Here is a 62,294-nt window from a genome sequence, read left to right as displayed (position 1 = left end):
CCCCCCCTTTGCTGCTGTAACAGCCTCCACTCTTCTGGGAAGGCCTTCCACTAGATGTTGGAACATTACTGCGGGGACTTGCTTCCATTCAGCCAAAAGAGTATTAGTGAGGTTGGGCACTGATGTTGGGCGATTAGGCCTGACTCGCAGTCGGTGTTCAAATTCATCGCAAAGGTGTTCGATGGAGTTGAGGTCAGGGCTCTGTGCAGGCCAGTCAAGTTCTTCCACAGCGATCTCGACAAACCATTTCTGTATGGACATCGCTTTGTGCACGTGGGCATTGTCATGCTGAAACAGGAAAAAACTATTGCCACAAAGTTGTAAGCACAGAATCGTCTAGAATGTAATTGTATGCTGTAGTGTTAAGATTTCCCTTCACTGGAACTAAGGGACCTAACCCGAACCATGACAAACAGACCCAGACCATTATTCCTCCTCCACCAAACTTTACAGTTGGCACTATGCATTGGGGCAGGTAGCATTCTCCTGGTATCCGCCAAACCCAGATTTGTCAGTCGGACTGCCAGATGGTGAAGCGTGATTCATCACTCCAGAGAATGCGTTTCCATTGCTCCAGAGCCCGGCGAGCTTTACACCACTCCAGCCGACGCTTGGCATTGCACATGGTGATCTTCGGCTTGTGTGCAGCTGCTCGTCCAAGGAAACCCATTTCATGAAGCTCCTGACGAACAGTTCTTGCGGTGACGTTGCTTCCAGAGGCAGTTTGGAACTCGGTAGTGAGTGTTGCAACCGAGGACAGACTATTTTTACACGCTACGCGCGTCAGCACTCGCCACACCCATTCTGTCAGCTTGTATGGCCTACCACTTTGCGGCTGAGCCGTTGTTGCTCCTAGACGTTTCCACTTTACAATAACAGCACTTACAGTTGACCGGGGCAGCTCAAGCAGGGCAGAAATGTTACGAACTGACTTGTTGGAAAGGTGACATGCTATGACGGTGCCACGTTGAAAGTCACTGAGCTCTTCAGTATGGACCTTTCTACTGCCAATGTTTGTCTATGGAGATTGCATGGCGGTGTGCTCGATTTTATACACCTGTCAGCAACAGGTGTGGCTGAAATAGCCAAATCCACTCATTTGAAGGGGTGTCCACATACTTTTGTATATACAGTAGCGTATAATGGGATGCTCTGTCAGCAGTGTTGTCACAGAGCTGCTAATATACAAGTAGTTATGGCTGATAACAGTGACAGTCAGATGGTGATAGTTGGATATGAGAGGGTCATTAGAGTGATTTAACCCACTGCTCGTTGAGTGCTTACGATCACAATGATGATAGTGACAAGTCTATCCATCACTCTGACATCCGCAATAGCTGTAGACCTGCTGCTTAAAGGTAGACTGAGTGAAATTACTTTGCCATGAGCAGCACAGCGTGGTAACCAGGGCTCCAAAACAGCGGAGAAGTTGAGCCTCGCGCGTCAACGCTCAATTACAGTAGTTGTTGCGGAAATTGACCCACTATGCTGTTTACTTTCTGCATCTATGTCATATCGCTGAGTCTACCTTTAATGTTGAGATACCGTCGACTGCTGGTTAGTTAGCACAACAGACAATACCCTGGAGCAGACAGACAGGCTGTTTATAGGACTGAGGGTCATAACATTAGTATTTAGTCATAGTGAATAATACGATTAGCTTTTTTGTCTATCCAGTATGTATTGGCCACACCCCTTTCCTCAGTTTATCTACATGTAGGCTAAGCGTGGGCCTGCTTGTTGACTCATGGCACTTGTACTTGTGTTATCTAAACGCATAATGTAGCCTATTCCATAAATCTATATTCTGAGAATTAAAGGTATTTCAACCTGTCACTCAATTTAGCCAACTTGACATTGTATTGACAAACAGGGCTGTACTATACTATACTGTACTGTACTGTACTCTAGCTCACCATGTCTCCTTAGTCTTCATGTCACTGTGACCTCCACATATGTATACTCTCTCTCTCTCTCTCTCATTCTATTTCTGGGTTCTCTCTGTCCTTATATCTGGGTCAGGCCACAGTAGTGGTCACTGTAGAGGTGACCAGTAGTCAGAGAGATACTGAGCTCTACATGCTAACATGGTCTGACTGGAAGCCTCTTCAGAGGACAAGGACAAGGCACTGTTGAGAGACAGATGAGTTGTTTCATAAGAGGCTCTCCATAGAGAGTAAAGAATGTACAACAGGGTGTGTTTTATTAGGAAATGGAAGAGAGAGAGAGAGAGATACAGGAGATGGTGTTTGTCTTGGCGTATATTGGTCAGCACATAGAGACTACAGAGCAAGTGTGTGAGAGAGAGGGAGACAGAGAGTAAAGTATGGCTGTTCAGGGGAACGTTATTGCTGAGTGTGATACTTGCCTTAGCGTCACATTAAAAGTCAATTTACAATGGAGTAAATGAAAAGCTTACTTGACTTAGAGGAAACCAGAGGAGGGGGAGGAATTCACTCGTTTCCAAAAATACGTTTTGCCCGTTCCTACGGATTTGTGTTACACCACTACTGAGAGGGGAGGAGGGGAAAGTTCTGGAGGACGTGAATGGAGGGATTGAGGTTGAAGAGGAGAAAAAGACGGGAGAGAAGAGGGGGAGGAAATATGGTTTTGATTAACATGGATACGGTGCCTGGTGCTTGGTTGACCATTTTACTGTGTGGTCTGTTCTGAGAGAGAGAGAGAGAGAGAGAGAGAGGACGAAAAGAGAATTGAAGTATGCAAAGGGTTGCTGACAGACATGAAACAGAGAAGGTTGGAGAGAAAAGAGAGAAAAGAAAGAGGTGGACTACAGTAGAGGGGAGGGAGGGAGGAGGGAAAGGTAGAGGGATTGTGGGGTGGAGAGAAATCGAAGTTGGTATCGAGCATGAGCCCTTAGATCTGTGATCACTTCACGAACGAAAGAAAGAAAGATGGAGTGAGGAATGGAAGGAAGGAAGCAAGGAAGGAATGATACCTTTTTAAAGAATTTTGAACAGGGCCCCTGTTTTCCAGTAAGTGTGGGCATTCTTGGAAAGGGCTGCTCTGCTGAGTGTGATTGGTCCCCTGGGGTTCTGTTCAGTGAGGTCATCAGTGAGGTCATCATCTGAATCATCTCCTGAGTGACTTTACTGCCATCTGCTTCTCACACACACACAAACACACACACACATACATATACACACGCGGCTTCGGAAATTGTATTGCAGAATTTTCTTCAGGACTTTGGACGGAGAGAGCGGGGGAAAGAGAGAGAGCTGACTCCAGTTGTAGGGTTTAGTATAGTGTTGGCTGCCAAGCTGCGTGATGCTGTGGTCAGCTGCAGTGGAGAACAGAAGATAGCCTACATGTAAGCTGACATTTAGCTGGTGTCTTTTGTCGTCTGTTGTAAGCATTATAGGAAGTGCCATAGAGGTAGTATAGTTTCTGTGTTTTCACTTTCTTGTAAAGTGCCCTACATTTGGATTGTCATTCTGTTGTTTTTCAGTAAAGCTGATAGGGGACTTTTCGTCTGTCGTTGTTGAATTTCTGCTACTAATGTCTGATGTCAGTGAAATGACTAATCTCTCTCTCTGTCTGTTTCTCTCTTTCACTCCATCCTTCTCAGCTCAAGCCTGACTGACAGACAGAGAGGGACAGAGCGCTGGACAGTTGGGTCAAGAAAGCCTTTTGACATTTCATCTCTGGACAGTACCTGTTCCCTCCCACCCTGGGTGCTGCACCCCCCACCCCTCCCCCTTCACATCTCTGATGGACCAGAGAGCGAAGGGGGGACCATCTCTACCTCCACCATCCACACTGCCTCTCCTCCCCCCTGCCCCGCCACAGCAGTACCCAGAGAAAGAGGTAGGCAGTGGGAAGCGGAAGAGGAGAGAGAAGGAAGGAGGAGGTGGTGCAGTACTGGAGGTGCTCATTGAGGGGCGCTGTGGCGCTGCAGGGCAGAGACGGCTCCCATTCCCAGGCAGAGAGAGGAGCTGCACTGAGGGCAATGTGAGGCTGAGGATCGGAGTCCAAACGGCCAAACGCATCAAGAAACCCCCCAGGACCCTGGAGGGCTACGAGTATAAACCCACCATCAGGACCTACCAGAGGCCTGGGAGGGGGGCAGCGGGGAGGGGGGATCAGGAGGGAGGGGGGAGTGGGCAGGGGAACAGCCCTCAGGAGGAGGGGGACGGAGAGCAGAACCAGGGGTCGGACCCCAACACCACCCAGACCAGGAAGATACACTCCTCCTCGCCTCCGCCTTCATCACCACCATCATCATCATCATCATCATCATCATCATCAACAGCCCCTACAACCACCACTCCCAGCCCAGCCAACCCTCAGACTGCGCCAGCCAAACAGGTAAGAAGAGAACCACTACTACCTCACTGAATACCTGACTTGTTAACCGCTTACTACTAATTTATTACATTGACTAGTACTTCAGTTCTGTTTTATTTGTACACTGGGTCCCCTACAAACCTCTAGTGTGGAGAAGGAAAAGTCATGGATATTATAGTATTCACATTTGACACAATTGTATATTATTACACGTTTATCTAGGCCTATGCATGATATGCATTAGTGTACAATTAATGTACAGTATGTGTGTTTCCTATTAATTCCCCACCAGGCGTGTTATCCTGTCCCGAACACTCAGCGCTGTTCCTAATGGTTTATAATAATAAGGTGAAGTAAGTGATTGTCTGGATAGAGAAACTTAAACAGCAGCAGCAGTAGTGTAGTGGTGCATTAGAATATAGAGAACAGGACTATTAATAGTCACACAGCACAGCAACTATTAGCAGCTGATCCAGACATTGGTCCATCAGCTCTTATGACAATCACCTACCCCAGAGAGTAGATTATTGCTTTAGCTGCAAATACACCAGTCAGGCTGCAGCAACGCAGCTCACAAATGACAGGACAAGCATGAAATGTCAAGCCTCCTCATCTCTATTAGTGGGCATTTATAGCTACCAATAGCACAGCTGCCTTTCTCTGTCTTTCTCGATCGCTCTCGCTCTCTAATTCTCTCTCCTCTGTCTCTTTCTCTCGGTCTATTTTTACCTCCCCTCTTTCCTCTACCTGCTCTCATTTATCTTTCTCTCCACCTCTCTCGCTCTTTTTTTTGATAGCTCAGTTTCTCCTCATGGTGTGTCAACCTCATTTCAGTCTCCATCACCTCAGCTTCTCTCCTCCACTTTGTCCTAATTTCTCTCTCGCGCTCTCTCTTCCTCTCTCTCTCTTCCTCTCGCTCTCTCTTCCTCTCGCTCTCTCTCTCTCTTCCTCTCTCTCTTCCTCTCTCTCGCTCTCTCTCTCTTTCTCTCTCTCTCTCGCTCTCTCTTCCTCTCGCTCTCTCTTCCTCTCGCTCGCTCTCTCTCTCTCTCTTCCCCTCGCTCTCTCTTCCTCTCTCTCTCTCTCTCTCTCTCTCTCTCTCCTCTCTCTCTCTCGCTCTGTTTTTATGTCATTGTGTCCTTTAGCTTTCTTTCAACAGGCTTGCACCAGCACCCCACCCTTACTGTTTATCTCTCTCTCGTTTGCTCTCCTTTTCCTTCCCTCTTTCCTCTCCCTGTCCTCTCTCTGACCCACTAATGCTAATGAACTATGCAGCTCTGAAATACATTACATTTACATACAGTTGAAGTCGGAAGTTTACATACACCTTAGCCAAATACATTTAAACTCAGTTTTTCACAATTCCTGACATTTAATCTGAGTAAAAATTCCCTGTTTTAGGTCAGTTAGGATCGCCACTTTATTTTAAGAATGTGAAATGTCAGAATAATAGTAGAGAGAATTATTTATTTTAGCTTTTATTTATTTCATCACATTCCCAGTGGGTCAGAAGTTTACATACACTCAATTAGTATTTGGTAGCATTGCCTTTAAATTGTTTAACTTGGGTCAAACGTTTCGGGTAGCCTTCCACAAGCTTCCCACAATAAGTTGGGTGAATTTTGGCCCATTCCTCCTGACAGAGCTGGTGTAACTGAGTCAGGTTTGTAGGCCTCCTTGCTCGCATACACTTTTTCAATTCTGCCCACAAATGTTCTATAGGATTGAGGTCATGGCTTTATGATGGCCACTCCAATACCTTGACTTTGTTGTCCTTAAGCCATTTTGCCACAACTTTGGAAGTATGCTTGGGGTCATTGTCCATTTGGAAGACCCATTTGCGACCAGGCTTTAACTTCCTGACTGATGTCTTGAGATGTTGCTTCAATATATCCACATAATTTTCCTTCCTCATGATGCCATCTATTTTGTGAAGTGCACCAGTCCCTCCTGCAGCAAAGCACCCCCACAGCATGATGCTGCTACCCCCGTGCTTCACGGTTGGGATGGTGTTCTTTGGCTTGCAAGCAACACCCTTTTCCCGCCAAACATAACAATGGTCATTATGGCCAAACAGTTTTATTTTTGATTCCTCAGACCAGAGGACATTTTCCAAAAAGTACGATCTTTGTCCCCATGTGCAGTTGCAAACTGTAGTCTGGCTTTTTTATGGTGGTTTTGGAGCAGTGGCTTCTTCCTTGCTGAGCGGCCTTTCAGGTTATGTCGATATAGGACTAGTTTTACTGTGGATATAGATACTTTTGTACCTGTTTCCGCCAGCATCTTCACAAGGTCCTTTGCTGTTGTTCTGGGATTGATTTGCACTTTTCATACCAAAGTACGTTCATCTCTAGGAGACAGAACGCGTCTCCTTGTCACGTTCGTTGAGAGACGGGTCAGACCAAGGCGCAGCATGGTATGCGTACATATTTAGTAATGACGATAAACACTTGACAAAACAACAAAAGCAATGTAACGTGAAGCTCAAACAATGGCTACACACTAACAAGCCAAACACAAGTCAAGATCCCACAACTAAGGTAGGCAACATGGCTACCTAAGTATGAACCCCAATCAGAGACAACGAGCGACAGCTGCCTCTGATTGGGAATCACACCCGGCCAAACATAGAAATACACATTCTAGATCATAAACATAGAATCTAATAACATAGATCTCAACCTGAACTCACACCCTGACCCAACCAACAAGAGTTCTCTAGGTCAGGGCGTGACAGTACCCCCCCCAAAGGTGCGTACTCCGGCCGCACCAACCTGATTCATTAGGAGAGGGTCCGGGTGGGCATTCAGCCTCGGAGGCGGCTCCGGTTCCGGGCGTGACGACCTCTCCCTCTCTGCCTCCCCGTTGCGCCAAGCCCTGTCTGGACCCTGGTGTGGGAGACCCCGAACCTGGAGAGGGGCTGACGTCTGGGCCTGGATCGGCAATCCTCCCGCGATGCACCAAGCCCTGTCTGGACCCTGGTGTGGGAGGCCCCGACCCTGGAGAGGGGCTGACTTCTGGATCTGGAGTGGAGCCGCTGACCGGAGCTGGACTAGGCACCGGTGGAGCGGACTGCTCTGGCTCTGGAGTGGATCCGCTGACCGGAGCTGGACTGGGCACCGGTGGAGCGGACTTCTCAGGCTCCGGAGTGGATCCGCTGACCGGAGCTGGACTAGGCACCGGTGGAGCGGACTGCTCTGGCACTGGACTGGAACAGCTGACCGGGGCTGGACTAGGCACCGGTAGAGCGGATTACTCTAGCACTGGAATGGAGCCGCTGACCGGAGCTGAACTAGGTACCGGTGGAGCGGACTGCTCTGGCTCCGGAGTGGAGCCGCTGACCGGAGCTGGATTGGGCACCGGTGGAGCGTACTGCTCTGGCTCCGGAGTGGAGCAGCTGACCGGAGCTGGACTGGGAACACGCACCACTGGTCTGGTGCGAGGGGCAGGCACGGGTCGTGCCGGACTGGAGACACGCACCACTGGTTTGGTGCAAGGAGCAGGCACGGGCCGTGCCGGACTGGATACATTTACATTTACATTTTAGTCATTTAGCAGACGCTCTTATCCAGAGCGACTTACAGGAGCAATTAGGGTTAAGTGCCTTGCTCAAGGGCACATCGACAGATTTTTCACCTAGTCGGCTCGGGGATTAGAACCAGCGACCTTTCGGTTACTGGCACAACGCTCTTAACCACTAAGCTACCTGCCGCTTATACACGCACCACTGGTTTGGTGCGGATAGTATGTATGGGCCGTACCGGACTGGATATGCGCACCACTGGTTTGGTGCGGGGAGCAGGTACAGGGCGTACCGGGTTGGCGACATGCACCACTGGTTTGTTGCGGGGAGCAGGTACGGTCCTTACTGGACTGGATACGCGCACCACAGGTTTGGTGTGGGGAGCAGGTACGGGGCATACCGGGCTGGCGACAGGCACCACTGGTTTGGTGCAAGGAGCTGGCACAAGCCATACTGGGCTGTGGAGGCGCACTGGAGGTCTGGAGCTTAGAGCTGGCACAACCCGTCCTGGCTGGATGCCCACTTTCGCACGGCACGTGCTGGGCGCTGGCACAGGACACACTGGGCTGTGAATGCGTACCTCCGCATACCTAGGTTCTTCAATGAACACACGCTCCTTTTGTTGCCTGACCAGCTCCTCTCTCAGTGCCTCCACTATTTCCTTCTCCCTACGGGCCTCCTGCAGCGCCTCCTCTGTAAGGGAGCTCTCCTGCTCTATTCTCCCTATCAGCCCCCGTAATGTGGTGGCCTCCTCTCTTAAACTCTCGATCCGCAGGTCTTGGAGGACCTCTAATATAGTGGCCTCCTCCTCTATAGTCAGCCCTTTCACGGCCTCCTGCTGCCTCGTCGTCCACCCCGTGTGCCCCCCCCCAAAACAATTATTGGGGCTTCTTCTCTGGCTTTCTTCATGACCGAGCCCTTATGAGTCGCCGTTTCTCCTCTCCTGCCTGGGCTTCCTCCTTCGCCCAGGGTCCTCTATCGGCTACACTCTCCTTCATCGCCTCCCGATAACGGACGGCCTCCTCCTCAGTAATCCTCCCCCAACTGAGGAGGACATCTACTAAGGTTACCTCCTGTTGAGTCCCAGGCGTTTGCTCCTTCTGGGCACGCTGCTTGGTCCTTTTATGGTGGGATCTTCTGTCACGTTCGTTGAGAGACGGGTCAGACCAAGGCGCAGCGTGGTATACGTACATATTTATTAATGACGATAAACACTTGACAAAACAACAAAAGCAACGCAACGTGAAACTCAAACAATGGCTACACACTAACAAGCCAAACACGAGTCAGCGACAGCTGCCTCTGATTGGGAATCACACCCGGCCAAATATAGAAATACACATTCTAGATCCTAAACATATAATCTAATAACATAGATCTCAATCTGAACTCACAACCTGACCCAACCAACAAGAGTTTTCTAGGTCAGGGCGTGACACTCCTTCCTGAGCGGTATGACGGCTGTGTGGTTCCATGGTGTTTATACTTGCGTACTATTGTTTGTACAGATGAACGTGGTATCTTCAGGCGTTTGGAAATTGCTCCCAAGGATGAACCAGACTTGTGGAGGTCTACAATTTTTTTTCTGAGGTCTTGGCTGATTTCTTTTTATTTTCCCATGATGTCAAGCAAAGAGGCACTGAGTTTGAAGGTAGGCCTTGGAATACATCCACAGGTACACCTCCAATTGACTCAAAGGATGTCAATTAGCCTATCAGAAACTTCTAAAGCCATGACATCATTTTCTGGAATTTTCTAAGCTGTTTAAAGGCACAGTCAACTTAGTGTATGTAAACTTCTGACCCACTGGAATTGTGATAAAGTGAATTATAAGTGAAATAATCTGTCTGTAAACAATTGTTGGAAAAATTATTTGTGTCATGCACAAAGTAGATGTCCTAACCGACTTGCCAAAACTATAGTTTGTTAACAAGAAATTTGTGGAGTGGTTGAAAAAACGAGTTTTAATGACTCCAACCTAAGTGTATGTAAACTTCCGACTTCAACTGTACCTCTACTTCCTTGTCAACAAGGGCACTATGCTGTAAATGATTAGAAAATAGCAATGGGCTAGTACATTAACAGAACTATCATAGGTCTAACCGGGATTCTTTTGGAGATATACAAATCAATACCTGTAAATTACCTAGATCTTGAGTGATAGATGACATAATAAATGACCAATCTGATCTGATAACAATGTGTTTATAACCATGTTTTCATCCCAGCAGGTCCCTGTGAACCTGGCCCATAAGAAGTCAGACACCCCACCAGAGAAACCAAGGCACCCTGACCCACCTGAGGCCCACAGCAAACTACCCTCACCTGCTCAAATGGATCAGGCAACCCCCTCTTACCCCACGGCTTCATCCTCCCATTCCCCCCCTCCCTCATCACCCCGTTCCCCCTCGGTGAAGGACCCTAGCAGTGAGGCAGGTGTTAATGGTGAGGGAGGTATGCTGAAGGGGGGAGTACCTACAGTCACCTGCCGTCCTACCAGACTCACAAAGGTCAAAGGTCGCAAACAGAACTGTTCTTCCTCAGCCGCCCCCACTAACGTGAACTCAACAACAAGACCTCCAGCCTCCAGCCCCCATCGGGCTGACCTTGCAGCCCAGGACAGGACTACAGGCTTCAGCTGCCCTCCTACACCGCCCCCATCCACACCCCTACTTCCAGACCAGAGAGGAGCCCCAGTGGCTGATGGGAGACTGAGTCCTGCTGCCTCCCTCACCAGCCTGAGCAGGGGACCATTACCACAGTCCTCCGTGGGAAATGAGAGAGGGAGAGAGGAGAAAGCAAAGAAGAAGAAAGAGAAAGATGAGAAAGCGAGGGGTGAGAAAGGGAAGGGCAAGAGAGGGGAGAAGGGGAGAGGGAAGGAAGACAGGGGGAGGAATGAGAGTCCAAAGATGGACAGAGATGAGAAAGCAATGGATGAGGGAAGGAAGGAGGGAACTGGGATGGATGAGAGAGGGAGGGATATGACTGGGAAGGAGGAGAGAAAGGGGGAAGAGGACAAGGAAAGCGAGAAGCCCAGAGACTTGAGGATGAATAAATCGCCCTCTTCTACAAGGTGTCAGATGTTGTCTGAGGTTCAGAGCAGGAAGACAGGTACACCCAGCCCAAACCCAGACCTGACCAGCAGAACAGGGGAATCAGATGATCCAGGTGGCCCCTCAAGACCCACCGTCTATCCCTCCAACCCCTCCTCTCCCCTCACCTCCCTCCCTCCTCCCTCTCTCTCTCTCCGCTCCTCCTCTCCTCCTACCTCTTCCCGAGAGCAGGACAGCCGTCCGCTGAAGAAGCGTAAGACCCGACGGCCAAGCTGGACCAGGCTGGTGAACCGGGCACAGAGACTGGCAGAGAACCCAGATGGCCCCCAAGATGCCCCCTTAGTTGCCCCACTGACCACCACTACCCCCAGACACCCCCACTACCCCCCCAGACACCCCCCAACTACCAACTCACCCAACCTTCGGTCAACTGAGTCATGCCTAGCCCCCTTCGTTCCTCCACCCCCCAGTCCGTCCTCCCTCTCCCCCTCTACCTCCACCCCTGTGAGACCCAGACCAGCAGGGCGACCCCCATCCCCCACCCAGACTCACCTGTTGACCTCTGATCCTAGCCCTTCACCTGGACCTGACCGTCCCGTCTTTCAGGCCAGAAAAAGGGGTCGCCCCAAATCCCAAACCTCGAGCATGGACGAACCTCCACCCAGACACTTGCCCAAACCTAACCGAGCTGAGGTGCTCCCTCATGGGCATGATGAGACTCTGGACCCCCATGTGCTCAACCCAGTGCTGGATCACAGTCCCACCCTCACCAATCCCTCTAGCCCCAACCCCACACCCAGGAAACGAGGTCGCCCCAAACGGCTGCCCCCCTCCCCCCTCCTCCCCAAACAGACTCTCCAGGACCAGAACAGGGGTACCCTGACCCCCTCTGGAGGTGAGGAGGGGGGTAAAGACTTCCCCTCTGAAAAGGGGAACAGGCAGCTGAGGATGAGGAGCATCATCGGAGAGATGAAGAGGAGGAAGAGGAGGCTACTCAGGGAGATGCTTTCTGGGTGTGGTTGGGGGGAAGGTAGAGAGAACTCTCACGGGGGTGAAGGAGGGGTGTGTGGGTCGGCTACAGCACCCTCCCTGTCCTCCTCTTTTGGGGGTAACCTAGGTCCCCAGATCAACGTGAGTAAGAAGGGGACCATCTACATGGGGAAGAGGAGAGGACGCAAACCCAAAGCTCCAGCTAACTCTAACCCTGCCTCTCAGTCCACACTGTTCACCAGTCTCTCTGGTCCCTCTCTCTTCTCCTCTCCACAGTCCCAGCCCCATCCTCCCCTCCCTCACCCATTCCCCTCCCCATCTCTCACCCACTCCAGTTGGGCCCAGAGCCCTTACAGTGATGGAGGCTTCACAGAACCAGCTCCCTCCCTCTTCCTCCCCCACACCTTCACCCTCCCCTCACCCTCCTCCTCCTGCGCATCGCCACGTCCTCTCTCCTCCTCATCCCTCTCTCCCTCCCTAAAGAGGAGTTCTCCAGGTCAGGCACGACATCCCCTCTTCCACCATCCCTCCAGCAGACTCTCTTCTCCTCCTCCTCCTCACCCTCCTCACCCCCACCTGCCTGTCTCCCTTGCTCACCTGAAAGAGGCCACACCCTCACCTATCAGCGAATCACACAGCGAGGAGATGTTGCCTAGTGACAGTGTGATTGGAATGGACCACAACAGTATCTCAGAGCGGGGGGAGAGGAGGGGCCGTGGGAGAGGGGGGGTAACCATGGGAATGACCTCAGAGGTCACCAGGTCAGTGTTCCAGACAGGCTTGGGGATCAGCCTGAAGGGTCAGAGACAACTGTCTCCCTCCATGTTACCAGAACACCCCTCCCCTGTACCCTCACCCCTCAGAGTGTCGGCCCCCTCCGCCTCCCCCAGACACACACACCCTGCTACCCCTCCTTCTGCCTTAGTGGAACCCAGAGACAGACAGAGGCACAGGCGGAGGGGGTACGAATGCCCCTATACCTGCCCCCCCTGCCCCTGCCTAGGGCACAACCAGCGCTCCCACCTGGACCTCTGCCCCTGCCTCGCACACAACACACTCAAAAGACAGAAACACAAACGCAAGAGGAAGTACCAGCACCTGCTCATGCACGCGCACGACCCAGACTTCCTGTCTGAACTGGACGATCTTATTGGGCAGTTCAGCGAGGTCCGCATCGGGCGCCACCGGGATTGGGCCAGACTGGATCTCGATGAGAGTGGGGAGAAAAGACGCCCCTCTTCCTCATTGTCATCGCATAATTTCCGCTCAAACGTTTACAGAATCAACTTGAGTGGATACTACTCGCCTCACCCCCTGTCTTACCCCCCTCATCCCTCCTTCTCCCCCCTCCACCCCCACCCCTGCCACGGCCTGCCATATGGCAGCAGAAAGCCAGAGCGGAGGTTGAGCTGTGGCTGTCCCAACAAGCCCTGTGAGTCCCTAGACCAGGGTGACTGTGGCCAGGGGCGGAGGTGTCCCTTACAGGGTAACACAGGGCACCTCCATCCCTCCTCTCTCAGTACCCCCCTGTCCTCCTCCACCACCTCTTCCACAACCCCCATGCCTCTGGGTTTTGGCTACTACAGAGGCTATCCTCTGACCATGGCCCATTACCCAAACCCCCACCTCCACCCCTCCTTTCCCCTGCCTCCCCCTAACCCCTACGCCCCCCACCACCCCCACCTCCACCCCCCTCACCTCCTCCTCAACCCAGCCAGGTTCAACAGGAGGAGGAGCAGGCAGCTGAGGGAGGCTGGGTTGGGTGGAGGAGGAGGTGAGGACGTGAGGGGTAGGGGTGAGGGAGAGAGGGACGGGGTCCGTTCCTGTCCAGCAGGGTCCATCCCTGGTCGGTCCTGTGCCTGTGGGGGGAGTGAACACAAGCTCAGACACAAACATCGTCACAGACAGCGTAATCGTGAACGAGAGGAAGAAGAGGAGGAAGAGGAGGAGAGAGTGGCAGGGTCACAGCCAAGGTCAGAGTTCACCACAGGGTCTAGAGGAAGTAGAAAGACTGGAGGACAAGGGAGTGCTGGGTTGATGGAGTCTCCATGGCAACATAGGCACGGCAAATACCCCTCTACTTTCTCCCCTGCTTCTGCTAAACCAGCCTCTTCATCATCATCATCATCATCAGAGAGGCTCAAACACACACCCCTCACCTGTCTAGGCTCCTCTCACCTGTCCTCGTTTGGGGAGGCCTGGGGAGGTCGGCAGAACCCCTGGCTGAGGAGAGGGGGGCTGGGGGCAGGATTCAGACCCCCCGACCCCACCTGGGGCACTCTGACAGAGGGGCAGAGGACGGCCGCTGTGGGGAGGTCAGAGAGAGAGGCGGGGGAGAGCCACACACCCTGTCACAGCACCTTCACCCCTCAGACACACACCAATCTCTTCACCTCCTCTGCCACCAGTGGGAGGGGCATGAGGAGCGGAAGAGACAATTGGAGACCAGGGAGCCAAGACGGGTCACTGAGGAGGGAGGAGCCATCACAGACCGAGAGGAGAGGCACAGGTGAGAGAGAGAGACCCAGGACAGCAACACAATTAGACCCAACCAAATCATGAGAAAACAAAAAGATTATTACTTGACACATTGGAAAGAATTTACACAAAAAAATGAGCTAACTAGAATGCTATTAGGCCCTAAACAGAGAGTACACAGTGGCAGAATACCTCACCACTGTGACTGACCCAAAATTAAGGAAAGCTTTGACTATGTACAGACTCAGTGAGCATAGCCTTGCTATTGAGAAAGGCTACCGAAGGCAGACCTGGCTCTCAAGAGAAGACAGGCTATGTGCACATTGCCCACAAAATGAGGTGGAAACTGAGCTGCACTTCCTAACCTCCTGCCAAATGTATGACCATATTAGAGACACATATTTTCCTCAGATTACACAGACCCACAAATAATTTTGATAAACTCCCATATCTATTGGGTGAAATACCACAGTGTGCAATCACAGCAGCAAGATTTGTGACCTGTTACCACAAGAAAAGGGCAACCAGTGAAGAACAAACACCATTGTAAATACAACCTATATTTATGTTTATTTAATTTCCCTTTTGTACTTTAACTATTTGCACATCATTATAACACTGTATATAGACATAATATGACATGTGAAATGTCTTTATTCTTTTGGAACTTTTGTGAGTGTAATGTTTACTGTATTTCACTTTAGTTTTATCTATTTCACTTGCTTTGTGAGGGGGAGAGCGAGAGAGAGTGAGACTGCATGACCAGTCATGCACACTCTCACATTATTTTCCCCTCATTTGTTAGTTCATTCTCACAGTCTGTTAATAGCCCTTCCAGTCCGATCTTACAAATGTTTCTGCTTGTGAAGTTGGCCGCTTGCTGTGCTGTTTGAGCCCTGGGCTATGAAGCTATGAGCAGAACACAGTCATTAGTTAACCAACAGAGTCTCTATGTATAGCCCTGTCCATGTCTCACTGTCTCAGCTGCTGCATGCCTCGCTGCCTGCCTGCCTGCATGGCCAACATACTAAAATGTACACTGGCTGGCTGGCTGGCCAACATACTATAATGTACACTGCCTGGCAGGCTGGCTGGCTGGCCAACATACTGTACTGTACACTTGCTGGCAGGCTGGCTGGCCAACATACTGTACTGTACACTGGCTGGCAGGCTGGCTGGCTGGCCAACATACTGTACTGTACATTACTTGGCAGCTGGCTGGCCAACATACTGTAATGTACACTGCTTGGCTGGCTAACATATTATACTGTACACTGCCTGGCTGGCTGGCTGGCCAACATACTGTAATGTACACTGCCTGGGTGGCTGGCTGGCCAACATACTGTACTGTACACTGGCTGGCAGGCTGGCTGGCTGGCCAACATACTGTACTGTACATTACTTGGCAGCTGGCTGGCCAACATACTGTAATGTACACTGCTTGGCTGGCTAACATATTATACTGTACACTGCCTGGCTGGCTGGCTGGCCAACATACTGTAATGTACACTGCCTGGGTGGCTGGCTGGCCAACATACTGTACTGTACACTGCTTGGCTGGCTGGCTAAAATACTGTAATGTACAATGCCTGGGTGGCTGGCTGGCCAACATACTGTACTGTACACTGATTGGCTGGCTGGCTAACATACTATACTGTACACTGCCTGGCTGGCTGGCCAACATACTGTACTCTACACTGCCTGGCTGGCTGGCTAGCCAACATACTGTAATGTACACTGCCTGACAGGCTGGCTGGCTGGCCAACATACTGTACTGTACACTTGCTGGCAGGCTGGCCAACATATTGTACTGTACACTGGCTGGCAGGCCAACATACTGTACTGTACACTGGCTGGCTGGCTGGCCAACATATTGTACTGTACGCTGGCTGGCTGGCTGGCCAACATACTGTACTGTACACTGCTTGGCTGGCTAACATATTATACTGTACACTGCCTGGCTGGCTGGCTGGCCAACATACTGTAATGTACACTGCCTGGGTGGCTGGCTGGCCAACATACTGTACTGTACATTGCTTGGCAGCTGGCTGGCCAACATACTGTACTGTACATTGCTTGGCAGCTGGCTGGCCAACATACTGTACTGTACACTGCTTGGCAGCTGGCTGGCCAACATACTGTACTGTACATTGCTTGGCAGCTGGCTGGCCAACATACTGTACTGTACACTGCTTGGCTGGCTAACATATTATACTGTACACTGCCTGGCTGGCTGGCTGGACAACATACAGTACTGTACACTGCTTGGCTGGCTGGCAAACATACTATACTGTACACTGCCTGGCTGGCTGGCCAACATACTGTACTCTACACTGCCTGGCTGTCTGGCTGGCCAACATACTGTAATGTACACTGCCTGACAGGCTGGCTGGCTGGCCAACATACTGTACTGTACACTGCTTGGCTGGCTAACATATTATACTGTACACTGCCTGGCTGGCAGGCTGGCCAACATACAGTAATGTACAATGCCTGGGTGGCTGGCTGGCCAACATACTGTACTGTACACTGCTTGGCTGGCTAACATATTATACTGTACACTGCCTGGCTGGCTGGCTGGCCGGCCAACATACTGTAATGTACAATGCCTGGGTGGCTGGCTGGCCAACATACTGTACTGTACACTGCTTGGCTGGCTAACATATTATACTGTACACTGCCTGGCTGGCTGGCTGGCCAACATACTGTAATGTACACTGCCTGGGTGGCAGGCTGGCCAACATACTGTACTGTACACTGCTTGACTGGCTGGCTAACATACTATACTGTACACTGCCTGGCTGGCTGGCCAACATACTGTACTCTACACTGCCTGGCTGGCTGGCTGGCCAACATACTGTACTGTACACTTGCTGGCAGGCTGGCTGGCCAACATATTGTACTGTCTGCTGGCTGGCAGGCTGGCTGGCCAACATAATGTACTGTACACTGGCTGGCAGGCAGGCTGGCTGGCCTACATACTGTACTGTACACTGGCTGGCAGGCAGGCTGGCTGGCCAACATACTGTACTGTACACTGGCTGGCTGGCTGGCCAACATACTGTACTGTACACTGGCTGGCAGGCTGGCTGGCCAACATATTGTACTGTACACTGCCTGTCTGGCCAACATACTGTACTGTACACTGGCTGGCTGGCTGGCAGGCTGGCTGGCTGGCCAACATACTATACTTTACACTGGCCGGCTGGCTGGCAAACATACTATACTGTCTGCTGGCTGGCTGGCAGGCTGGCTGGCCAACATTCTGTACTGTACACTGGCTGGCTGGCCAACATACTGTAATGTACACTGCCTGGGTGGCAGGCTGGCCAACATACTGTACTGTACACTGCTTGACTGGCTGGCTAACATACTATACTGTACACTGCCTGGCTGGCTGGCCAACATACTGTACTCTACACTGCCTGGCTGGCTGGCTGGCCAACATACTGTACTGTACACTTGCTGGCAGGCTGGCTGGCCAACATATTGTACTGTCTGCTGGCTGGCAGGCTGGCTGGCCAACATACTGTACTGTACACTGGCTGGCAGGCAGGCTGGCTGGCTGGCCAACATACTGTACTGTACACTGGCTGGCAGGCAGGCTGGCTGGCCAACATTCTGTACTGTACACTGGCTGGCTGGCTGGCCAACATACTGTACTGTACACTGGCTGGCAGGCTGGCTGGCCAACATATTGTACTGTACACTGCCTGGCTGGCTGGCCAACATACTATACTGTATACTGCCTGTCTGGCCAACATACTGTACTGTACACTGGCTGGCTGGCTGGCAGGCTGGCTGGCTGGCCAACATACTATACTTTACACTGGCCGGCTGGCTGGCCAACATACTATACTGTCTGCTGGCTGGCTGGCAGGCTGGCTGGCCAACATTCTGTACTGTACACTGGCTGGCTGGCCAACATACTGTACTGTACACTGGCTGGCTGGAAAAACCCTAGAAGGAAAGGCTGCTCAGTCAGTGTTAAAGTTGGGGAATTTTGGAAAGATCGGAAAAAAGGAGATACTTGGGGAGAAGTGATGGATAGAGGGATGCCGGGGGACCGATAGTGAGGGAGGACAGAGAGGGAGGGTGGAGGGAGGTAGAGAGTTTTGAAAGGGGAGGGAGGGAGGGAGGGATATGTTTGGCTGTGGCACATCATCTAACCAGACACATATGTGACTGAGCACACACACACACAGCCCACACATTGTTTCTAATATATTGTGTGTGTGTGTGTGTGTGTGTGTGTGTGTGTGTGTGTGTGTGTGTGTGTGTGTGTGTGTGTGTGTGTGTGTGTGTGTGTGTGTGTGTGTGTGTGTGAGTGTGTGTGTGTGTGTCTGTGTGTCTGTGTGTGTGTGTGTGTGTGTGCATACCAGAGGTGGCTTGTAGGAGGAGACCTAGGCGGACGGGCTGTTTGTAATGGCTGGAATGTAATCAGTGGAATTGTACCAAACATATAAAATACATGGAAACAACGTGTTTGACTCCATTCCATTAATTCCATTTCAGCCATTACAACGAGCGTCTTCCTAAAGCTCATCCCACCAGCCTCCTCTGGTGCATACCGTGTGTATGTGTGCTTGACTGCTTGTTGTGTTTCCCAGAAGGGGAGTAAATGATTTGAGGGGAAAACCAGGCAGCAGTGTAGAGTCACCCCATCCCTGTTCACCGTGACTCACAGGGACACACTGAGACAGACTGCTGCTGTTTCAATTACTGATACATATACACCTCTCCTCTCTCTCTCTCTCTCCCTCTCTTTACTTCCCACTCATTCCCTTTCTCCTCCCTCTCTCTCCCACCTCTGTCTTATCTCTTTTCCCCATCTCTCTTCTCTGTCTCCCATCTCTCTCTCTCCCTGTCCTCGCTCCAATGACTGCTCTCTGGACTCAAGGCCCACACTATGACCTGAGCAGGAGGCAACTGAAGTGGCTGAGAACCGGTCAACGTTTTGGGGCTAAGAGAGGGCCTGGACGACCCAGGAAGAACCCTCTACCCTCCCCCTTGGTCTCCCCCTTCCTCTCCTGTACAACCCCACCAAACCCTCCAACTGAGACACACGTCCAGAACAGAGACAGAAACAGAGGAAGTAGAGGAGGAGGAGATACAGTGCAAGAGGTGATTGAAGCTGTGATTCGGCGCCAGAAGAGGAGAAGACTGAAGAGGAGGCGCATTGAGGAAGAGGAGAAAGAGGAGGGTGAGCATCCACCCTGTCTCCAAAGGTAAACCGTCAGAACTCACCCTTATCCCAACTGACCCAGCGGGTGCCCTCGCAGATGCTCGCAAAGTTTAACTCAGCAACATTTCACTCCCACAGCGATCAAAACGTTACTGAGAAAGTATAGAAAATGCATGCTATTTTACATGCCCTGCAACTAGCTGCTAGATGTGCACTGAAGACTCAATACCTCACACAGACAAAGTATATTAACACATGGTTGACAGCACTGTGTGCTAAGCCAGTGCCCTTTCTTTCTCTCTCTCTCTCTCTCTCTCTCTCTTTTTCTTTCTTTCTATCTTTCTATCTCTCGCTCTCTCTCTTTATACCTTCCTCTTAGTTCTGGTGAAGGTGAGCCAGTCACCCACACCCCCACCATATGCACAGGCCAATCAGAGCTAAGCCAAGCTCCATCGCTAACCCCGGCCAGCCAATCAGATAAGGGAGCTGACCAGCTGCCTAGGAAGAGGTTTCAGAGGGCAGGGCTCTACTCAGATGACTACAAAACTACAGAGTGAGTTATCATGCACCCGTTCACACAAACTAACTTCACATACTTTGAATTTATTTCACAATTGGTGTGTCTTCTATTAATTTCATTGTGTAAATGTGTCTCTTCCCCAGTCCCTCCTCTCAGAGCCAGCTGAACAGAGAGAGACTGGAATATACACCAGGAGAACAAGACTACAGCCTCCTGCCTGCTCCCATACATGTCGGTGAGTGTGTGTGTGTGTGTGTGAGATTGTGTGTGTGTCATGTTTTTAACCCCCCCCTTCTCTCTCATAGGGAAGTACTTAAGAATGAGACGTATTGACTTTCAGTTGCCCTTTGATGTCCTGTGGCTCTTCAGGCACAACCAGGTAACACACACACATACACTATACACAATATACAAACACACACAAACACACACACTTGAATGACCATGTCTCTGTGTGTTCCAGCTCCACAAAGAGCCTGATGTTCCTCTGACCAGAGAGATCTCATCCCGTGAGTACCCTAAAGTCAGAGCTGGCTTCTGTCTGTGCATACAGTGCATACCATACACAATGTTTATACTGTAGTGTGTACATCAAGACTTGACTTCAACATGACTTACCACCCTACCTGGTTGGCGGGAGACATCCAAGTGTTGCAGTGACACGTTGAAGGTGTTCAGTCTGTGTGGAGGGGTCCGTACCTCACTATCTCTCTTTCTGTCTTTGTCTTCCTCCCAGGCCAACCAAAGGAGAAGAGCCTGTCCAGTCACCAGACAGGGGTGTCCCTCCCTCCCTCTCCCTTGGAGGAAGTTTCCAGTCCCAGTAAGAAGCTGTTTCCCCACCTGGACATGGAGCCTATGACCACCAGTGACAGGTAAAGACAGAAGAGAACCCACCATGTCAATACACATGGAGGAACAGACTAGTTGTTTGTGTGCATTTATCAAAATAATAATAATGATGATCTTATTGATGTATTTGTTTGATTGTCAGGGTGTTCGTCCTGAAACAGCACGTGTTCCTTTTAAGGAACTGGGAGAGGGTCAGTGACAGACAGATACGCCTGAGGAGGGGGAGAGAGGGGGAGCGAGAGAAAGAAGGAGAGAAGGATGGAGGAGGAGTTTCCAGCGATGTAGCTACTGGGGACAACAACAGCATGTCAGGTCCATGAAGCAAGTGTGTGTGTTAGTTTAAGTTTTTGTAGGTGTGTGTGTGCTCGCCCGCCTGTGTGTCATTGTGTTTTATTTGAAATGTGTTCATTGTCTTTCAGTAGTACTGTACTGAATGGATGTTTATATGGACATAAATGTGTGTGTTCATCTCAGTGTTCAGTTTAGCTATCTGTTTTACAGTATTTATTTAGTCATATCGTATTCAGCATTACACACACAGCAGTTTTCCGACCACAGAAATAACTGTCATCTCTTCACTGCCGTCCAAGAACATCCAGCTAGGTTCAGCTTTCCCCATAAACTATCAACCAAACTTTATTTCCATCAAACAGTCACCAGCCAAGAACAGACACACATAAGGGAATTTAAGGACATCTACTGTACACACACACACACAAAACCATCCATGGGCACTAAAGTTATTTCCTGTCCCTGTAGGTCGACGAATGTCTGTGAAGAAGAAGGTTGTGTTGACTAGTGAGCCCCTTCGTGATCCCCAGTGCCCCCCTAACCCTCTCAGCACCACACCCCATGTGAGTACTCTACTCTGTACTGTAACTGTAAACAGATTCACTCATTACAGTGTCTCCCATGAGAGCTGCCTTGAAGTGTAATGTATTCATACAGAGTGCTTTGTCTGTGTCACTAATTCTTATAACTAACTGCTGATGTCGCATCTACCCCACCACAGCTCACTCAACCTCAGAACAGACGAGAGGAGAAAAAACAGAGGGAGGAGGAGGGCCGGAGGGAGGTGCGGAAGGAACGACTGAACAACATACTCCTGAAGCTGCGGCAGGCATGATTGGTGACAGAGAGGAAAAGGAAGGAAGGAGGAAATCTTCTTCCTCCAAGTAGCTCAGCTCAGTCTCTCTTCTTCCTCCAAGTAGCTCAGCTCAGTCTCTCTTCTTCCACCAAGTAGCTCAGCTCAGTCTCTCTTCTTCCTCCAAGTAGCTAAGTTCAGCTAACTTTGCACTAGTGTTGGGGGGGGGGAAAGCTTCCCTGAAATGATGTGTTATAAAGATTATTTTCGTCTTTGTTTCTGAGAGGAATGTGGGATGGGTGTTGTTGTTTGCTGTACCATTGAGAATGATTGACAGATGGTCAGCAGACCAGTGACAGTCTGATTTAATAGTCAGAGAGGGCGGAAGGGATGGATGGAGACCATAGTCTTAGGGCTGGATTCAATTCGTATCGCGGAAGATCCACGTTATAGCTCGATTTAAATGTAAAGGAAATGTTCCCGCGTTCGCGGAGACTACATTCACGGTAAACGCTGCATGTCGGCTTAATCTAAAATTACCTTTTTCTCCCCAATTTTGATTTTGATCATCGCTGCAACTCCCCAACGGGCTCAGGAGAGGCCAAAGCATGACCCAAGCCGCGCTTCTTAACACCCGTTCGCTTAACCCGGAAGCTAGCTGCACTAATGTGTCGGAGGAAACACCGTTCAACTGACGACCATCAGCTTGCAGGTGCCCGGCCCGCCACAAGGAGTCACTAGAGCGTGATGAGCCAAGTATAGCCCCCCTGGCCAAACCCTCCCTTAACCCGGACGACGCTGGGCCAATTGTGCGCCGCCCTATGTTTCTCCCGGTCACGGCCGGTTTTGAGACAGCCTGGGATCGAACCCCAGGCTGTAGTGAGCTGCGCCACTCAGGAGTCCTATCTTTACATTTTTATGCAGATCTTCTGCGATACACAGCCCTTAGGGTTTGATTCAATCCCTATCACTGAAGGTCATTTCCAATTGAGCCGACATATGCAGTTTTTACTGTGAATGCAGTCTCCGCTAGCCTGGGAACATTGCCTTTAATATTCTCTTCAGCGCTACGGATTGAATCAAGCCCTTAATGTAAAAGTGGCATGTTGTAAATAAACCGAACCCTAAGTGAGTTAATTCTCCAAAAGCAATACGTCCTGTAAGGATTTCACTACAATAACTGTAATATCACTACCAATAGCAGCTAGAGATCCTTCTATGTATCAAACCAAGTAGTTTTTATTGCCTTAGTGAATATGATCATTTCAAGATCGTTATATTGTACCAATTATAATGCAGTAACATTGACCTAATAATGTAATGAATCAATTTCATATTTGATAGGTATCTAAGAGTTAAAATTAATAGTCAAAGGCCTTCATTTTGCTACAAAGTGTTAAACATATAACTGACCTATGTTAAATATTGCTATGATTGTATATTACTTTCTTTTCTTCACCTGTATAGTTTTTCTGACTAATGGAATGTTACTTTTTTATTTGGTCAGACAATCAGGAAAATGAATTGAATCTGAGATTTGTAACCGTTCATTTGCACAGTTCTCTTTGGTGCAGTTTCTAATTTGACTTTGAACACTAAGTTGAATGTTTTATAGTTTACCTGTGTATTTTCTTCACCCACTATTACCAATGGGTGATTAGGAATATTAAAGCATTCATCAATATAGTGAAGGGTTATTTATGTAGTTTGCATGAAATGTAACTTTGGGCTGGATTCAATCCATATCGCGTAAGATCGCATTAAAGTGTAAAGGTGATTTCCCATTAAGCCGACATATGCAGTGTTTATCGTGAATGCGGACCCCACGAACGCGGGAACGTTGCCGTTAAATTTAAATGGAGCTATAACGCCGATCTCCCGCGATACTTCTGCGATGCGGTGAGAATCCAGCCCTTTGTTGTACAATTTAAATTGCAGCTTATAACGTGTCTTTGGAGAAAATACCACAGAGTTCATCTGACAGAATGTAATTTCAAACATTGACCTTATTATCAATAACAATAAAATGCAGTTTTTGTTTAAAAAACATAGTGGACTTGTTGTTATATTCTAAACCGCTTAACCCTTCATACTATCACAAGGCCCATGAATATCGTTGCTCCTCCATCCTTATGAAGACGCTGCATAACTGGTGGGATATTGAATAGACATAATGGAGCAACTGCTAAATGACCAAAATGTAAATGTTTAATAAACAGCACCATCTGTTGGTGTAAAGCTGAATGACTCCTTTGGCCATGTGATCAGGTGATACAGCGCTTTCCTCCATCACACCTCCAGAGGACAGACAGGCAGGACTGAGCCTGAGGCCCTGCTCTACTAATGCATCCTTCTCTCCTCCTTACCTTCAGCAAATCACTGATCTGTATGTGATTATATAGGCTATGTGTAAGTGGAGGCTGGTGGGAGGAGCTATAGGAGGACGGGCTCAATGTAATGGCTGGAATGGTACTAAACACATCAAACATATGGAAACCACTCTGTTCCATTAATTCCATTTCAGCCATTACAATGAGCCTGTCTTCCTATAGCTCTTCCCAGGAGCCTACACTGCATGTGTGAGCTAAAGTTTCCTAGCCAATCCATCCCGCTCAGGTCTGTGGGTACTTTAATGAGGAAATCATTTTGAAAGTATTCAAACAGGGATAGTTTCTCATTTCAGAGAGTAAGTCCTTCCCTCGATCTTCCCTCATGCACTCCCCTTCACTGCTCTGATAGAAGTGGCTAGGTCAACTGGAAGCATATACACTAAGCTCTTTGATTGTGATGGCTTTAATATCAAGGTACCCCATACTTTCTAGGCAAGCATTCGCCATAGCTCAATGGAATAGAGCAGGGGTATTCAACTCTTACCCTACAAGGTCCGGAGCCTGCTGGTTTTCTGTTCTACCTGATAATGAATACCACCCACCTGATGTCCCAGGTCTAAATCAGTTCCTCATTAGAGGGGAACAATGAAAAACACAGTGGAACTGGCTTCGAGGTCCAGAGATGAGTTTGAGGGGAATAGAGAAGAAATGAGACGCATGAGAGAGATTGAGGTTTGGTTTATGTTGAATATTTATTGGGTATTTACAAACAAGCACATGCGGGAGTCGGACACTGACGGACTACAGGGGCACAGTACACAATGCAACAGTTAGGTACAGGGCTGGCTACATCACACCAGAGAGAGATACAGAACCCACTGCTACACACAGACGCTCGCTCGCTCGTACATACATGTGCGCATGTACGCGCACACACACACCAGTGGAGGCTACTGAGGGGAGGATGGCTCATAATAATGGCTGGAACGGAGCAAATGGAATGACATCAAATATATGGAAACCATGTGTTTGATGTAGTTGATACCATTCCACCTATTCCGCTCCAGCCATTACCACTAGCCCGTTCTCCCCAATTAAGGTGCCACCAACCTCCTGTGACACACACACACACACAGAACCCCAGATAGATAGAGAGAGAGATAGACGTGAGGGGACAGATACAACATAGCTATATACCTTTCTGGGACTCCAGGGTCAATAAATAACACATCCAATAAATGAACAGCTTTTCATACAAATCAATGCATTTATCATGGATCATCTCACACAATGGAAAATATACCCGAACCAACAACAAAAAAATAACAAAAAAATCCTTGTCAACATACTGAGATTGTTACCCTCACAGACCATGTGTATTTCCTGAAGTTAGGTTTACCCCTCACCTGCATCTAGGCATGGCATATTGAATGGTGGGCCTTGCTGACACTAACTAGCTCTTCCCTCATACAGCCTAATTTACTACAAGCTGCCATTAAAATACATGATAGATAGCTCTAAACAACTCATGTCAATTTACTGGCCTAAGAAAGTCGTTCTCTAACTTGTTTTGCTGCTGTGACCCAGCTAAAGCCTTTAGAAAACCAGGGGTTTAGTGTGACTGGCCATGACACGCAGTGGCTCAACTATCTATTCTAGCTAAACAATGTCTTGAGACACGCAGCGATTTGGATTAGCTAGTTAGGTTGTTGACATACTAGCCAGTGCCATACCATTGCATTTGGTAAAGTAGCCTATGTAATGCAAGTGCAAAGTTACAATGTTTCCAATCTAATGTCACATATTTCTTCTACGAGGTTGTCATAGGGACACTAACCCTGTGCTACACCACAGAGGCTTGTTGGCATGGTAACCTTTTATATTTTTTCTGACCAATCAAAATAGAGATATTCCCATAGAATTTGAATTTATGGGTAATCTATTCTATTCTTCATTCCTCAAGTACCCTGAACTCCCGCGAGTGACTTTGAAAAACAAAAAAACAGTAAACAAACCAAAAAGACAAACAGTTCCTTTAAACCACAAGCCTTTCAGAAGTACATCATATGCATCATCAATACCAAGCCTACAGAATAACTACCAACCAAATCATAAGATAAACACAGTAATAAACATTACTACTTTAACGTTATTCTACTACCACTATCGTTACTACAGTATTAATAATGATGACCTTACACGGGTTAGCATGACAGGTAGGGAAAGAAGGGAGGTACATATGAGAGCTGAGGTACGGTTGGGGGAAGGGCAGCCTCTTCCTCAAATACATAGGCTTTACAGTAGTGGTATCTTCATACAGTACATCAGGGAGTAGCTTGCTGCTTCATCTGAAAGCTTGGATAGTCTAGGTCAGGAATGTACAACTACGGCCCTGGAAGCCCACATTGTCTACTGGTCTCTGTAATCTTTTGAATTGTCTTGTAGTCTGAGACTTAGTAACGCCCAGGTAACCAGTTGAGTTAAATATCTGGCAAATCAAAGATACTAATTGATCTATGAGGTAAAGGAAAAGATACCAGACTAGAGTTGATCATCCCTGGGCTGAGTAGAAAGAGACAGGTCTCAAGTCCCTGTCAGTCTGTTTATCTGTCAGTTTATCTGTCCGTCTCAAAGCATTGATATTTCCATAAGCACTGAGTAGTATGTGTTAGTGCGGTTTAAGAGGTGTGTACTGATTGAAGTTACAGCATTGCTATGCCAGTTATACTTATATACTGTTGGATACTAGAATGTCCTTTAGATAGATATGTGTCATATAGATAGATACTCTTCTGCATTGCAGGGTTGGGCTCAATTCGATTTGAAGGCAGTCAATTCAGGAAGTGATTTGAATTTAAAATCCGCAAAATTAAAAAACTTCACATAAATAGCTTCTCCTTTACAGTTCATTAAGAAGTCATAAAAAATAGATGCCCCTTTTTTAATCATTGAATTGTAATTTCAGTTTACTTCCTGAATTGACTGCCGAATTGAGCCCAACCCTGCTGCATTCACTCAAAGCATTCATTATACAATAAATACAGTGTAAAGGTATGAGACTAAATCTATCAGATTATGATGACGATATGAAGGATATGAAGTCTGTATGCCAATGCATACAACACACACTAAGATGAAGCCACTGGATTCAGATAATTGACAAACACACTCGAGCTGTCCGTGTGTAAAACGACTATAGAGTAGTGACTGGTGAGTTGGAGATGTAGTGAGAGCAGCAAATAAAAGGCCAGATCACTTATCAATTTGATTCATGATCAACCTTATCTATAGTAAAGTTTGACTATCTGTTTTCTCTTGGTTATCTATCTTTCTTAAATCAATCTATATTCATATACCTAAATATTATGTATGTATATTTATACAGTCAAATAGTTATCATTTTTAAACGGACTATTAATTGTAGTGGGCACATGTCAAACACACATACAGAGAACAGGCGATTGAGGTGAGAGATCAATAGGGGTGAAAGGTCAAAAAGAACACAGAAAACGGCTACATTTCACTATGGTACTACGTTACATAACAGGGGCTACGCTCCATTGCTCCAATACTCTACTATGGCTCCCTTCACCGGTTAGCCTGGCGGCAAGGTCTGAGACGAAGGAGTTGGCTAGAGCAGAAACCGACCTGGCTACCAGGCTATACATCTTCCCATGGTGACCGCTGATCTGAAAGTGTCTGGATAAACTGAATGCATGGGTTGCATGTTTCGTCACAATCTTGTTTTTACCGTTCGTTAGGACTGATGATACCCGACTGAGCATTCTACTCAATGCATCGTCAATGAGCGCTGATGAAGATTTCATCAAAAGTGCATTACAGTGGCATGGAAATACAATGGTATTCAAAAAGAGGCAAATCATTATTAGGAAAACCTTTCGTCATAATTTTGATGTCACCAGATTGACTTTAGATGCAGTATAACGTTAGCTAACTAGCTCAAATTGAGGGGAGGCCACCGGATTGTAGCTAGCTAACGTTGCTAGCTATTTTTGACGAACTTTGTTAGCTAATGACATTACCATCTGTCTAAAGTAAATTTGACGACATGATCATGCTGGCAAGGTTGTTTCCTACTACATATTTGACTACTTTAGCAACGTCACCGTATTTCCAGGCACTATAGTGTAATTTAGACTAAACAGTAGTTAGCCTCAGTTCAGAACGACTGGTGTCGTAGTAAATATTAAAATGTTATAGCTTGGTCTGACTAAAATCTTGTGCATGACCCATTTTAATGTTAGGAGCTTGTTTTCAATCAATGCTGTTCCTATGCAAGAACAATGGACAGAGCCAATATCTTCTCAAGGACAAACACCCACGCCACAGGCCACAATCTGGTTGCTCCCCACGAGTCTTTCCTTTGAGAACATACACACATTCACACACACATCTCCAGGCATACGCACACTCATCCTCATGCCTCACGAGTTACGCACACACACAAACTGCACCTCTTTCTACTGGTTGGGTGCCTAGGGCAGAGGACTCTGCCGTGCACAAAATGGGGCTTCTACTCTGGACAGAGCAGACCCGCCTCCTACGCTTCGGGAACCAATCAAGGGACTAGAAGAAGGACCCCTTCCTTTGTGTTGCATTGTATAAAGTAATGCTGAAAACTCTGTTTTGATCCCTTTTCAACTGTCTCGATAAGAGGCAACTGAATGGGTCCATGCATGTAGCTTGAGCAGTACCAGCTATCTCTGTTGTTTAATAAACTGCCTTTTGCTTAAACATATTCCTCTCCGTCTAGCGTCGTTGGTTCTGTACTTCCTCTCCTGTATGGTTTCACCAACAAAAATGGTAGCAGAGGATGGTTTTTAATTCGATCTAAAAGTTGGTGCGAGAGGAAAAGGCAAATCATCGATCTAAAAACAGACGGAAGAGTGACCTGAAAATCCTGGAGAAATCAACTATTCGTCTTGGCTCAGGAACCTGATCAGAGCGCGCTCTTCTAAAAAGGTATGCAGAGCCTGTTAAAACGAAATCTTGCATATTGTATTATAGACCAATACCAAATTATGATCAGTAGTACTGAGCGTGAGTATGAATACTTGTTAAATAATTTTCCATCCTAATGAATTAAGGCATACATGAGATATCTGGTACTGTGTTTTATACTAAGGAATTAAGGAATAAGGAATAAGGAATAAGGAATAAAGATAAACGTATCCAGAATGTGTCGAACTACGGATTGACGCATTGGTGGATAAGATTTGACCCACAACTAGATTCCTAAAGGGACCCAGTTTGAACTGAGACCTTTTGCATAAATCCTATTAGGGGAGGTCCTACCCTATAGGTTGCGAGGAGGTAGAAGTTTAACTGTGGCAGAGTTCTAGACATTAGGTGGGGGGAGAATCACCGAAAATTGACCAGAGGTATTAAATTCCCGGGATGCCAGTTATCTCTGTGATTTCACACTTAAAACGTTCCATATAAATGGTTGTGTGAAAGGTACAATTAAGCTGAGATTAAGTCTTTCCTAGTGATTGAGTTGTCTAAAGAAAATCCTTTGATAGGGATCCAGTTGCTTCTGTGACTTCACATAAGTATAAGGTTGTGTGAAGGGTGGCAGTTGAACTGAGACTATGTTTTAGGACGCTCTGGTAACCTAAATTTTTTAAGGTATTGTATTCTAATTGGCAGTTTTGTTTTGCTGTGTTTATATTTTAACGTGTCTGTGTTTTTTATGTATTATAACGTGTAATGGATGATGGGAAGTTATAGTGAGACTTATGAGACCGAACACCAATCTGTGGAATTGAGTGAATTTGACCTAGGGTTTCAGGAACCGGGGACTGGGGAGACTGATATTGAAGTTGTGCATGATTCTAGAACAAGCGTGAGATAACTAAAGCGTGGTGTGTGCTGTGTGTAGAGATTACTGCATTGGTATATGTGACTGGAATTCTGATTCTTATGTTAATAATTGCATTACAAATTATATAAATTAGCCTCTTTATATGCGAGGGTGTCATACATGAGATAAGTCTGTATTTGATACCGATAATACATCCAAGATAGAGAAAGCAAGATGGCAGGACCAAACATAACCATACCCAAATTCAATGAATACTTAGAACAACGAATGACCAGGAGAGTAATGCCAGGTCCACCAAGGGAGGGAGGTCATATGCCCGCCCTTGATGTACAACAGATAGAAATGACTGATTATGTGTAGAAATTGACAGAATTTTTCTGCAGCACTCTCTTCTCAGGCGCAGAAGGCCCAAAAGGGGGAGCTGTCGGGAAGTACGCTGCCGCTGAAGGTAAACGTGGGAGACTGGGTGAGGGTTAAAGTCCACAAGAGAAAGTGGCTGGAACCCAGGTGGACTGGACCGTACGAAGTGAAGGAGGTTACTTCACACTCAGTCCAGGTCAGAGGTAAATCAGGCGCACCCTGGCACCATCTAACACACTGTACTCCAGCCCCCACTCCTTCCAGACCATTGTCTGAAGTAAGAGCTGATTTGAGCAGCGAGAACCAATCCTGACAACACAATGAAGAAACCCTTATGGGAACAACAATCTCACTCAGGGTGAAGAAGAACTTTTTCCCCCTGGGAGAGATTGGGAGTGTCTGAATGTTTGTATGTATGTTTTCTGATAGGAATTGGACTCCTGCTGGGCACTCCTTATGAGGTGTTGTTGTGTGAAGCTATTTTGAATTACTTGTTAAATTGACTTGTAATATAGAAGAGGTGGCTAAGGGATTTTTAACAGTACCAACCATGGGGGGGGCAAATCCTCACAAGAGGTCCCAGAATTTACTGGGGACGAGAAATGCTTGATGTAATTAAAATGGAATCCAGGAATAGAAGAAATCTCCATTATATAACCAAAGGAGGGGCCAGTACCCACTGATAGCCTTACCTAATCTATTGGCGGGAATGAAAGGGGCCCCCAGCAACCTTAGATGTATACAGTAATAATAATAATATGCCATTTAGCAGACAGGACATGAACACAGAGGACGTGGGCCAGAGCGGTAGAAAGAATGACCCACCCCATGACAGGAATAGTAAGGTTTGGGCTTGTGACACTCTGGCTCCACGGACCTTGATATTGTTGAGCCAGGGTTGTTATTTTTATTTAGGGTGTCTTTTGTTTTGGTGTTGTATTTCTAGGTTTGCCTTTCTGTTGGTTGTATTTCTAGGTTTGGTCTATGACTCCCAATCGGAGGTAACGAGTGTCAGCTGTCGGCTCGTTATCTCTGATTGGGAGCCATATTTATTCTGTATGTTTTCCTGTGGGGTTTGTGGGTTTTTGTTTCCTTGTTGCTGTTAGTGTATATCAGTATTTGGACTTCACTTTCGTCCTATTTGGTTTGTTGTTTTTGATCGTGGTTTCTTTAATTAAATAAAGTCTACGATGTTCGCTCAACACGCTGCGCTTTGGTCTCCTCCTTTCGACGATCGTGACAGAAAAACCCACCATAAGAAGACCAAGCAGCGTGTCCAGGAGCAAAGAGACTGGACATGGGTGGAGGCGCCGGGTAAGGAGATGGAGAGGCTGGCGATGGCCCAGGTGGGCACATCGTGGTCCTGGGAGGACATGCTCGGAGGCAAGGGACCTTGGGGGAAGATCAAGGCCCTGGCGAGAGGAGCATCGGCGGCAGCAGGTTTTTCGTCGGAAGGACGAGAGGCAACCCCAAGAAATTTTTGGGGGCACATGGCTTAAGGCGGCTGGGCAGCAGGAGGCTGCCACAGGGAGAAAAGGAGAGAAGGCTAACGGAATACGGGAGCCATTGGCGAGTAGAGGAAGGGAAGTGTTTGTGGCACGGCGTGAAAGACTGAGGTGTGTTGCCAGTCCGGTCCGGCCCGTTCTGATCCTCGGTTGAGGCCAGTGGTGTGTGTTCCGGTGCACGGACCGGCCTGTTCCTACCCAAGCACCAGGTCCACGGTGTGCTACGCCAGTCCGGCCCGGCCTGTTCGGCCACTCGCACCAGGGATACGGTGCGCGTGGCGCCAGCTCAGCCCGGCCTGTTCCTACTCCACGCACCAGGTACGATGCGCTGCCAGCCGGCCCGGCCTGTTCCGGCCACTCGCACCAGGGATACGGTGCGCGTCGCCAGCCCAGCCCGGCCTGTTCCTATTCCACGCACCAGGGATACGGTGCGCCGCCAGCCCGGCCCGGCCTGTTCCGGCCACTCGCACCATGGATACGGTGCGCCGCCAGCCCGGCCCGGCCTGTTCCGCCACCCGCACCAGGGAGACGGTGCGCGCCGCCAGCCCAGTCCGGCCTGTTCCTGCTCTCCGCACTAGGCTTAATGTGAGTCCCCAGGGTCCAGCATGCCCTGTTCCGGCTCCCCTACTAGGCGTTATAGGTCCCCCAGGGTCCAGCATGCCCTGTTCCGGCTCTCCGTACTAGCCCTTATGTGCGTCCCCCAGGGCTAAGCATGCCCTGTTGCTTCTCCCCGCACTAGCCCATGCGATGCGTGTCCTCAGCCCGGTACCTCCAGTTCCGGCACCACGCAACAGGCCTACGGTCGTCCCCAGGGCCAAGCATGCCCTGTTGCTTCTCCCCCGCACTAGCCCTGTGATGCGTGTCCTCAGCCCGGTACCTCCAGTTCCGGCACCACGCAACAGGCCTACGGTGCGCCTCAGACGCCAGAGTCTGCCGTCCCAACGGGGGCCTGAACTGTCCGTCTGCCCAAGCGGGCCTGAACTGTCCGTCTGCCCAACGGCGCCTGAACTGCCCGTCTGCCCAACGGCGCCTGAACTGCCTGTCTGCCCAACCGGGCCTGAACTGCCCGTCTGCCCAACGGGGCCTGAACTGTCCGTCTGCCCAACGCCGTCTGGAACTGCCCGTCTGCCCAACGGCGCCTGAACTGCCCGTCTGCCCAACGCCGTCTGAACTGTCCGTCTGCGGCGCCGAGGAGCTGCCCGTCGGTACTGAGCCTGCAAGGGCCGCCCCGTCTGCCATGAGCCTTCAGAGCCGTCCGCCAGACCGGAGCCGCTAGAGCTCTCCGCCAGACAGGAGCAGCCAGAGCCTTCCGCCAGACAGGATCAGCCAGAGCCTTCCGCCAGACAGGAGCAGCCAGAGCCTTCCGCCAGACAGGATCAGCCAGAGCCTTCGCCAGACAGGATCAGCCAGAGCCTTCTGCCAGACAGGATCAGCCAGAGCCTTCTGCCAGACAGGATCAGCCAGAGCCTTCTGCCAGACAGGATCAGCCAGAGCCTTCTGCCAGACAGGATCAGCCAGAGCCTTCTGCCAGACAGGATCAGCCAGAGCCTTCCCGCCAGCCAGGATCCGCCAGAGCCGTCCAGCCAGGATCCGCCAGAGCCGTCCAGCCAGGATCCGCCAGAGCCGTCCAGCCAGGATCCCGCCCAGAGCCAGCTAGTCAGGTACTGTCCCTTAGCCGGTGCGGCCCCTTAGTCCAGGGCTGCCCCCTTAGTCCGGGTGCTGCCCCTTAGTCCGGTGCCGCCCCTTTAATCCAGTGGGGTTTAGTTGGGGGTGGTCATGTGAGGGGATACGGAAGCGGATAGTGACTAAGGTGGGGTGGGGACCACGACCTGGGCCAGAGCCGCCACCCTGGACAGACGCCCACCCAGACCCTCCCTAGATCTGTATGCTGGTGCGCCCGGGAGGTCGCACCTTTAGGGGGTACTGGACACTCTGGCTCCACGGACCTTGATATTGTTGAGCCAGGGTTGTTATTTTTATTTAGGGTGTCTTTTGTTTTTGGTGTTGTATTTCTAGGTTTGCCCTTTCTGTTGGTTGTATTTCTAGGGTTTGGTCTATGACTCCCCAATCGGAGGTAACGAGTGTCAGCTGTCGGCTCGTTATCTCTGATTGGGAGCCATATTTATTCTGTATGTTTTCCTGTGGGGTTTTGTGGGTTTTTGTTTCCTTGTTGCTGTTAGTGTATATCAGTATTTGGACTTCCACTTTCCGTCCTATTTGGTTTGTTGTTTTTGATCGTTGGTTTCTTTAATTAAACAAAGTCTACGATGTTCGCTCAACACGCTGCGCTTTGGTCTCCTCCTTTCGACGATCGTGACAGGGCTGCCGTTAGAGGGCAGTGGGTTTCAGGGGATGCCCATAGGACACTTTTGCCATGGGCCGATTACGGAGAGTATGTTGGGAAAATAACTGAATTGTGTAATAGCCTCAGAGAGACATGCAATCCATCAGACAGGAGAGAGGAGAGAGAAGTCCATCCCCCAGCCTTGAGCGTGAGAAAGAGGAAGATAAGGCGTGACTAGTCCTTGAGGGAGAAATAGTAGACTCTAGTGGGGGGAAGACTAAGGAACCCTTTGATCCAAATTGTGAGGTGTTTGAATTGGCTACTATTGACTTAGCACTTCAACAGGAACAGAGAAACCTAATTTGGCATTGACAGTAATGGGTATGAAAATTTATTGGATGATGGGGTTTTGTGTTGAATTAGAGACAGTGAGACTATTAGTCAATACCTAGGAGAGAAGAGAGGTTACGGTAGCAAAGACAGACAAGAAGGAAATAGTAATAGTGGAGACAGGAGTGAGTGGAAGTGTTACAATTGTGACAAAACGGGACATTTTGCTAGAGAATGTGAGGAACCGTGTAGTTACTGCAAGGAAAGGGCACCAGTTAAGAAACTGTAGGCAGAAGGGGAAGAGAGAAATCAGGAGTCCTCATGACCTGGCTGTTTGGTTGTTGTTTTTTAATTGGGGTTTTCAAATAGAAAACAACACACCTAGTATGATGTTTATAAAGCCTTGTTGTTTCAATTTTGGAGGGTTTTCAGCAGGTCAAGGGTGATAGGTCTTAGAGAAGCACACAGTGAATTTTATGGAGTTTTTTAGGTTTTGGCTGAGTTTGGGGTATATATGATTTCTTATGAGAATGAATGTCATGAGGACTTAATGAACACTTGGGATAACTAACATTTATGAAATATTTAGAATAATGGTAAATGTTTAGTATACTATGGGATTAAACAGTTCGTTAAATGATTTCAATGGCCTCTGAACTCTGTTTTAACATTCTGGTGTTATTTTAATCATCCACACTAGTAAATTCTAAAGGCATGAGAGGAGGACTTTAAGATAGTTTATTTTACTAAGTTGAGGGTAATTTATAGTACTGTGAAAATTGTGAAGAAGATTATAATTTGGTAATAATATATTTGATTTGAACCATAAATAACAGAAGAGAGAGTGGAGGAATGGCAATTGGATAATGAAATACCAATATTAACTAAAGTGATTGTTTAGGTAGGTGGTAATATTGACACATGGCCAAATCATGTGTCAAAGAGGGGGATGGTTGGATTAAATATTAAATATATACGAAGGAGAGGACAAAATATTTAAAAAAAACAAAAAACATGTATGATAGTTTATTAACCACAGCTGTATGTCAGAGGTTTTGTGCCCCACAGGTGAACTAAAGGAGAAGGTGACCCACTCTATCTAACCAGGAGACTGAATCAGGCCTGGCGGGAAGGGCCCCTACCAAGTACTGCCTTTGCCAGCAGAATAGCTGAGAGATCCATCTGGGTCCATGTCACACACTGTAAAAAAGGCAAAACCAGCTACACCTGACGAACAAACACAGAGTTAGGAGAAAGATCCGATTACCACTAGGGCTCGGGGGTTGGCTCCTTAACGAAGATTCCCTTACCCTGTCTGATCATCCCTGTGTGAGTTCGATAGAAGGTAAAGCAATGGGTTGGCCTCTGGCATCTGACATGTTCTCAGGGCAAGGGTGGGGATTCACAGGTCTCCCGACGGTAGGTAGCTGTCTGATTGTGGGGGCCATATTCCTAACACACACGGACCCTCCTGTTTCAGCCAGAAGTGGTAGTTAACCTAACACAAGTTGAAAAGGCATAGGAGACAGCTAGACGTAGGGAAAGGGGAAATTCTAGAGTAAACCTCTCTGAGGGAGGTAGTGAGACCGGGGCTGTGATAAAGATAGTGCAAAACTATGGACCTGGAGGAAGTAGTACAGGTGGAAACGGGTATAGAAATCTTAACCTGTGGTTGGAATGGATTCAGTATACGGAAAAAAACTATGTCTAAAGAGGACTGTTTTGCCTGTAGGACAGCCAAACCAGGGATAACAACTACTCCGTTCCCCTTGACAGGCTTTAACTCTCTGTCAGGTTTTTCCTCCATGCAAGCCACCTGGGAATGTGGTGAAAGAGTCTTATGGTAACTTGCACTATCTGTTTCCCCCGATAACAAAATCATCCCGACCTGGGTTGCCTCAGTTTGAAGTCACAGGGGATTCTAAATTGTTTTTCTAGGACTAGTAAGGATAGGATACAGGGTAGGGCATCTTAGCTCCTGCTCCCACACAGAGAATATCACAACTAAAAGAGACCATGATTAATCTCTCCTCTTTGTTGCAGCCAGAGGATTATAGGAGCCAAAAAACCAGACCCGTGCTGACATCTGATGGATGTGTGGTGATAACTGATTGTGAACTCACCTACATAAGCAAACAATCAAACGTGTCAGAGACTGGTGAGTTGTCACATAGAAAGTAGGACCTCCTCCCGGGATCCTTTGATGAAAGGATATATATTGATGGGATCCACAATCAGATCGCAGCTGGGTTTGAATCAAGTATTTTCTGGTGGTCAACAATTAATAAAAATGTAGATTGGATAAATTATATTTAATATAACCAGCAAAATATTTATAAACCACACTCGTGATGCAATAAAGGGATTAGCTGAGCAGACAGCGGCAACTAGCTTAATGACATGGCAGAATAGAATAGCTTTAGATATGCTTTTGGCTGAGCGGGACGGGGTTTGTGTTCTGTTTGGATATATGTGTTGTACTTTCATCTCCAACAATATAGCACCGGACGGGCCCGTGACCAAAGCGCTTGAGTGACCATCACCACGCTGGCGAACGAACTGGTTGAGAACTCTGGTATTGATAGCTCCATAAACGGTTGGTTTGATAACATATTTGGTAAATGGAAAACTATTGTTGTGACTATTCTGGGTGAAGTTATGGCCTCTATGGGTATACTTGTTCTTTGTGGATGTTGCCTTATTTCCTGGCTGAGTGACTGGTTTGGTGAGTACTCTTCTATGGTGGTTACTGGATTTCTGACCCTAGTAATTGTGTTTTTGCTGTTAATGTGTTGTGCTGCTTGCATCGTCCCTTGTCTCAGGAGGTCAGTGGTAGGAGTGGTGCAGGCGTCAGGTATGATGCTGTTGTTACCGGCCCAGGATGATGCAGGTGACTCTGCTACTGACTCTGAGACCAAGCTGGATGATCCATGTTTTGCCTAGTAAAATACATACACGCATTTATTTTCAGTTCTTGCTCATTTATTACCTTATGTTTTTACTAACCACTGTGATTGTTTATTCTTCCTGATGTGAAGGTAAAGGATTCCTGGGTGGCTGGTAGCCAACTCAGTACATGTTAGGTGTAGGGGAGGAATAGAGGTTAAAATTATTATTTTTATTTTTATTAACATTAAATGTTGTGATTTAATTTCCATATCCTGTTATTCTTAAGGGTGATTATACTCTGTTTAGAGTGACACCATAAAATTGTTGGCTTTTATTTTTAATTGGATCTGTATGTGATGAATAGCTTAGAAGGAATGCATTAAGGAGGAGCACTGTACTGATATGGATTGTTTCACATAACAGGCTGATAAGAACACTCTCTCTTTGTTGTCTGTGAAACTGTCCTTGAACATGGGTACATTTTGGGTGCTGACTGTTGTACCATTAATAAAAACGTCGATAGAATTAACTACATACATTAATGTCCAGAAATTAGAAAACTGGACTCAACAAGGTTTTGAGGCTGTTCATGGAAAACTAGCTGCAACTTCATTAATGGCTTTTCAGAATAGAATTGCTGTTGATATGTTACTTGCTGAAAGAGGGGGTGTGTGTGCTATGTTCGGGAACAATGTTGTACTTTTATTCCTAATAATACTGCTGCAGATGGAAGTTTGACAATTGCTCTGGAAGGGTTACGAACTCTTAATGGCAAGATGAAGAGCCACTCAGGGGTGGATACTTGGATGGATGCGTTTGGTAAATATAAAACGCTTGTTTCTTCTATACTTGTATCCATCTCTGTTTTTGCTGCAATTCTAGTGCTTTGTGGATGCTGTTGCATTCCATGCATACGGACGCTGACAACCAGGATTATAACCACCGCTATTGATCCAAATCCTGCAGATAACGGTCAGATGTTTCCTTTGCTTGCTATTGACGATGCTGACCAAGGATATCTGGATGATGAATAGCATTTACGCTTTTGTCACGTCTCTTGTGAGACGTGAAGAGGGGGAATGTAAAACTTTATCTTCTGATAAAGTTTTCCCTATTTTGCCAATTGCACTATTAGCTTGTGTCACGTCTCTTGTGAGACGTGAAGAGGGGGAATCAAAACTTTATCTTCTGATAAAGTTTTCCCTATTTTGCCAATTGCACTATTAGCTTGTGTCACGCCTCTTGTGAGACGTGAAGAGGGGGAATGTAAAACTTTATCTTCTGATAAAGTTTTCCCTATTTTGCCAATTACACTGTTAGCTTGTGTCACGTCTCAAGTTTTCCTTCTTTACTGTTACTTGGTCACGTCTCTGGGGAGACGTGAAGAGGGGGATTTGTCGTAGTAAATATTAAAATGTTATAGCTTGGTCTGACTAAAATCTTGTGCATGACCCATTTTAATGTTAGGAGCTTGTTTTCAATCAATGCTGTTCCTATGCAATGGACAGAGCCAATATCTTCTCAAGGACAAACACCCACGCCACAGGCCACAATCTGGTTGCTCCCCACGAGTCTTTCCTTTGAGAACATACACACATTCACACACACATCTCCAGGCATACGCACACTCATCCTCATGCCTCACGAGTTACGCACACACACAAACTGCACCTCTTTCTACTGGTTGGGTGCCTAGGGCAGAGGACTCTGCCGTGCACAAAATGGGGCTTCTACTCTGGACAGAGCAGACCCGCCTCCTACGCTTCGGGAACCAATCAAGGGACTAGAAGAAGGACCCCTTCCTTTGTGTTGCATTGTATAAAGTAATGCTGAAAACTCTGTTTTTGATCCCTTTTCAACTGTCTCGATAAGAGGCAACTGAATGGGTCCATGCATGTAGCTTGAGCAGTACCAGCTATCTCTGTTGTTTAATAAACTGCCTTTTGCTTAAACATATTCCTCTCCGTCTAGCGTCGTTGGTTCTGTACTTCCTCTCCTGTATGGTTTCACCAACACTGGGTTTATCACCACTTTAGGGCAACGCCGATAGAGGGCGGTTTGAGAACGTTCATAACAATGGCATGACGCGACAGAGTGACGAAGGCGCAATCTATGAATAGTAAACTATAGTGTAAACTCTACAAAGCTTAATCCTTCTCAGATCAGTGGTCACCAAAGAGAGGAGATGATGAATGGAGGACATTTAAAGGGATAGTTCACACCAAGATAAGTGTTTGTCCGAAGTTTTCGAACTTCGAAAGTGGTCTGAAGTCGTGCTGGGTCCATATTCCACGCCATCTGGTGAGCTAAATAAAATCTTCATTAAATCCCCCTAATTAGATGGCGCAGTTCTTTAGGGATTGAGTTTTGCAGATTTCTCTCAGTGAATATAGTGGGATCTACACAACAGATGGTGCGGAGTAACGACTGAACTAAATCACTGAGACCAGAGATCATCAACTAGATTCAGCCGCGGATGGTCAGGGGGCTGGAACATAATTACAAACAATTTGTAGACTACAAATTGACCGCAAGAAGCCCAAACAGATATAACATTTGATTAAAACATAATCATTTCAAACCTTGCTTAGATTTGTAAACAATCACGTTTCTATTATGTGTGGGAATACTTTGGAACAGATTTCCTAAATTAGCTGCAACATTTTTGGTCTTTTATGTCCAACAAGTAACCCTAACCCTTTGCTCAGAAAACTTGGGGGGCCAAATAAAATCACAGGCCGCCAGTTGGGGAACCCTGACTTACGACTTTGGACCACTTTAGAGGTATAAAAACGTGATTTGAACTTAGATTCGGGGGTGAACTATTTATCTGAGAGCATTGGGACTTCGCCACAGCCTCTCAATGGTTGCCTAAATACATTATAGCTTTATGACTTCATTTTCCCTCCCCCAGATATATTATAACAATCAAAACTCTGATCAGGCGTCTGAAATCACATGATCAGGGAGGCGTAGCCAATGGGCACGAGCCCCTCTCGGTCTCCCTGACGACAGCGAATCCAGTCGTGATCGACACCCCCTAAAACCAATAACTCCTCCCCTTTCTGGAAGCTTAGCTCCGCCCCTGTGCCAGAGTGGTCGCATAGTGTTCTGACTGACCTGAGAAAGAGAGAAAAAGAAGTCTCATAAGAATGACATAACACAGTCATAATAGACAGTCATGACAACTGAACTGATGTCTGAACTGAACAAACTAAACATGTAATCTAGAGTGCGAAGAGCCTTGGCGTGACCCTGGACAACACCCTGTCGTTCTCCGCTAACATCAAGGCGGTGACCCGATCCTGCAGGTTCATGCTCTACAACATTCGGAGAGTACGACCCTGCCTTACACAGGAAGCGGCACAGGTCCTAATCCAGGCACTTGTCATCTCCCGTCTGGATTACTGCAACTCGCTGTTGGCTGGGCTCCCTGCCTGTGCCATTAAACCCCTACAACTCATCCAGAATGCCGCAGCCCGTCTGGTGTTCAACCTTCCCAAGTTCTCTCACGTCACCCCGCTCCTCCGCACACTCCACTGGCTTCCAGTTGAAGCTCGCATCCGTTACAAGACCATGGTGCTTGCCTATGGAGCAGTGAGGGGAACGGCACCTCCGTACCTTCAGGCTCTGATCAGTCCCTACACCCAAACGAGGGCATTGCGTTCATCCACCTCTGGCCTGCTGGCTCCCCTTCCTCTGCGGAAGCATAGTTCCCGCTCAGCACAGTCAAAACTGTTCGCTGCTCTGGCACCCCAATGGTGGAACAAGCTCCCTCACGACGCCAGGACAGCGGAGTCACTCACCACCTTCCGGAGACATTTGAAACCCCACCTCTTTAAGGAATACCTGGGATAGGATAAAGTAATCTTTTACCCCCCCCCCAAAAAAAAAATATTTTGGAAAGTGGTTATCCCACTGGCTATAGGGTGAATGCACCAATTTGTAAGTTGCTCTGGATAAGAGCGTCTGCTAAATGACGTAAATGTGCCCTTGAGCAAGGCACTTAACCCTAATTGCTCCTGTAAGTCCCTCTGGATAAGAGCGTCTGCTAAATGACTAAAATGTAAATGTAAATAACTTTCCTAATTTTTACAATACCTGAGGGGTCTTGGGTTGTCCCATGTCTCTTCCTTCTCTCTCTCTACCACCTCTTCTACCTGCTGGGGCTCCAGCGCCCTCCTCTGGTTAGCGCTGGAACTGCTGCTCACCATCCGGGTCAGAACAGACTCCCCTGGAGACAACCACTGAGACGGACGTCTGGGGAGGGAGAGAGATACATCAATAATAAGAGTAAGATACTTAAACGGTATAGTATCATAAAACTCTATCACACAAACACTTACAGACACACCAGCTCACCTGGTTGAAAGTGTGGGTTTCGTGGGGTTATTGGAGGCTCCAAACAGCCGTCCCAAACCCCAGGGGACCGCCAATGCTCCATCGACCTGAGGAGGGTCACTCCTGGCCTGGGTACTGGCCTGGGGCTCTGGGGGGTCTCTGGATGTCCCGTTCTGGTTCTGTACTGCAGACAGGCTGAGTTCAGCCAGGTTCTGGCCCAGCTTGCCCCCCCAGCGTACCACAGCCCCCCATCCCTGCTGGATCACCTAGAGAGAGAATAACAGCTCAGAAAAGTGCTGTGTGGCACGGACACTCACACATGCATTCAAACACACACACACACACACTAATACACACACACACTAATACACACACTTCAGGGAAAAAAGAGCCATTGAATTGTGCTCACCTGTCCTGCCTGTTGGGAGAGACTGGCCTCCTCAACATTAGGAGGTGCTAGCTCCCTAATTTCTTTCTCCTGAACCCACATCAGCTGAGGACTCGTCTCCGCAAGACCCCCAGAGACCTTCGCAGGCCCCACGCTGAGACTCGCTGGCTTCAGTGACTCCACCAACCCTCCCACCCCCGAGTTGGCCAGGGACGACGAGCTTGCATTACGATTGGTCACCTCGGGTTCCACGCTCCCAAAGTCCAGCTCTGATAGACTCTCGAGATAACTGCTGCCCCTGCCTTGGGAAGCGGACCCCCGGGGCGAGAGCCTGAATCCCAGGTCCTGATTAGGTGGGCTGAGGATCTCTGGGCTGTGATTGGCAGGCTCCAGGTGGTGGTGCTGGAAGAGCAGGTCGAGGTTAAGGGTCAGGAGACTGAGGGGCTGCAGCAGGAGGAGGAGCTCCTCAAACAGAGGCTGGCAGGAAGTCAACGACAAGCGCATGAAGGAGGAGGGCCTGTAGAACGTCACCAACACATCTGACAGAGAGAGAGGGAGGTGAAGGAGAGAGTGTGAAAGAGAGAAAGAGACAGAGGGTGGGGGGTGGAGGGAGGAGACAGAGGGGTGGGGGTGGGGGGTGGAGGGAGGAGAGAGGGGTGGGGGTGGGGGTGGGGGTGGAGGGAGGAGAGAGAGGGGTGGGGGTGGAGGGAGGAGAGAGAGGGGTGGGGGGTGGAGGGAGGAGAGAGAGGGGTGGGGGTGGAGGGTGGAGGGAGGAGAGAGAGGGGTGGGGGTGGAGAGAGAGGGGTGGGAGTGGAGGGAGGAGAGAAATAATGTTATAACATATTAATATTCAAACGGATAGATTGCGGACATGAACTTTAGGCTTCAGAGACTTACCACTGCATGACTGGAGATGGGACAGCCAGAAATCCAGAAGCTTGATGCTGAACAAGAGAGAGAAGAAGCAGGTGAGAATTGGAATTTAAAAAGTCAAACAGAAAAACCCTAGGAGAGAAGAGCCAGGTCTTACTTGAGGAGGCCGAGGAGGAAGGCGTTGAACCTGTGTTTGTTCTGCCTGAGCTGGGGCAGCTCTCCTATTCTAGCCTGTAGGCTGTGCAGGGACTGAGTGCTGGGCCCTGGAGGGACAGGAGGGGAACACAGATCAGAGAAAGAAAACACTTAGGCTTTGGCACAGTGAAACAAATCACTATCATGTTACCTTTGGCCTCAATTGACTGAAATTGAAATTGAAATGAACAAGTACTGAGTCAATGGAATAACCCTGATCACCAGAATAGTGAGAAGGAGAGAATAAGGGGGAATAGAGGAGGAGGGGAGAGAGTGATAATCAGAGAGAGAGAGAGAGAGAAGGATGACTCAACACTGCAGAATAATGAGTGCCAGACTGGAGCGAGAGAGGAGAGGAGGAGAGACTGAAAGTACTATGAACCCACATGACGTCTGGGAGGGTGAGAGAGATACATATTGGAGAGAGGGAAAGAGGAAGAGAGATATTGAGAGATTGGCTATGTACGTCCATCATATCTGAGAAAGAGAACTAGAGAGCGATGGATATAGAGAGAGATATATAAATAGATGGAAAGGGAGGGGGTATAACAACCATAGCCCTCCTATGCTGTCTATGCTCTCTTGCCACCCACCTCTGTACTGCGCTCCAGAGTTCCTACCTGGCCTGGTGGAGGCCTGGACCAGTCCCCAGGCTGAGTTTGGCCTCCTGCCCGAGATCAAATCACTCTGGTGGGGCTTGAGGCCATCGGAGAGCAGGCTCCGCAGGGCGGGGCACAAACACTGCAGCACCAGCCGACCCAGAGACGGATTCACACTGCTGTCTCCTGATAGAGCCTGGAAAGGGGAGGAGGAAGGAGAGTGGCAATATACAGGAGGAGAGAGAGGGAAGAGAGGAGATAAATAGAGGAGGGGAGAGAGGGAAGAGAAGAGAGAAATAGAGGAGAGAGAGGGAAGAGGGGATAAATAGGAGGAGAGAGAGGGAAGAGGGGATAAATAGAGGAGGAGAGAGAGGAGAGGGGAGAAATATAGGAGAAGAGAGAGGGAAGAGAGGAGAGGAGAGGGGGAGAAATAGAGGAGGAGAGAGAGGGAAGAGAGGAGAATAGAGGAGGAGAGAGAGGTAAGAGAGAAGAGAGGGAGGAGAGGGTGAGAAGAGAGGGAAGAGGAGGAGAAATAGAGGAGGAGAGAGAGGGAAGAGAGGAGAGGGTTTTATGGATTGGAGGAGAAAAGTAGAGAAGGATGAAAACAGAGAGGGGGAAACAAGAGAGAAGAGAAAAGGAGTAGAGTAGAGAGAAATGTGGGGGAAAGAGGGATGTGGAAGGATGGAGTTAGTACACAGAGGTTCTGACTACTGAGCCAAAGATAGGGATATCTGAAGACAATCTAGCACCTTGTTAATGGAGGCAGACTATGGGAGAGGAAGAGGAGAGACGGAGAAAGAGACAGATATTTCCAGTTATTCAATGGATGATTCATAAATTATATGGATATAGAGCCACTAACAGGCTGTTTGAGCCATCAAGTGTCACAAGTCATTAAGTTCCAATGAGCTGAATGCAACCACCGCTGCTATAGGCCTAAGTCTAATTTCAGAGACACGGATACAGAAATCCTATAAGGCTGAAGAGTCTTTTGGGAGATTGAGCTGGTTGATCTCTTTATGTCTTCTGTTTTTCACTTCGTCAGTGTGGAAACCCTGTCATAGCAACAGTTTGACAATACGTCATTAGGAGCGGTAGCTAGGTATTATAAACGCGGGGTGGAGGTTTGCACTGATTGGATTACCTCCCCTGATCTAAAACCAAAATGTGAAATCGGAGGAAGATGATTGGCCCTCATATTTCTCATAATTGAAATGAATATACTTTATTGATCCACAGAGGAGAAACTGAGTTTGCTACCAGCATCAGACAAAGGCAAACACAGTAGAAACAGGCATGCATTCAGAAATACATCATCAAGTATATACATAATGATTAAAAACTCAAGCCCATTTTCCATATCTTGCATAATGTGGTGTGTACATCGTGTTATTGAAGAGACAGTGTTAAACGTTGTGTTAAACACAGAGACAGTGGAAACTGACCTTCTGTACCAGGGTCCGTGAGGAGCTGAACTGAGCCAAAATGGCCTCTACTGCCACACTGACTGCACTGACCAGAGCTGTGGACGGGGACACAGTTAGACAGTTATACACACACAAACATAATGTCTCTAACAGTGTAAATGTACATGAATAAATGTACTGTATATCACATAGACTGTATATAAATATACATGTAGGCTATTTATGGTCCTGTGTGGCTCAGTTGGTAGAGCATGGCGCTTGCAACACCAGGGTTGTGGGTTTGATTCCCACGGAGGACCAGTACAAAAATGTATGCACTTACTGCTGTAAGTCGCTCTGGATAAGAGTGTCTGCTAAAGGACTAAAATGTCAAATGTAAATATATACAGGTATATCATACCTCTTTTTTCCAGCAGGCACAGAGAGGACATCCCTCTCAGAGGGGCCTTCACGTCATCGCCCATCAAGGAAGTCCCGCCCCTCTGTACAGAGCCAGCGAATGAGACGCTACGAACCGCTGAGATTAACAGAGATAGAGGAAGGATCACTTACTCTACTCTAATCAGTGGTGGACTCACAGAGAGGAATAGCAATGTTACTTGGTATTTCTGTGTTACTGTTTCAGTATTAGTGATATTAGTTGTTGTAACAGTTAGTTAAAGCAGTGGTAGAGTAGCAGTACTATCAGTAGTAGTGTAGTAGTAATAGCATAGTGATAGCATAGCTTAGTTTGTTGAAACATCCCAGTCAATATTTTTCACAGAATCTAAAATTATTGTCTTGTACACTTTGCTTTTCCAATATTCTACGCAGGACATCGTCCATTCTGAGGGTGATACATTATGTCAATGGGAAGTGGATGCATTAACCTTGACAGACACAGGAAACATAAAACCCCCTAAGGGAGAAGACAGCCATGCAGAAGTCAGGTAGCAGTCACAGATTGGTGGCACTTTAATTGGGGAGGACGGACTAGTGGTAATGGCTGGAGAGGAATGAGTGGAATGGTATCAAATACATCAAACATGGTTTCCATGTGTTTGATGCCATTCCATTTGCTCCGTTCAAGCCATTATTATGAGCCGTCCTCCCCTCAGCAGCCTCCTGTGGTATCAGTAAGGTGTGAGAACATTCCTTAATCTGACCTCATGATAGCCACTTATATAAATGCAGCAGGAAACATATAGACACACTATAGAAGGTTAGTGTTCAGCCTAGTTTATAGCCATTCACCGCTACATTAAACACATAATGTATAGTTATACCCAAACACACGCACGTACACCAATGCACGCATTCATGCACACACTTAAGCGTGATAATAATCGTCACAGTGATTATCATGGTTCAACAGAAGCTGAAGGTCATAGCTTCATTAAGGTGAGAGTTAAAATCAGAGGTGTCTATTTCAGCACTCCATGCAACACAGACACACAACAACAACAGCAGGGACAGACAGACTACAGACAGACTGACTGACAGGGAGATAGAGGTATAGATATACACACAGACAGACAGACTACAGACAGACAGGGAGACAGACTGACTGACTGACAGGGAGATAGAGGTATAGATATACACACAGACAGACAGACTACAGACAGACAGGGAGACAGACTGACAGGGAGATAGAGGTATAGATATACACACAGACAGACAGACTACAGACAGACAGGGAGACAGACTGACTGACTGACAGGGAGATAGAGGTATAGATATACACACAGACAGACAGACTACAGACAGACAGGGAGACAGACTGACTGACTGACAGGGAGATAGATATATAGATATACACACACTCAGACGGACAGACAGACTAACAGAGTGACAGACAGGCGAGCAGGATGTTAGACAGGGGGAGGGAGTGTGTGAGAGAGCAAGCGAGAAAGAGAGAGAGAGAGAGAGAGAGAGAGAGAGAGCTCTTACTCAGCGCAGGCGGCAGCGGCGGAGCCTGGATGAGTTTTGGGGGGTCTGGGGTTTTCCTGGGGGGGATAGGGGGGTAGAGGAAGGGGTAGTAGAGGGGTGCGGCCAGGGCAGGGAGGGTGTGAGAGCGGGGGAACAGGGGTGAGCTGAGGCAGGATGCATCCAGGCCCGGAGGGGGGGCTCCAGAGCGATGGGGGGGGTCGAGAGCCCCGATGGGGGAGAGGCGGGGAGGGGCGCCCCTGTGGAGGGGGCAGTTTTTGGGGTGGTAGAGGTACCAGGTGGGGAGGGGAGGGAGATCTTTAGAGGTTCTGTTCTGGCCAGGGCGAGAGGTGTATGTGTGTTTGTCTGAGATAGGGCCGTACAGCAGGTCGATGTCAGTGTGTTTGTTGGAGTGTGTGTGTGTGTCCGTGCGACCGAGGGAGCCAACGGTGTGTGTTTTGGCGTATGCCATCATCATCGCATCAATGTTTTTATATGGGGTGGTGCAGCCTTGAGTGTGTGTATCATTGCTGACGAGTGTGTGTGAGCCGGTGTGTGTGTGAGTCTGTTTATCAGTGGCGGTAGCGGTGCAGTAGAGGGAGTCAAAGTTAGTGATGGAGTCAGAGCCAAAGCCATACTCCAGCTTTTCTTTAGTCTTGGAGTCATTCACATAACGATACAAACTATCAACGTTGCTCTTGAAGTCATTTCCAAAACGATGTGCAGAGTCTAGGCCTCCATCCTTCTTAAAATAGTCACTATAGCTATATCCGGAATCAATGTCATTCTTAGAATCAGTTCCATGGCTATCTTCATTTAAATATGTGTGAGTGTATTGTGTAGCAAAGGGGTTAGATGACTGGGTAGTGTAGGGGTTAGGGCCCGTGGCTGTGGACTGGGTAGTATAGGGTTTAGGGCCTGTGGCTGTGGACTGGGTAGTGTAGGGGTTAGGGCCCGTGGCTGTGGACTGGGTAGTGTAGGGGTTAGGGCCTGTGGCTGTGGACTGGGTAGTGTAGGGGTTAGGGCCCGTGGCTGTGGACTGGGTAGTGTAGGGGTTAGGGCCCGTGGCTGTGGACTGGGTAGTGTAGGGGTTAGGGCCTGTGGCTGTGGACTGGGTAGTGTAGGGGTTAGGGCCCGTGGCTGTGGACTGGGTAGTGTAGGGGTTAGGGCCTGTGGCTGTGGACTGGGTAGTGTAGGGGTTAGGGCCCGTGGCTGTGGACTGGGTAGTGTAGGGGTTAGGGCCCGTGGCTGTGGACTGGGTAGTGTAGGGGTTAGGGCCTGTGGCTGTGGACTGGGTAGTGTAGGGGTTAGGGCCCGTGGCTGTGGACTGGGTAGTGTAGGGGTTAGGGCCCGTGGCTGTGGACTGGGTAGTGTAGGGGTTAGGGCCCGTGGCTGTGGACTGGGTAGTGTAGGGGTTAGGGCCCGTGGCTGTGGACTGGGTAGTGTAGGGGTTAGGGCCTGTGGCTGTGGACTGGGTAGTGTAGGGGTTAGGGCCCGTGGCTGTGGACTGGGTAGTGTAGGGGTTAGGGCCTGTGGCTGTGGACTGGGTTTCAGTGTGGCTGTGAGGTTGGGTCCTGGGGGCCGTTCTCGTATGAGCACCACAGTATCCTGGGCGGTAAGGGGGGATTGCAGAGTGGAGGAAATAGGAGGAGGGCTGGGAGTGGGACTGGGCCAGGGAGAGAGGGGGTGAGGACACTGCCCAGTCGAAAGGGGCACAGGGCAGGAGGGGAGAAGAGAGAGGAGTATGAATGTAACAGGGGCAGGTTGGGGCAGAAATGGGGATTTGAAGGGGACAAGGGTTTTTTTCAGGGGGTAGGAGTGTGAGTAAGAGGTGCGGGTAGGTGGTGTGTGGGGGGTAGTTGGGGTCAGAAGGGGGTAGTTGGGGGCAGGTAGGGGTAGTTGGGGTGGGTAGTTGGGAGCAGGAGGACAAGCGAAAGCGGAGAGGAGGGGAAGGTAAAGGAGAAGCAGAGCCATGGACAAACGTTAGAAGGTCGGATGGGACGGAGGGATGAGAACAACAAGGAGAGGAGTAAAAATGTATGTTGCAAATAAATTGGGAGGAGAGAGAGAGAGATGGAGAGAATGTTAGTGTCTGTTGAGAGAAGAATGCAATGTAAACCAGTAGATCCCCACCACACCACAACATGCAGTAATGCAGTACATCACCCAGTATCCACACAACAACATATGTTCAGTAGTCTGACCCAACAGATGCACACAGACTGACCACAACACATGACAGAGTTAATGGAGGTGGAGTTAATGAACAGAGGAGTCAAAGTTCAGATTTAGAGAAGCCTTTCTCTTTCGTTTCCTACTCTCACAGTCGTTCACCATTATTTAAACCACACCCAAACCTTCTATCTCACCATCAAACAGTTAGGCTATGGCATTTCCCCTCTAGTATTTCCAGTGGTTTAAGTTAGTGGTTTCACGTTCTACTCTTCCTTCAGAGTGTATTCTGTATTATAAAACGTATTAGGTGCAGGTGACTGTATCGCTGGCCCTAGCTAGTGCCACACTTCCTCTTACTCTCTCTCTCTCTCTCTCTCAGTACAGTAGTGGTATGCTGTCCTCTCCATCTTCACCTCTCTCTCTCTCTTTTCATTTTCCTCTCTCTACAGAGCAGTACAGAGTACCGTTGGTTACGCTGAGTCAGCCTATGGAGAGTTCTGTTCCTGCCTGGCTGCACACTGTCTATCTCTCTGTCTCCTTGGAGATTATTGGATAATAGCCTGTGCTGATTAGAACTCCATTATGCACAGAAATACATTGTCTCATTTAATATCACTGTGAAAGAGAGATAGAGGCTACACAGAATGTGTGTTAACTACCATACCTTGGTTTAGCCTTGAGTTGATCTGACTGTCTCTCAGATGCAGCCACACATTACACTTCCTGTTTTTTTGCACTACTGTGAAACAAGTCTCTGCCATTGGTTGATAGATGGAGCCCCTCCCTTTTGGTTCTTAAAGCTGTACACGCACACGTGACAAATAGTCTGGCCTGTATTTTGTTTTACAGTCTGTGGGTAGAAGTTGCCCCTACATAACATAGGATCAGTTTATCCTACTGCTGTGACAAGTTGACCACACATAACTCCTTCTATGTTGACAAATACCATACAACTTAGCTTTTACATACACACACAGAGGGAAGCACACTACACGCACACACACGCACATTCAGCATGTCTCCTGAAATGTACATTGTAACTTTGATTCGAAAAATATATATTTTAGACAATAATCACATAATGAAATTACTTAATGTAAATTGTTATCAAAACAATAAAGCTGTGTAATTCAAATACAGATTAATAGAGGTATTCAGCCCTTCAGCCTATGTAACTAAGAACCACTCTAAAGGTAGCCAATAATATGAGTTATCGGATCTGAGCTAAATCTCAGACACTCTGGGAAGGGGAGAACAGTCTGGACAAAAGAAAGGAAGATGGAAGATAGAGGAGAGGTGAAAGGAGTGAGTGAGCGGTCAAGGACAGAAAGAGAGAGGAGGAGGTAGGCAGCAAAAAATGTACCGATGACTCAGCAGATAGAGGAGAGAGAGAGGGCAGAATAGAGGGAAGGGGAAACAGAGAGAAGATTAGAAAGAGAATGAGGGAGGAGGAAAGAGACAGAAAGAAGGGGAGACAGAGGGAGAGAGCGATACAGTGTATCTCTGTCTCCCTCTGAGGGAAGGAGAGAACTATAGAAAGGGAGTATTGTAGAGTTAGCAGAAAAGGGAGAGAGTAACAGAGAAAAAACTGCAAGAGAGGGAGAGCTAGAGGGAGATAAAGAGAGAGAGATAGAGAGAGGGAGGTAGATGGAGGGAGGGAGGGATAGCTGTGGGTACTCCATTACTTCCCCCCGGTCTGCAGATTGGATGAATAATTTAATAAGGCAGTGATGACATCACACCAGGCCCACGGGAAGCACTGAAGAGATTCTACCATATCTCTCTCTCTGTCTCCCTCTCTGTCTCCCTCTCCCACCCTGCCCCATACACTCATCTGTCCATCCCTGAAAAAGAATGAGTGCCGCCCATCTAATCCTATCGCTCTCCTTTCCATCTCCTCCATCTATCTGTCCATCCTAGATAGAAAACATAGATGCTGCACCCATCTATTTATGTATCTCTCTCTTGTTCCCCCTTCTTTCTCTTTCCCTCTTCTCTGGAATGCAGAGAAATCTCCCCCTGTGTTTTTGTCATCTTTCTCTCTGCTGGTTTAATTTTTATTCCCAAGAGAGGACACAGTTTCAGATGTGGTGTTGTGTGCATAATATTAGATGGAAGGTGGCTTCAGTGAATACTGTAGTTTGTTACTACCGCCACATTTTAACCCCAAATCAGCACCTCACAGTCAGCAACTAGGCCTATAGTCATCATCATGACCATCATCATCATCTAACTCACCTGTAGTTCTTGACTCCCAGGTTCTTCCTCCATCAGCTGTTCCTCTCACCTCCACCTCTTCTTCCTCTACCTCTTCTTTCCTCTTTTCTCCCTCCTCTTTTCTCTGTCCATCCATCCTCCACAGGTTCCCTTCACTGGCTGAGAACCCAATCTGCTGCGAGGGACACAGCTCGGGCTGTCCAATCGCATCCTCTGCTTTCTGGAACATTTCCCTAAAAGCAGCCAATGACGTGAGGGGAGGTGGTTGCAGGAAGGCGGCCTGGGCCTGGGAGGTGTACTCCCATTGGATCCCGTCGCTGTCCGTCTTTTCCCTCCTCCACTTGAGGTTGTAGAGGAAGTCAGGGTCAGGGGTTATGACTGTGGGGTCAGGATCTGGTTCAGTTATTAGCTGGTAGGCCGGGGAGCTGTGTTTGCTACGGTTACGCAGTTCCTTGGTCATCACTTTTGAACCCGACCCTGACGTTGACCCAGATGATGACGTTGACCCGGAAGTAGATTTCTTCAGGGTTTCTTCATTGGATTTTCTAACTTCCAAGGGCGGGGGCAGGGGCATGTTTTCACCATCGGGGGAGAAGGCCATGAGCCAATCAAATCGCTCAGGGCGTAAAGAGTTGGCGAGAAGGGTGCAGACTTTGAGGGGGGGAAGAGTAGGGGGGGCAGGGGGTAAGGGACGCGGGGGAGGAGGGGGAGGGGATTCCGAGAGCACAGGGGAATATTTGAAAGTCTCGAAGCTAACATTGTTAGAGGTGTTGGTATTGCCAGTGCTGTAGTAGGGGTCAGATGCTAGGCTAACGTTAGCCCCAAACCCACTGTTTCTCTTCCTCCTTCTCGCCATGTCAGTGAAAGACGTGGTTCTAAACACATCTCTGCTCTCTACTTTCTCTCCCTCATCCTCCTTTACTCCTCCAAATATATCAGTCTCTCTATCCCTCTCCACCCCTGACCTCCCTCCGCCATCTCTCCATCCATCCACAGCCAACCCATCTATATCATACTGCTCCTTTGCCCTCTCCTCTTTTTTCCTCATCCCTCTATCCGGTGTCTGTCCAAGCCTGGAGGTGTGATGGGTCTCCCCCTCTCCCTCCTCCTCCAGTCCCCCCACAGAGACCCCCAGCTCTGGGCTGAGTTTGAGGAGCTCAGCCTGGGTCAGTCCTGCTAGCACCAGTAGCTTACGGATCTCATCATCCAATGCATGGAAAGAGGGAGGAGGGGGGAGTGAGGGCGGGGGAGGGATGGCAGGGGGGGGGGTGGAGTTGGAGATGGAGATGGTTATGGTGGGGGCAGGAGGGAGAGGAGGGGGGCGAGAGGTGGGAGGGGGGAGGGACAAGGGGGTCTTCTCGCATCCTGCTTGGAGGGTGGCGAGACGCTGGGCCTCCTTACGGGCTAGGTGCCTCCTCCGAGGGGGAGGGATGGGGGGAGTGGAGGAGGGGAGGGAGAAAGGGAGAGGGGAAGATTTGTAGAGAGTAAAGTAAGGGATGGGCTGACAGAGAAGAGGAGGGGGGATGGAGGGTGGGGAAGGAGGGAGGGCCTTCTCACACCTGAAGGTGTAGAAAGTGGGGGATGAGGATGGAGAGGTGCAGACAGAGACGGAGGGGGTGATGTCACGGCTGATGTTGATGTAGGTGTGGAGTTCAGAGTTCACGCTGGCATAGCGGGCGGGGGGTTTGGGGGGTCTCGGTGGGGGCTCTATGGGCGAAGAAGTCTCCGATTCCGAGACCAGGGGCTCGTCACAGTCTGAAGGCGCTGTCAGGTCCACTCCAGCATCAGAGAACTCCTGGGAATCTCCCAGCGACCCGCCCCGGCCCTTATACAGCTTCCAAGACATATCCACGTTCCCCATCTCATCCAGAACATCAGAAAGATCCTCCTTGCCCAGATCGCCTAGATCCAGTCCCTTCTCATGGAGCCTGGCGATGTGAGCCAGCTTCACCTGCCTGTTGACACTCTCCAGTCGGTCCAGATGATCCAGTCGATCCCTCAGTAGATCCCCCTGAGGATCCCCCTCCAGGTCCCAGCGAACCACCTGTATCAACTGGCTGAAGCGCTCCATCTTGCCAAAGTCTCCCACTGACTCCAGGAAGTCCAGGAGGCCTAGTTTGGTGACCTCTGACCCTAAGCCTGTCTGACCTTTGACCCCCAAGTAGTCGGAGGAAGGGGAGGCGGGGGCGGAGGGGTAGCCCTCGTCTGGGGAGCAGGCAGGTGGAGGGGAGGAAGGGCAGCGAGAGACAGAGGGGGGGTTGGGCTTGAGGAGCAGGGAGGGGGGTGAACGGGAGGCTGGGTAGCACTCAGGAACGTGAATGAGAGTGTGGTCCTGAGAGATTGACAGATCAGCGTTCCCCTCATGGGCAGAGGACGACAGAGAGATGGAGAGATCGGCACAGTCTGACTCCAGATCGGAGCAGGAGCTGATGGAAGTGGAGGATGAGGAGGTGGAGGAGGTCAGGGAGAGATCCAGGAGAGAGGGAGGGCAGTCGCAGCACGATGGGACCAACGTGTCATCATCATCATCATCATCTCCCTCCTCCTCATCATCTTCATCAACTTCAACGTCCACACTGTTTTCCTCTTCCTCCTCTCTCTCTTTCTTGTTATCCACCTCTTCCTCCGTTTCTTTCTTGTTGTCTATGACCACGTCTGTGTTCTTGTTCACATCTGCAGTCTCCTCCTCTTTTTTCCCTTTCTCCAGCTCCAGGGCATTAGCGGGGCAGGCCGGGGCCAGGGCTTGAGGCTGGGGCTTGGGCTGAGAGGGGCTGGCCTGTGCCTTGGCCTTGCCCCCTGTCCCCTCCTGTCTCTGGGGTAGCAGGGGAGGTGGTGGAGGGGGCTGAAGCTTTAGCTGCTGTCTGATGGAGATGGTGTTGTTGTTGTTGTGGTTGTGGTTGAACAGACTGTTATTGTCCTGGGGAGAATGGCCGTCGCAGCACAGACAAGGCAGGCTGGGTTCATTACAGTTGGGGTCCAGGTGAGGAAGAGGAGGAGGAGGAGGAGGGGCGCAGTTGGACACAGCTGCTGCTGCACGGACACTTTTGGGTTTGGGTTTGGTCGTAGAGAGGGGAGCAGTGTTTCTCTGTAAACCCAATCTGGACTGACCCAAGGGGGCACGAGGCTGGACCCCCACCCTGGTCCTGGAAGACTCGGGGGTCACTTTGGTGGCACGCCGAGGAGAGGAAGAGGAAATGGTGTTCATGTTTTTGTCTTCCCAGACCGCAGGGCCGTGTGGCTTTGGTTCCGCTGCAGTGGTGGTTCGCCTGCTCGTGTCGAAGCGACGAGGCCTCAAGGGCGGAGCGGAGGTTCGGCTAGAGGAGTGCATTTTAGGAATAATAGTTTTCTAATTGTCAATTATTTATGTTTCTATAGAAACAGGGGTTCTGTTTTCTATCTAAGGGATGGAGAGATCCAAAACATGGTGGTCACATCTTGGCTTGACTCCAAAGATCCTGCAACATCAAAAGAGACATGCAGTCAATAGAGGCACAGCAGATAATAGAGATAAGAGGAGTCTGTGCTTCCATGTTCCTCTAACTGCACAAGGGACCAGCTTGTTCTTGTTCATATGAAATCTTAGAAGTTAAATCATCCCCTGGTTCATTCATTATAGCTCAATAGCTATTGGCCTTTTTCTGCTGTATAATTACCTCCTCAGTGCTGGGACTAGCTAAATTAAATCCATCTCTCCTCTCCTCAATCTTGTCCTCCCTCTATAAACAGACAGACAGACAGACAGACACGCACACACACAGACAAACACACACACTTAAATTCAATGTCAGCGATCGAGAGGAGATCTCCATGAAAACAGTTAGCAACTAATTAAGGATTATTGTCATCCTTCAGCATCCCAGTCTACTCTGAGATTCCGCTTGATGGAGTGATGATGTTAAAGCCTTGAGAAAGGATTTACGCTCTCTCTCTCTCTGACAAATAGGTAAGTATAGTATAGCCAAGCAAATTGTATAGGCCAAGCAAATTGAATCGGGATAAATCAAAATGAACTATCTAAATTCTAAGCTTATTTGCATTAAAATACATTTTTACATATAGCCTCGTACAAACATCTTTAGTAGACAAGATCAAATTATTTAGAGCAGAAAATCCTCAGTGGCCCATCCACTGCCCAGGCTAAACACACTGGTCATATTCCTCCACAGCAGCACAGTGCCCTTCACATCAAACGGGGAGAAGAAGGTAGGCCTATATAAATCATAACCTGAACAGCGTTTAGATCGGGCCTGGGTCACGTCGCCCTGGTCAGAACCGTTAGAATAACGCACCGAAACCGCATCGCACATCATCTGCTGGATTTTCGGTATTTACCACCGGTTTTATCGACCTGAAGTGGCCGATGAAGACCGGGGAAAAGAAGGGGAGAGAGAGGAGGGAGGGAGGGGGGGGTAGTACCTCAAGCCGCATCGTCCTGATACATCCACCCCCGCTACTATGACAAATTGTGTCGCAATTTGTATAAAATTAACTATACCATGCTTATGTTCGTCATTCTTTTGAACAACCATAGTCTATAAATCAAGAAAAAGGCTATTCAAATTGGTTATCTGGATCTGGGGATATGGGCAGTGGTTGAAGGCATAGCAAAACGTATAGCCTAGATCTGGGTAAATAGAGAGCATTTGATCAACAATACCTATAATCATATGATTGTGAGATATTTGACTCACCATCGGCTCGGTTGAGGAGAAGATGGAGATGCTGGATCCCGTTCTCGGTAAACGGATGCGAGCGCGCGCGAACCCGTCCGACCGACCAACAGCCTCTCCAAGGGTTACAGCGAGAGCTCTCTCCTCTCGCGACCACCTCCTTATCTTTCGTCATCCGCCTCTTTCTCTCGCTCTTACTCCGGGACCACACCCCTCTTCTGCCTCACCAATCCATCTCCCTCTCTCTGTGTTCATCTGCCAGCACCCTCCATCCCTCTCAGCCTTCGCTTCCTCCCTCCAAGAAAAAGTCAATCACTTCGGAATCTTCTACCATATTCTCTATGATCTCTAGTAGTGGAATTCTTCCTATCCGCCATCACACTCCCTCCATCTTTATTATTCTATTTCATTCTCAGTGGAAATGGAAGGTCACATGGTAAAAGCCCATGCAGTATAGTAGTCTACTCACACTGATGAGGAAGACAGGGCTACACTGTTTCCCTATTAAACACAGGAGTGGAAACACAGGAACAGTGAAAAATAGACTCATTGTCTTTATGAATCATGATGGAAAGCCACACACAATGTTAGAGCTTGCTGTACTATACAGTGGGGAAAAAAAGTATTTAGTCAGCCACCAATTGTGCAAGTTCTCCCACTTAAAAAGATGAGAGAGGCCTGTAATTTTCATCATAGGTACACGTCAACTATGACAGACAAAATGAGGGAAAAAATCCAGAAAATCACATTGCAGGATTTTTTATGAATTTATTTGCAAATTATGGTGGAAAATAAGTATTTGGTCAATAACAAAAGTTTCTCAATACTTTGTTATATACCCTTTGTTGGCAATGACACAGGTCAAACGTTTTCTGTAAGTCTTCACAAGGTTTTCACACACTGTTGCTGGTATTTTGGCCCATTCCTCCATGCAGATCTCTAGAGCAGTGATGATTTGGGGCTGTCGCTGGGCAACACGGACTTTCAACTCCCTCCAAAGATTTTCTATGGGGTTGAGATCTGGAGACTGGCTAGGCCACTCCAGGACCTTGAAATGCTTCTTACGAAGCCACTCCTTCGTTGACCGGGCGGTGTGTTTGGGATCATTGTCATGCTGAAAGACCCAGCCACATTTCATCTTCAATGCCCTTGCTGATGGAAGGTTTTCACTGAAAATCTCACGATACATGGCCCCATTCATTCTTTCCTTTACACGGATCAGTCGTCCTGGTCCCTTTGCAGAAAACCAGCCCCAAAGCATGATGTTTCCACCCCCATGCTTCACAGTAGGTATGGTGTTCTTTGGATGCAACTCAGCGTCCTTTGTCCTCCAAACACGACGAGTTGAGTTTTTACCAAAAAGTTATATTTTGGTTTCATCTGACCATATGACATTCTCCCAATCCTCTTCTGGATCATCCAAATGCACTCTAGCAAACTTCAGACGGGCCTGGACATGTACTGGCTTAAGCAGGGGGACACGTCTGGCACTGCAGGATTTGAGTCCCTGGCGGCGTAGTGTGTTACTGATGGTAGGCTTTGTTACTTTGGTCCCAGCTCTCTGCAGGTCATTCACTAGGTCCCCCCGTGTGGTTCTGGGATTTTTGCTCACCGTTCTTGTGATCATTTTGACCCCACGGGGTGAGATCTTGCGTGGAGCCCCAGATCGAGGGAGATTATCAGTGGTCTTGTATGTCTTCCATTTCCTAATAATTGCTCCCACAGTTGATTTCTTCAAACCAAGCTGCTTACCTATTGCAGATTCAGTCTTCCAAGCCTGGTGCAGGTCTACAATTTTGTTTCTGGTGTCCTTTGACAGCTCTTTGGTCTTGGCCATAGTGGAGTTTGGAGTGTGACTGTTTGAGGTTGTGGACAGGTGTCTTTTATACTGATAACAAGTTCAAACAGGTGCCATTAATACAGGTAACGAGTGGAGGACAGAGGAGCCTCTTAAAGAAGAAGTTACAGGTCTGTGAGAGCCAGAAATCTTGCTTGTTTGTAGGTGACCAAATACTTATTTTCCACCATAATTTGCATATAAATTCATTAAAAATCCTACAATGTGTTTCCTCAATTTGTCTGTCATAGTTGACGTGTACCTATGATGAAAATTACAGGCCTCTCTCATCTTTTTAAGTGGGAGAACTTGCACAATTGGTGGCTGACTAAATACTTTTTTTCCCCACTGTATATTGTGTTTCCCACAAAAGGTCTGAATACCAAACCCATGTCATGTTGGTCACATTTCTTTATTAAAAGCAATAAGATGACATTGTCAGCAGCAGGTAGATTTACAGTAGTAATTACAGACAGAAAGAGGTGATCATACACAGCGAGAGATAGAGAAAACTAAATACAAAGATAGGACAGAACACTGTGTGAGAGAGACAGCAGGATTGTTCCTTTCAGGAAGCTTCCTGCTCTAGTCTATTCACTGTACTAATAAAACTATTCTATTAGTAGAGACTGCACTCTACTGAACCATTCTACTGGTAGAGACCAGACCACTCTACTGAACCATTCTACTGGTAGAGACCAGACCACTCTACTGAACCATTCTACTGGTAGAGACCAGACCACTCTACTCAACCATTCTACTGGTAGAGACCAGACCACTCTACTGAACCATTCTACTGGTAGACACCAGACCACTCTACTAAACCTCTCTACTGGTAGACACCAGACCACTCTACTAAACACTGGTCTACAGGGACCCCTGTAAAAACAGGTTGTCATCCTGATTGATGTGATCATCGACCAATAATGATGTCACTCCCTGCCGTCATTATCAAATCCTTGGGATTCTAGAGCAAACAGTTCCTGACAGTGACATGATGTCATACTCACATCATCATCAATAAATAACTAGAATGATACAGAGACAGACAAAGAGATTGACAGACTTTTTTGATGACATGATATTCACAATTTGAGTAATCAGTTATTCTGTACATAATTGAAAATCAGAGTGGAGGAAAAATGTGCACACATAGGGGTCCTTGAAGACCAGGTTTAAGACTGACTGGCCTAATCTCAACCAGGCTCACTCTCAGTCCAAACTAAAGCCTTGTTCTATTTAAGTCCCTAGACCCTTACCCTAGCCCAGGGCTCTCCAACCCTGTTCCTGGAGAGCTACCCTCCTGTAGGTTTCCGCTCTTATTAGAATCAGGTGCGTTAGATTAGGGTTGGAGCGAAAACCTACAGGATGATAGCTCTCCAGGAACAGGGTTGGAGAGCCCTGCCCTAGCCTTTAACCCCATGGTGTTCACTGAAGGGGTAGGAGCAAGGGGAAGGGGCAAGGGACCGAAATGGAAGCAGCCACACCAACTAGCCCTCCTCAGTCCAGCTACAGTGTGACCCCCCAAAAAAAAAATGTCCCCTCGTCATAGTCTTCACTTGTTTCTCTTGTAGATTTTCTTGGCGAAGTTGAGGAAAACTGCATGTGGAAGGTTTTGGGCGTGACGAGCGATGAGTTTCTGTAAGCGCTGGTAGCTGTCGTTTTCGTATTGGTGGTACAGGGTGGACATCTGTAGGGTGTTGTACAGCGCTTTCACCTTCTCCACACTCACACTGTCATGCCGACCATAACATGACTGAAAGAGGAAAATAAAATGTAAATAATTTGTATTTTTATCCATTTTCTCACCAGATATACTGTAGTCAGACCAGTTTCTTGTATTGAGCTATGTAAAGAATTGAATAAATACATTCATTCCCTCAATCATTCTTCCATCCTTCCAGGCTTAGGTGTATTTACAGTTCAACGGTCAACTGTGACTGTTCATGGTTGACCTCTCACCTCCAGCTCTGCCCTCTGTTCCGGGGTCATGACCCCTAGAGCAGTCACCACCAGCCAGCCACACTTGTTGTCCTGGATGTCTGTTCCAATCTTCCCTGTCACCTCCGGGTCACCATAGCAATCCAGGTAGTCATCCTGGCAACAGAGAAATATTGTAAAACAATGCTGTTATGACATTGTTAATGTGTGTGTGTGTGGGTGTCAGTCTCACCCATACAATTACACATAGAATGTCTGGTCTCACCTGTATCTGGAAGAACTCTCCCATCTCCAGTAAGATGTGTTTAGCGTTGTTGTGTTCCTCTTCACTGTCAATGCCCGCCTGGGAATTATTCAGAAAGGGATATTCCATTTCTATAAGTTACCTTGTATAATGAGACTGCACCAGCCATTAAAAGACTATACACACTCACCATGTACATGGCTGCTGCAACAGGGAGGTAGAAGGAGTAGAAGGCAGTCTTGTACTTTACTATGGCCTTATATCTGACACACAGAGAGTGGGAGGGAGAAAGATAAAGTGAGTAAAGAGAATACCCTTCCAAACCCTCCCCACCCCAACAGCCATGCACTACTTCTATCAACAATACCCACTCACGTGTACCTTAAATCACCATATACCCCTCCATCTCTATATCCCTCCCTCGTTTTATCCTCCCCTCTCTCTCTCACCTCTCCATGGTGAAGCGGTTGAGGTCTATTTGACCAGGAGGAGCGGTCATCAGGTCCAGAGCCTGGCCCAGCTCTGTCTGGAAGGACGTCTGACACACACAGGGACAGAGAAACAATAGTCAGCTACAGCACAAGAGTCAGCCGTGTAAGTGTGTGTGTGTTTATGTGTGTGTGTACCTCGGTGAAGAGCTCCAATAGGTGTACGTAGTAGGGCTGTGCCCTGCAGTGTCTGCGCAGTAGTCTGTAGATGGCTCCCTCCAGGAGGAAGGCATCATTGATGGCATCCAGACCCACTCTCTCCTGAGAAACAACAGCTATGTTACTGACTGAGCACACCCTTTACTTAAAGCCTACTACGTTAACAGGGACACATGTTATTGTTGACAGGTGATGCAGTATGGAAGTTGATGTCAGCTTACAGTTCGTTTTGGGTAAACCAGTTGGCTGACCATAACAATGCTTTTAGATTAGACTACAATTCTAGTGAGAGCAATAACAATAGTCAGTCTCACCCTCTTGTACCAGCAGGGCTGACCTCTCCGAGTCACTGAAGCATCCATGATGTCATCAGCTACCAGGAAGAATGCCTGGAGCTGAGAGAGAGAAAGAAAGAAAGAGAGAAAAGGGGGGAGGCAAAAAATAAATAAAAAGAAGAGTGCGAGAGTCAGCGTTAGTCACTTCACAGTAGAGAGATACTGGTACCTCAGCAAAGTGCTAATTGATGCAACAACTGTGTGTCTCACCAGCTCAATGCACCAGCCAACCAGCAGGGCCCGTTGCACAGCATCCTGGGTCAGCTCTGTGGGAGGTACAAGCTCCCTCAAAGAGCCAATCACAGACAGACCTCTGTTTCTTTTTCCTCCAGGAGTGTTGTAGTGCAACACCTGAGAGAGAGAGAGAGAGAGAGAGAGAGAGAGAGAGAGAGAGAGAGAGAGAGAGAGAGAGAGAGAGAGAGAGAGAGAGAGAGAGAGAGAGAGAGAGAGAGAGAGAGAGAGAGACAAAGAGAGCGAGAGACAAAGAGAGCGAGAGACAGAGAGAGAGCGAGAATGAGACAGTGAGAGAGAGAAAGAGAGACAGAGACAGACAGCAATAGAGATGAGTTGCATCATCTTTGCACATCTCAATTTCTCCCCCCAAAAAACGAGGAACTACCGCTAGACAATTCTCGTAGATATGAAGGAGAAAGCCTTTTTTTTAAACTTCCTATGGTGGTCTCACAACACACCCTACCTCTCTGAGTCTGTTGAGAGCGTCAGCGAGGACAGGGTCTGTGAGGTCCTGCTCTGTGAGCTCTGTCACCAGCTCCTCAAACTGGGCCTCAAACAGCTGTGGGTCTGACTGCACCGCCCCCGAGTGGTGGGTCCCGTTGTTGCAACTACTGTCACCCTGAGAGGAGAGGAGACATTTCAGATTGTGAGGGAAAGTCGAGAGGGGCATAGTAAGCAACAGCATTAGTTTCCAAAGCATCACATGTTAATACAAGGTCTGGTTTCTGCTTACACAGAA

General features: G+C 48.3%; 5 protein-coding genes across 6 annotated transcripts in view; 2 read left to right on the top strand and 3 right to left on the bottom strand.

Annotated features, from left to right (window-relative positions):
* Positions 1-4,130: 4,130 nt before the first annotated feature.
* On the top strand, positions 4,131-13,584 carry LOC121542736 (serine/arginine repetitive matrix protein 1; the record flags this gene model as incomplete). The annotated part of the gene is made up of 3 exons (XM_041852247.2): positions 4,131-4,326; positions 4,598-4,653; positions 10,057-13,584. Coding segments are annotated over exons 2-3 (3,546 nt in total), but the record flags the coding sequence as incomplete, so codon positions are not given.
* Positions 13,585-13,619: 35 nt separating this feature from the next.
* On the top strand, positions 13,620-22,557 carry LOC121542737 (histone-lysine N-methyltransferase ASH1L-like). The gene is made up of 10 exons (XM_041852248.2): positions 13,620-14,377; positions 19,247-19,574; positions 19,911-20,084; positions 20,195-20,286; positions 20,357-20,430; positions 20,515-20,560; positions 20,788-20,923; positions 21,043-21,212; positions 21,660-21,754; positions 21,913-22,557. The coding sequence occupies exons 1-10, from the start codon at positions 13,906-13,908 to the stop codon at positions 22,024-22,026; spliced, it is 1,701 nt and encodes a 566-aa protein (XP_041708182.2). The 5' UTR covers positions 13,620-13,905; the 3' UTR covers positions 22,027-22,557.
* A 17,657-nt stretch (positions 22,558-40,214) lies between these two features.
* Positions 40,215-52,314, bottom strand: LOC121542735 (RUN and SH3 domain-containing protein 1-like). 2 transcript variants are annotated; one of them, XM_041852245.2, is made up of 10 exons: positions 51,669-52,314; positions 45,751-45,867; positions 45,369-45,445; positions 43,918-44,119; positions 43,287-43,392; positions 43,154-43,200; positions 42,278-42,795; positions 41,890-42,134; positions 41,629-41,787; positions 40,215-40,647 (listed from the first exon to the last, which is right to left on the bottom strand). In XM_041852245.2, the coding sequence occupies exons 1-10, from the start codon at positions 52,246-52,248 to the stop codon at positions 40,482-40,484; spliced, it is 2,217 nt and encodes a 738-aa protein (XP_041708179.2). In that variant the 5' UTR covers positions 52,249-52,314; the 3' UTR covers positions 40,215-40,481. The 2 variants fall into 2 exon arrangements, with proteins under 2 accessions (XP_041708179.2, XP_041708180.2); XM_041852246.2 differs by having other exon boundaries at positions 43,945-44,119.
* LOC121542357 (uncharacterized protein DDB_G0284459-like) lies at positions 52,265-56,425 on the bottom strand. The gene is made up of 3 exons (XM_041851760.2): positions 56,339-56,425; positions 52,771-55,102; positions 52,265-52,399 (listed from the first exon to the last, which is right to left on the bottom strand). Exons 2-3 carry the CDS (start codon positions 54,973-54,975, stop codon positions 52,265-52,267), a joined length of 2,340 nt encoding a protein of 779 aa, XP_041707694.2. The 5' UTR covers positions 54,976-55,102; positions 56,339-56,425.
* Positions 56,426-59,680: 3,255 nt separating this feature from the next.
* LOC121542355 (farnesyl pyrophosphate synthase) overlaps positions 59,681-62,294 on the bottom strand; it is a 3,222-nt gene continuing 608 nt past the window's right edge. The window contains exons 2-10 of the mRNA XM_041851758.2: positions 62,019-62,174; positions 61,532-61,672; positions 61,301-61,381; positions 60,966-61,088; positions 60,789-60,877; positions 60,530-60,602; positions 60,361-60,438; positions 60,117-60,251; positions 59,681-59,910 (exon numbers count right to left, since the gene is read on the bottom strand). Coding sequence (XP_041707692.1) covers positions 59,710-59,910; positions 60,117-60,251; positions 60,361-60,438; positions 60,530-60,602; positions 60,789-60,877; positions 60,966-61,088; positions 61,301-61,381; positions 61,532-61,672; positions 62,019-62,174 — 1,077 coding nt within the window. The 3' untranslated portion in view covers positions 59,681-59,709. The remainder of the gene's footprint in view (positions 59,911-60,116; positions 60,252-60,360; positions 60,439-60,529; positions 60,603-60,788; positions 60,878-60,965; positions 61,089-61,300; positions 61,382-61,531; positions 61,673-62,018; positions 62,175-62,294) is intronic.

Source organism: Coregonus clupeaformis, unplaced genomic scaffold (genome assembly GCF_020615455.1).
Source record: "Coregonus clupeaformis isolate EN_2021a unplaced genomic scaffold, ASM2061545v1 scaf0341, whole genome shotgun sequence".
NCBI lineage: Eukaryota > Metazoa > Chordata > Actinopteri > Salmoniformes > Salmonidae > Coregonus > Coregonus clupeaformis.
The sequence above is the reverse complement of the archived record's forward strand: the minus strand, read 5'-3'. Positions and strand labels throughout refer to the sequence as shown.

Coding starts and splice junctions, on each gene's coding strand:
- LOC121542737 (XM_041852248.2), top strand. CDS start 13,906: ATGGAGTCTCCATGGCAACATAGGCACGGCAAATACCCCTCTACTTTC. Junction 20,085..20,194: donor GATGACTACAAAACTACAGA/GTGAGTTATCAT, acceptor TCTCTTCCCCAG/TCCCTCCTCTCAGAGCCAGC. Junction 20,561..20,787: donor GACCAGAGAGATCTCATCCC/GTGAGTACCCTA, acceptor TCTTCCTCCCAG/GCCAACCAAAGGAGAAGAGC.
- LOC121542735 (XM_041852245.2), bottom strand. CDS start 52,248: ATGGCCTTCTCCCCCGATGGTGAAAACATGCCCCTGCCCCCGCCCTTG. Junction 45,868..51,668: donor CTGGGAGTCAAGAACTACAG/GTGAGTTAGATG, acceptor TGTTAATCTCAG/CGGTTCGTAGCGTCTCATTC. Junction 42,135..42,277: donor TCTCCCAACAGGCAGGACAG/GTGAGCACAATT, acceptor TTCTCTCTCTAG/GTGATCCAGCAGGGATGGGG.
- LOC121542357 (XM_041851760.2), bottom strand. CDS start 54,975: ATGCACTCCTCTAGCCGAACCTCCGCTCCGCCCTTGAGGCCTCGTCGC. Junction 52,400..52,770: donor GCCCAGAGCTGGGGGTCTCT/GTGGGGGGACTG, acceptor TAACAATGTTAG/CTTCGAGACTTTCAAATATT.